Source organism: Lutjanus erythropterus, chromosome 5, assembly GCF_056507025.1.
Source record: "Lutjanus erythropterus isolate fLutEry1 chromosome 5, fLutEry1.hap2, whole genome shotgun sequence".
NCBI lineage: Eukaryota > Metazoa > Chordata > Actinopteri > Lutjaniformes > Lutjanidae > Lutjanus > Lutjanus erythropterus.
Window position 1 is genome coordinate 26592248 of NC_139321.1, and position 55546 is coordinate 26647793.

Here is a 55546-nt window from a genome sequence, read left to right on the forward strand (position 1 = left end):
AGATTGCTGTGGTGTACCACAAAATTCAATTTCAGGTCCAATTTTACTTTCTATTTCTCTGCTTGGCCAGATTTTCCAGCACCACAATGTGTCCTTCCATTACTATGCAGATGACACACACAGATATACCTGCCCCTGAGACTTGATGACCCATGAAGCCTAGCTGCTGTGTCAGACTGCCTCGATGATATAAACTGTTGGATGGCCCAGAACCTTCTCTAACTCAGCAACTCAAAATCAGAAGTCATTCTGTTCAGAAATCAAAAATTCATTAATCCCGTCAAAAATAGCCCTGGTCCCCTGTCCACAAATGTCACATCCACCGGCAGAAATCCAGGAGTAATATTTGAGTCAGATCTCAGCTTCCAAACACATCAAAAAAGTTGTCCAGTCCTGTTTTCTCCCTCTTCTTACCATTTCTAGAATCAATCTGACATGGAAAAAGTCTGCACGTTCTTACTCTCCAGACTTGACTTTGTAATTCACTCATCTCTGGAATAACTAAAAATCACTCTCCCACCTCCACCTGGTCTAAAATGCAGCAGCTAAGCTTCTTACTGGTTTTAAGAGACAACGTCCCATCACCCCAACCACCCCTCTGTTTGCTTCCTGTGTGCTTTAGAATTGATTTTAAGATTTTGCTGATGATGAATCCCACAGCTGCCTTTCTGTGTGGAGTTTGCATGTTCTCCCCGTGTCTGCGTGGGTTCTCTCCGGGTTCTCCGGCTTCCTCCCACAGTCCAAAGACATGCATGCTAGGTTTATTGGTGACTCTAAATTGCCCGTAGGTGTGAATGTGAGTGGTTGTCTGTTGTCAGCCCTGCAATGAACTGTTGACTTGTCCAGGGTGAACCCCGCCTCTCACGCAATGTCAGCTGGGATAGACTCCAGCCCCCCGCGACCCTTCATGAATAAGCAGTTACAGAAAAAGGGTGGATGGATTTTACTGATCACCCCATCTGGGTCTGGGCTCTACCTACGTAGCTGAAATGTTAACCACATATGTGGCAGCCTTAGATCCTTGGGCGGGGCCCTCCTGGCTGTTCCAAAGTCAAGGCTTAAACCTAAAGGTGGCCGTACTTTCTCCATCAGGGCCCCTCGACTTTCAAATGACATGCCCGAGGAAGAATCAGCAGTCAGTGACATCTTTTAAATTACTTCTTAAAATCCATTTTTATAGACTTGCTTTTATGTGATGTCGTCATCTTGTTTTAATTAATTTAATTTGTACTTATTTGATATTGCGTGACGCTGTCTTATTTCCTCCATGAATTTATTTATATTGACAGGAGAACATTACGTAATGTTTCTGAAAGTTCCTCTCTCTATTTTATTTACTCTTATTGTAATTTTTTCTGGTTTTCCTGTTCTTATCTTATTTTACTGCTTTGTATTGTCTTACTATATTTCAGTGTCTTTTGCTTGTGTCTTAACTTTATGTCTTAGTCTTATTTAACATTATTTAGCTCTCCTGTCTGAACTTATTGTGTTGGCCATCTGTTGTTATTTTGCCTCTGGGGTATCCTGCTCTTTTGCCTTGTTTGTCAAGGCACTTTGTGAACTTTGTTTTTAAAGGTGCTATATAAATAAAATTGTTATTATTATGTAAGTTAGCAAAAAGGAGGTAAAATTCATCTTTGTTTGATGGTAAAGTTTATAGATATAGTTATGAAAACCTCCCAGGAGCTGCAATATCAATTAGATGTTAATATTCCTGTACCTTGTTTATAAGTTTGTGGGTTAAATTAAGTAGACATAAAGAAAAGAAGAGAAGGAAATAACTTAAAATTATAACAAGATTTCACCCAAATGGCAGTTCTTTTGAAATTCACAATTAGATCATAGAAACTGTGTAAAGCATTGTTGTACCCATTCTAACTTTGAATTTTAAACAAGATCAGCAAAATTAATTTTAAGACCTTGGATAACGTTTTCCATGTAATACATTAATTTCAAAATATGTTGACCCAGATGCTAAATGCACCTTCTGTGATGTTGAGACAGAAACAGTCATGCATTTGTTTTGTCACTGCTCCCCCTCCTCATCCGTGTTTTCAAGTCAAGTCAAAACGTAGAGAAATTTGTTAATACGACTGAATCTTGTATAACAGTTATGTCTAAAGACATTATTTTTTACATTCAAATGCAATAATAAGCCTTTGAGTGAATGTTTCCGCCTTAATGTTTTTTACTTGAATTTAATTATGTGAATATCGTGTCCCTCATGACAGACAAAAAAACTGAACACACACTGTCCTATTTTGAAGAATTATTCACTGTAACCCTGGTTAAGACTTTACTGATATTATTGTTTGTTTTATGTTTATTTATTTTATTTTTAAATTGACTTTAACTTGCTTTTTTCATATTTGATTTGATTGATATGTGCACTTTACACATTGGAGTCTGTCTGAAATGTCCATTTCAGGCACTTGTACTGATTATTCAATAAAAAAAAACAAAAAAACAAAACACATTAGCATCCCGTTGAGATCATGTCACGTTGCAACATGTACTCACCTTTTCCAGTGCTTTCATTTTCAGATGAATAGGCTGGAAAGACCACAAGTAAAACCTTGAACCCGTCTCTCACCTTCTGTGCTGTTATGTCATAGAAAGAAAAGCACCAGTGTCTTAAAAACATTACAAAATAACTGTATTGTGAGTTTGTTCCAGGGTCCTCACATTGTGCACACTGGCTCACTGTCATGGCTTTGTGGAACTGAGCCATTATTAAAAAAGTGTGTTTCATCTCAAAGAGAAAAGTAAGACAAAAGTTTTACAGGCCTGATTAGTTATGCTACAAAAGTATAAATTAAATTAAGAAATGAATACATTTTACATAAAATGCACTTTTCACTTACTGTACTGTAGGGAAATATAAAACAAATGCAGAATAGCTGTTGAAACAGTATCACCTCAGGGTCAATTTAGTAACTGTTCTGGAACTCACATGATCTTCATCAGGACTTTTTAAAAAGTTAAAAACTGTCTCTTTTTTCTCCCCGAGACCTTTAAGGACCGCTCCTCCATGTTGGATGTCGGGTTTCAGCAGCAACACCAGTTGACCAAACCAACTCACCTCAGTTCAGTGGCTGTTCTGAAGCCTTCGATCATTTCACATGAAGGATTTTCATCAGAGGAGCAAAATTAGAAATAATTTTAATAACAGGAATTATTGTCACTAATAGATATTTGATTAAAATGTCTCAAAATTTATGAGAAAAGTATTTCAGTGGGATCTGTTATACATAATTTCACTAACCTTCGCTAAAATGTACAGATGTCCACAATCGAGATGCACTTTGTATGTATATATTCCTTTGTACGTATTTATTCCTAATCTAACTTTTTCCATATACTCTGTAGGGCCACTACAGTTCAGCAAATGTGAAATGTCCAGTAGTTCAATATCTCTGCTACCTTACTATTTTATAAGTTAGAGCAAGTACACACACTTTATTTAGAATATTGTCACTGTGAGCCACAAACCTTGTACCTCTTTTTTCTACATAACTGAATGCTACCGATCACCCTTTATGTCTGTCTGTGGGTTTTACAAATATTTAATCACTGAAACATATTAAAAAGAGCTACAGACTTTGACTAAGTAGCATTCAATTAGTTTAAAAATGCTTTTAAAAAAAAAAAAAAAAAATCCTGAAAAGTAACAGTTTTGGACATGCAAGAGTTCTGTGTGACAGCGACAATATGTTTTTATTCTTCTCTATTTTTAAAGGCTGTTTGACGTGTGGATGTTATGACCTTGTTGTACTCTGTGACATAACAATTAATGAACTGTACAGATAAAATTGATATCAGCTTAGTCACTCCTGATAAAAAGTACAAAATAACAAAAATGCATATTTTCTTAATTGAATATCCCTTCAGCTTACAGTACTGCAGTAAACCTGATTACACGTTATTAAATTAGGAGTGTGTCCCTCACTAGTGAAAAAGCACAGACTTCTGTGAAGGCTACATAAGAGTGATGTGATGAAGAAGAAAATGTCTTTCTTCAATTTTTATAATGTGAATATAATATATATTTCATAGTGTAAAGCTGAATCCATCTTGTTATTGAAACTACACACATTTCAGTCACGCTTAGTCCACTTTTATTTATTTCTCAATGTGCAAAACCTTGAACTTTCCAAACACACTTTTCTTACAGCACGCCACTGAACACACTTACCGTACACATTTACATCTTTCCACTTACATCACACCTTTGTATCTCTGTGTGCCTTTTACACCACAAGCCTTCAGTACTGTACATTGAAAATATGGCTAGGATTGTTAGCATAATTACTTGGACACACGATGTGACAAATCTAAGGCACTAGAAGTCGTAGACTACGGTCTGCTGAAGCACACATAAATCTAGGACAACGAGGGTAAAGACAGAATATTCACAGCAGGATCTTCTGCTCAGCAAATACATGTGACATAAGAGACATCACATGGAAAATATAAAAAGGGAACAGATGATTCGTCCTTCTTCCTTAGTGAAAATATAGGAGCTCATGTATGCAGTCTTTGTATTAAGATGAGCTTCATCACAGCTCTGCATATGAAGAGTCTCGTCTCTCTTCACAAATGATTTACCCATCGAAAATGAAAATATAGGCACAAATATGTCCGGGTGTGGCTAATCTCCAATTGGGGCCGAAATCTGCGTCCAGCCAAGCCTGAGAAGGGGACACAGGTGGCGTCCAGCAGAGGAAGTCACAGCACCTGTTTGAACATCTGGACCATCATCACGGCCGATATGTTTTGATAACATCTTTGATAGGCCTCCTGCATATTGGACAGCACGCGTTGATCTGTCTCTTCAGCTTCAGGCCGCAGTCGTTGCACAGACACATGTGTCCACAGGTGTAGATGACTGTGTCAACCTCCTGGTCGAAGCAGATGGTGCACTCTCCGTTCTTCCCAGCAGGGGGCAGCTCCGAGGCAGTGAGAGTGGGAGAGACGGGAGGACTGAGAGGGGAGCTGGGAGCAGTCACTGGTGGGAGAGAGGAGAAAACATGTGAGGGTCTGAAGGAGACATGGACACACAAACACAGATAAAACTCCTGTTGTTGTTGTCATTGTTGTGGGACTATGTCAAGGTCAGATCTTTAATACTGTTGTTTTTAGGGCTGCAACTAATAATTATTTTCATTGTCGATTCATCAGTGGATCATTTTCTCAATTAATCAATTTGTTGTTTGGTCCATAAAATGACGTCCTCCAATGTCTTCTTCTGTCCACAACACAATAAATATTCAGTTTGCTGTCATTGAGGATGAAAGCAATTATAAAATAATGACAGTTAAAAAGCTGAAATCAGGGAATTTTGACTTTTTTCTTTAGAAGGAACTCAAAACAAATAATCTACTTTCAGTATAGTCTTTGGTTAATTTAATAGTTGGCAACTAATCTATTAATCAACTTTGCATTGCAGCTCTGGTTGTTTTTCACACTCTGTTCTTTATCAAGTAACACTTACTTGAAGGGGTGCACATAAGAGGGGTCATGACACTGTTATAACCATGTCATGACCCCTGTCAGGACCATGATGGAGTCCTTATGAATGTTTATGACTGTTGTCATTAAGTGTCAGATGATCAATTATGTCATTTTTAATGCAAGGTTGACAGTGGTTGTCTTTATCATGACAACTTGACATTATCAACCTTAAAGAAACAGTTTAGCTTTACATAAAGATGTCATTAAGTATTAGTACTGTCAGGTACTTTTAGAACAGTGTCATGAATAATCCTCCTGACCTCAAGTAAAGTGATACTGATTGAACTTGTCTTAAAGATGTTATGAAATACTATAAGAGGGGTTTGGTCAGGTTACTTTGAAATGTTGTCAGTTTGTAATTAGTAACGTAATCCATTGGATAACAAAACAATTTAATCTAATCTGAATACTTTTGGATTACTTTTGGAAACATTAGATAGATTGCACTTTGTTTAAAAAATGCTACAACAATTTGAGTTCCACAAATACTTTTTTTTTCTCTTTAAACATCTCAAACCATTTTCAATGTTAAAAAAACCTACATTTATGCCATGAGCAATTTTTTCTCCCACCTGGTACATCATGCAGTGGAGCAGTTGTTTATGAAACCCTGTATGTCAGACATGCTCTTAGTTAATATGGCATTGGTTATTGTGAAAAACAATTTTTAAAATATTATATAATAATATATATAAAATAAAATATTTTAAAGACAATCAAAAATGTAATCATGTAATCCTTGACAGTGTAACTATAATCTAATTACACATTTTTTCAAAAGTAATGCGGGATAATTGTAGATACTTATTTTCGTGAATTTACTGTGTCATCTCGATTATATGTAATCTATTACTACCCAACCCTGCTAATACGGCCAGTTTGACGACACAGTTCAGTACTGGGGATACGTCTAACTCTCTCTGGCTGATGGCCGCCCACCATTAATAAAGAGCCTGGATCTGCTCAAGGTTTCTACCTGTTAAAATTAGTACTAACTATTAATAGTAATAGTTAAATGTCTTGTCTTATCAAACCCACAGTCCAAAATCCAAAAATAATCAGTTCACTAAAATTTTATTGTGCTTAACCAAGTTTGGTTAACCAATTTTCTGTTGGTTGACTAATGGATTATTGTAGCAGCTCTTGTATGGAGTTATCTCTTTAACAATGTGACAATGTCATATAAGAAAGTGAAGCAGCACATTTTTCCCCATGACTACATTACAGTCCAACAGAACTGCCACAGACCAGCGTACACCATATGAGCCTTCCTGCTGTGACCTCCTGAGGGTTTCTACACACAGCGTTAGGCATGCTGTCAACATTTGGTAACCTACCCAGAGAGGACTCAGAGGCAGAGGAGGATCTGTTGACACTGAACGCCAGGTCTGAGTCACTGTCATCTGGACTGCTGCTCTGAGAAGTGCTGGGGGACGTGGAAGGAGGACTGGACTGCAGTGTTCCTGTGTCACAAGGATGAATACATATGAACAAACACCAGATAATTAGAGAAGAGCGTTTAAAGGTAACATTTAGACACAGTGTGTATTTAATTGCAGTTGGTATCTTTTAAACACAGTGTCCTTAAACTGTTTTCAACACTGGCGTTTAAGACTTTACACTTACTGGCCCCAACCAGTCGGATTAGATATGCATATTTGAAGTGTCATAGACTGATCTTCTTTTAGTTGTTTCTGTTTGAGCATAATATTGTTGGATCAGAAACAGTGGAAGATGGGGTCTGGACTGGTGGGAGTGTATGTGGGAGTAGTGGGACTAGGACAGATAGGTCACAGCTCTAAACTGAACAGACTCATGCAGACATAAACTACTCGACTGCATTCCTTTAGTCTGGGAAAAAATAAACTGCAGGGGCTGCCTGGACTCAAGAACAGACAGATGATGATTGGAGAACAGGTCCTTTTTGGGCGTTGATCAGTTTGACATTTTGGGAAATATGCTTATTTGCTATCTTGCAGAGAGTTGAATGAGGTGATTGAGAGTAGTAGCAGTCTCCTCTCAGCAAGAATGTGAAAAAGCACTTTTCCCAAAATGTTGAATTTTTGCTTCAAGTATGCTATTTGGTATTTTATGTTGCACGAGATGCCAATAAACAGCCTCATCCCAATAAAATGACACTAATTCCACAAGCTCATTTATGCCCCTATTATCTACGAAAATAGATATGTCCATTTTAAATGATGTCACCATCACTGCCCACATACTATGCATCTTTATGTTAAGTGGTGTGGATTTTAACCAATTCATCCACTAGAGGGCATCGCTCAGGGTCAAAAGTTACCCAACAGAAGAAGAGTCAAACATTTCTGACAATAACAAACATGGCAACGCTGGATGAGGTTGTAATAATGTGCCTCTTGAGACTTATTATATAAGTGGAGGCGGGGTTACAGATGGTGGTGGTCTGTGTGGACATTAAATCCATTGTTTTTCACTAACTAACTGATGACATCATTTCCAGTACTTGAGGAATATTAAAACCTCTTCATTGTGTCTTTCGATCATGTCTTGCTTGAAGTATTGACCACACTTCAACGCTACCCCCGTCACTTCCAGAGGTACTGCTCTAGTTCCCTTTTCAGAAAACATTCAGAAAAACAGACGAAATGAATGCAGTGTACAGGAAGTAGAGTCCTGCACCAGATCGGGTAGAAGTTGTAATGGATAAAAAATATATTTATACAAATTCACAGGTACAGGCATGGGTAAAAATGAACTAATTGTGGGTGTGCAGCAGGTGAGAACAACAACAAAAACATACAACATTTTTTTCCTGGACAAATCAGAAATGAAAATGACTGTGCTGTATTTTTGACATTTAAAACCACTAATAATATAAAGCCTAATCAGCAAGCCAGGACACTATTGTGAAAGCCCATGATACAACCTTTGACCTGACATCCTGCCAAACAATGGCATGTCACCGTTTGATCCGACAGCGATGTAGGCTAGCTTAACATTGATTTCCTGAAGGCAGAATAGCCAGTGAAGAATACTAAACTGTGGCCAATACATCATCTTAGGTTTTGGAGAAAATTGGTGTGATCTGAAACCATGAGAATAATGTTGTCTGTGACTCTGCTGCTTGTAAAAAGTGCTTGTAAAAGTATTAGCTTCTGATAGCCACAAGCTAGGCACGTCGACAGCTGGCAGGTGCACCTGTGTTGACCAAATTTAGAACACGAGAGTGACCGTGTATACGTGTTTAATCTCTGAGTCATGTTGTGGGACTTATATTAACGGTTCTAGGCAGGTCTGGATTTGTCTTGGAGGTAAGGGCAAGGGGTCACTTCTGGTACTCAGCTTTGTGGGTGTGGGTTTGCAAAACTGGAGCCATGCAGGACTCTGATGGAGCGAAGGCTCTGTCCACATCTGTATCTAACACTTAGCACAAATAAGCCTTAAGACTTCAGCGTTGCTGTAAATACGCTCAGCTTACCTAGTATCCTGAGTCTGTTGATGGCACCATGCAAGGTGAAAAAGGCCCACAGGACCTGAGAGGAGTCCACACACAGCAGCCGGCCACGTCCCACTCCGTTCACCCCGTGGTGCACCTCTCCACTGGGCAGCAGGCTGAAGCTGAGCACATCTCCAGAGCAAGGCATGGGGAAGCCCCGGTGCACCACCCAATACTCTTTACGGTCCAGCAGAACCTCCGGGTCTGCTGGCAAGTCCCCAGCATGCAGAGTCGCCGGGTCACAGGACGTTAAACCAAACAACAGCGCCCCAAAGTAGGGCAGCCCCAGGTGGCCCACCTCCACATACAAAGTCTCGCCCACATGCAGTGGCCGGTCACTGAACACCAGAGTCCGACTGCTGTCCAGAAAGTGGATGCAGGCAGCAGACCGGTCTGCAGAGAGTATTACATCAGAGCCGCGGATCGGGTGAAAGTGCAAGTCATTGTCCAGCGGGGAAGGAAGGCCCCGGACCACCCTGGGGACACTGAATCCAGTGGAGGCAGACGAGGATGGTGTGGAAGAGGAAGAGGTGGAGGAGCAGCAGGGGATGAGCTGAGTGTAGTTATTGAGCTGGAGGTTGGCCATCTTGGCAGCGGCAGCCTGGTTGTTCTCCAGTTGATTGTTGCTGTAATTGGCTGAGTCGTGGCTACTCTGGGGCAGATAGGCACTCAGGCGGGCCGCACTCAGGCAGCTGGATCCGACACTCTCAGCAAACGTGCTCTCTGTGGTGGAGAAGATGGATAAACAATTACATGACGTAGACATAGTAGTATTATATGACGTGTCCCAAGTCAGCTCAGGTCACTGAGTGATGCATGTGTTGCTGCAGCCTCTCTTGCTTCGTGGAAATCTCTTTTGCAGATGAGTTGCTTCAGTGTAATTCAACTTACTTATTTTTCATTTCATCTTGTAGTCTGTGATTGTCTTTGCAGCAAACTATTTGTTTCATTATCATTAATTTGCTGACTGTTTACTCAGTTTATTGATTAATTATCTAAATGTCCATTACAATATCAGCTTAAGCTTTAAGCTTACGGTGATGTTTTATTTTGTCCGACAAAAGAGATATTCAGAGGGGGGCTATAAAAAACACCAAATATTCACATTTACGAAATTGGAACCAGAGAATATTTTCAGTTTTTGGTTGAAAAACTTAAAAGGTGCAATATGTGAGAATTGCGTCAGAACGGGCACCAGAACAGAGGCCGGGCTCTGTAGCTTTCCAGTGAACATGGCCAAACCAGGACCAAAACAGCCACAGAGACCAATGGAGACCAGTTTGACAACAGGGAATATGGTACCGTGGTGATTTAGAGCAGCTACAAGTACATAACTAACAAACACTCTCTGCTCTGTGCCAGACTTTGGTGCCAGTTCTACTGAAGCATATAGGAAAAGCACATTAAAACCCAACATATCCACTTTGTATGACCTTTGTTGAAGAAATGCATATAAAAATGAAAGCACAAAACACAAAGAACATACTGGCTGATTTTCCCAAATTTGTGCATTTGTTTATTTGTTGGTCTCCAGATAGCATGACTGACACTGCATCTCTCTTAAGCTTTAACAGAACTGACAACAAAGTCTAGAGAATATAATACTGTTTAGTGATGTCGGTACACTTCCATCTTTTTAAGTGTCCTTGGTTCAGGAGGGACTAGGAGATGTGTGAGGTGGGAATACAACTCGAGAGGTGTGGGCCTGAGCAGAGGTTACAGGGCGCCAGGTGCCAGACCCAGCAAGAGGACCACCAAGGTTTTGTCGGACTGAGAGCAGACTGGATGCTACAGTAACTCACTTTCACCCTTTGAGGCATAACGTGGTATAACGAGACAGGATGTGGTAGGGCTAGCATGCTAATGTCAGTAGATATCTCTATGACACGACATAACATCAATACTATTTTGCTTTTTGCATATTCTGTTCACAATTTCAGTTCATTTTTGACTGTTTTAATTAAAATTCTTACTCTCAGGTAGTTGTCAACTAATCTTCTGTCGGTCATCTAATCAAGTGACTAATTGTTGCAGCTCTAGCACATTAGAATTTTTAATAAATCACGTCACACGTTTCCATGAAGATGATATAACAGAAGTAAGAAAAATATCGATATACTACGGAAATTCACAACATGAGAGCGCTATTTAAAACTTTAATCCCACTGTGACTTGCAGCAAGCTGATGAGAAATACAAGATAGGTCTTCTACACAGTGAGCCTGTTTGTTGTCTAGGTATTAGATAATACATGTTGATGAACACTCCTAGTAACCAAAAGGAGAGCTAGATTTAGTATCTACGCTGAGGGCTCTTTGCATGATGCTCTCGTTGTGATGTTTGTTGTGGAGTTGTGTAAACCTTCAAGTACAAATAAGCTGTGTCAACCAACAGTTTATTTGACAGTGCAGCTCCCTAGTTGAACTCCTTTCTTCATTAACCTGAGCTCTCTAAACCTCTACGCTTCATGCACAGAGTTCATAGCACAGCTGAATTTCTCTGTGTATGTGGGGCTGATATAAACAGGTCTGGCATTCGTAGTCCCCCTTTGACTTATGATACATTCCTTTATTACTATTTCTAGTGATGCTGGAGCAGTTGAGTGCACTGGCCCCTCACCAAAGCTCCTGGGATCTGCCGCGTTGACCAAACATGGCCATAGCTCCTGTCAGACTGAAGATAAACACACCCAGTGAGTACGAGAGGGAACCACAGGGGAGAGCGTGATGGAAGAGGGAGAAAGTGACAAAGCGCGGGAAAGTGACAGTAACAGACTGTTAAAGGGGAGCGCTTAGGAGTGAATGGTCCAGATCCTGTTTATCTCGGTATGTTATGGTTCTGCTTTTCTAGATAAACTGGTTTTGTCACACAGATAGTGGATCATTCAGTCATTGAGTCACTGCAGACCCCTCCACCCACTCCTCCCACTATACTGGCCTCCACTTCATTGCACAGCTGCTCTCTGAACTGTCAGGAAGCTGCTTAAATTAGCTGTGAATGTGTTGACACTATAAAAATAAGTTCATGAGGTTTCAGGGTTATTACAGCCATGGTCAAAATACACGGCTTTCTGGCTGACTCTTAAAGGGATAGTTTGGACTAGTTGGAGCGGGGTGTAAGAGGTACCTTTCTATAAGCCTGTTCAAGCCAGGCATATTGCACCTTTATTCTGACATCTGTTAATGGGGGAGTCGGTTTCGGTCCGCCTCTGATCTGCTATGGGAGGCGGTAACAGAAGCTGTAACAGAGCCAGAATCAACATCTATGTAAAAGGGTAAGCTGGCATGACGGGTCAGGAGGCTGTTGAGTTACAAGTTCACTGCTGCTTGTGACTGTGTCCTTTAAATTATGTACTTATTAGCAGTGACACAGCGCTGCATGCAATACGCAGATGCACACAGACAGGCAGGAGGAGAGAAATCCTCCGTGCAGAGCATCACACAATCCAATCTTTTTAACTTGACAGTAACAGAAGAAGCGATGGTCCATTTATTCAGGAACACATGAAAAGCTGTTGTGTTATGTCATGTTTTTGATTCCATGATGCCGGCACACTGCGTAAAAGGACACTCTGGGACGGCTATATATCGGCGCTGTTTGGTTCAGTATAAATACACAAAGGCAGCTTAAAGGCAAGCCGTCGTTGCTGTGATATTGTGGGATCTCGGTGTAAAAAAGGGCCCTTGTCAGTGTATTACTCAGGGTTGATACGTGCTCCATTCAAAACAACAAGGAGGAGATCCAGCATGGAAGCAAAGCAATGTACCCATGTACACAGGGTCAGCAGCAAATGGTATTTTAGCCACTTAAAAAAGGCCCACGTAAAAAAAAAAAAAAAAAAAAAAAAAAAAAAAAGAATATCAGTTTAAGTGTATGCTGTATTTAGAACGTTCTTAGTCACTTCACCTTGCTGTCAGACAATATCACTCTCCAAATCAACCAGACTCATGGGCAAAATCAGTCATTTTTACCTCATAGAACATGGGACTTACTACTGCTGCCTCAATCTGTTAGTTGGTTTGTGTTATTGTGTGACTTTGATGAATCCGAAATAACAGTTTAAAACACCAAAGTCACTCAATAAAGAAAGTAACTGGCAGCAGTAAACCAGCAACTCTTGTGTTCTGCAAGGTAAAATTAGTGATTTTTCAAAAGGAGTCTGGTAACTTTAGAGAGAGCGATATTTGGATTCCCGTGAGAAAAGGCGGTCTGACAGCGAGGTAATGTAGCGAAAACATTCTAAATATAGTGTAAAATACATTTTGCTGCTGATCCTGTCCACAGTGCTCCTGCTGCCTCTCCAAACTCAGGGTGTGTCAGCTGCCATCTACTGTAGGTAATAGACTATGAATAAGTATCTCAAACAAACCCCACTTCAGATAATGCAAGCGTTCCCTTTAAAGCCATCTCCAGTCCAAAAATACCCATTACTCAATACTTCAGTGGATGTATATGAACTGCACTGGTGAATTGTGTACAGACAGACTCATGACCAGTCAGTTGTGAAATGTGCTCTTCTCACTTCCCTTTTGAATATGAGTCAGCTTCTTCTTGCCTCTACCAGCTGCAATCATAAAAAAACAATAAGTGCTTTACAGGAGCGTATTCACAGAGTAAGTAATCGACATAATAAAATGCTTACCAAGCAGTGTGACCTCCTGAGTGATGCCGTAGATATCTATGATGGCCCAGAGTGGACAGCCGATGCTGAGCCCACAGTGGAAGAGGATGGGCTCTCCGTCATTGATGCTGTAGAAAACTCTCCCATGGCGATCAGCCCAGAACGACAACACGTTGTCCTTTAAGGCCAGTCTCTCAGGCAGAGCTTTGGCCCAGTAGCCGGGCCGTGTCACCAGGTCTGGGCAAGCGTACTTGGGGATGTCTGTAGCAACCAGTTCGCTGGGATCCAAACTGGTGAAACCGAAGCGCAGAGCTCCACTCCAGCCAGTGTGCACACCAGTCAGTCGAAGACGCACCTGAATTAATGGCATGCATTAAAACTTGACTTTCATTCTTTAAGACTGGGTTGCACCCACAAAGATTAATTAAATCTAAGATTAATTTCAGTCAGTCAGTTTATTAAAACTATGTTTAAAATGAGAAAAACCAGATTTAAAATGGAGAAGACTTCTGTTGCACAAACACTAATCTCAGTTTACTAAATCCAAGTTTGGTGATTCAAACTGAAATTAAATAGATTGTAATCAATATGGAGAGTCTTGCTTGCCCAAATTAAAATAAATGATAAATAAATAAATAAAAATTTGGAGTGCTGTTGAGACAAAGTAAGTATAAGAGGGGCAAAAATCGTTAATGTTAACTGTAAAAGTGTTTGCTAACTAGCTAAGAAGTAAAAAAAAACGATATTGTTTGCTAGCTAGCTAACATTTTAAATTGGAGTATTGGTATTTATTATATTCAATTTAATCTAGGTTTAGAGTAAAATCTACACCGAGGTTTTATTTTAATTTAATCTTTCTCAATTTTATGTAGTTTAGAAGTTTGGTGGAACATAATTTGAAGTTAAACCATGAGTGAAAAAATGAGTCCTTGTTGGTACAATTCAGCCTGAAGTGCCGTCCACACTAAAAAGTATGATTATAGCTATAAAAAATATAGTAAAAAAATCATTCTAACTCAAATGGATGGCAACATCATAGTTTTGGTGTGAACTTCACCATCCACTCGACACAGAATGTTTTTTTCGATGATATTTTCATAGCCCTAGTTAAAGTTATTGGCGTGGACGGCCTTGTTTAAAAACAGAGTGAGTTGATAACAAACCTTCTCATAGAGGTGAACAGGTCTGTGGCTGAAAGTGATGCCGTTGCAGAAGCTGTTCTTGCGTGTGGCACGGCGTAGCTGCCCATCCAGCCTGATATTCTTGCCTTTGGCATGGGGGTGAAAGCGGGGTGACTCCACATTGACGCTGACTGGAGGGGCAGACGTTCTTCTCTCCACACCTGCCCCATTGTTAGGCAGGGTGTAGTACTGCCTGCTGGCCACCGGGCGTGGTTGCAGAGTCCCATCTGCGGGCACAAAAATATCAGAAAGCCGTCAATGATTCAACCTGATCGATCAAATTCGATGGCAGCAGTGTGGTGTGTGAACAGCGGGCGTGCTTTTGTCTGACCTGGGTCAGAACAGCAAAGTAAGTGACACCAGCTGTTGGAAAAAGAGGTGAACATATCAGCACACAATAACTTGTTTGCAAGTGGTCTGTAGCTGTTGGTTCGAGGGCAGAGGCCAGTTATGTAAAGGAGCCCAACACAGTCTCACACACTTCCTTTCCCACACTGACACTGTGAAGCCTCTCTGCTCCTCTCAACAAGTACATTAAACAGTCTCTTTTAGCATGTAACCCACATTTACAGTATAAAAAGGCAACCTGTCCCAAATCAGTCTCCTTACCACATCCATATGGGACATTTATATCACAGAAATAAAACAAGGTAAATTTAGACAAAACCCATGTGCATATAGGACATTTGGCTTATATAAAATCAACACGGATTTGAGCAGCGCTAATGTTAGTAGCATCCCAGGAGACAGAAAACATAACAAAAAAAAGAAAAAGAAAATCTACAGAGAGCCGACAACAGACGTGATAAGTCTTCCTCTTATTTATGGGCTACACACCCTTGGCCTACAGCATAAACAAACCCTGAATAGCCCCTTTCATTCCTCCACAGTTATCGTCAGAAGTGAAGAATGAATCACACAGTGCCTCGTCAGTAAAGAAACACACAAATAAAAGGCTTAATTTTTGGTCTCATCTTCACAGGAGTCAATGTCCTTCTTTGGAATTAATTCATTAACAGCAAAAGACAAATTAACAAGGATCAGAGATCAAACTGAACACTAGTTTAAATGAGATTGTCTGGGTTTGATATTAGATAAAATTAAAGCTGTGGATGAATGTTTATGGTATAGACTGGCTGAAATCCAACATTCAAAGGGAGGTGGTGTTTCTACTCTCCTCCAGGGCCACAGAGTGATTACATTTCTGTTTAAAATTCACTGTGATCTGGTGTAAAGACAATAACTCAGTGAAATGTTCCACAGAACATTTCCTAAATTAGACATTATCACTGATTATATTCTAAACTACGACGCAGCAGTAAGAACATCTGTAACATCTCAAATGATGTGCGGTGCCCCTCTCCTCTTGACTCCGGCTGTAAAGAGAGTAACATACTTTGGTCAAAGCGTATGGAGAAAAACATGTTGAGGGTTAGCCTATATATGTCTCAACTGCTACAAGAGGTACAATGGAGACTGATATAGACACTAGCCATTATTAGATGAAAGGCATAGCACAACAGGTCATACAGTGAGGGTCAACTCACTCAAGTCACAAAGCTAAGCATTCAATTGCATGAAAAGGTCATGAAGGTATTTTCAGAAAGCTTGAAATTCTTGCATGCATCTGGATAAATAGAAACATTTCCCCTGAAAATATTTTTAAACTGTTTCCCAAGTTGCAGGTCTATTTCCTAATCCAAATAAAGACAGTAACCTAAAATTACCTATCGTAAATATAAAGATAGAGTAAAGTTTTGGGTCTCTAGTAGCACCATGGAGTACTTTTTATATGAGTGGGTCTCCAGTGTCACACCAATCTCAACCTTTTCAAGTCGTGACCTCCAAGTTTAATCAGGTGGGTGTTCATGACCCCCACAAAAAATCCATATTGCAGAAAGTCAGGGTGATATTTCCAAAGCTTGGTGGGGGATTGGGGCTCTACTGGAAAAGTCTGGTTCTTGCATTTCTCAGTTGATGGTGCTGCCATCTCCATTTCCTGTCCAGTCTTCTGTTGGCCCAAGTCTTGAGCTGAGAAATGTTTTCTGAGAAGCCATCACTCCATAGCAGTCATTTTAAATAATATCACTGGTACAGTGATACACAGGTAATGTAATGTAAAAATCATTTTCCAGTCTAAAATACGGCCCTAATTTCCCATCATGCCAAGTATTGGACTGAGTAGTTTGTTAAATTTGCTACTTTAAGTTACAAAATACAAATATTACTTTCTGCTAATGTTTGAGTTCTGGTCAGAATATGGTGGTTTATGTTGGTGAATAATTAGTGAGGTAGCTGTTGCATTACTTTATGTCAAATGTATTTTTGAGAGCTTATCCCTTATCTTGGTGGCCCCAGTGCCCAGGTTGAGAATCTCTGCATTAGAGGGTACCATGTCAGTGTCACATTTTGCTTTGCCTGGGCCTAAAAAGCACACGCGTGTATGAAGGTGCAGTGCCAGCAGGGAAAAGAGGACAAACGTATAAAGAGCAACAAAGTCGGCATAGGGAGGACCTGGGGGTGGATGAATGGGTCAAGAAGGACTGTCACACATGAAGACCGAGGTCGGTTTTCTGCAGTGCCAAAACCTCACCAAATGGTTTTAGTGCCTAAACCTAACCAAACTGTGACTGTCGCCTGAAATGTTTCTGAGCAAGCTTTATTATTAGAGTGTAACTGGATGATGCATTTTTATAATTGCTAACTTACTACTAACTGTAGTATCAGTGTGTCAGTGTCATGTTTTGCCTCGCCTCAGCATAAAAAGTCGAAGTGATACTGGCTTGTAATGCGCCAAAAAAAGATGTGCAAGTAAACAAAGAATTTCTCAAAATGTTCAAAAAAAATAATCTCTGTTTTATAAGGAAAGAAATGCATTCGATACGTTTGTTTTACGCCAGGGATGCATACAATGAATTTAAGTGACAAACAAAATAACTGTTTGCAAGAAAACCCCACAGGGTACCTTTAAAGAAGTTTATGATCTCTTATGTTTGTCTATACTGATGTTGCTTTCTATCCAAATAACATTTTTTAATATTGTTCTACTGTTGCACAAAAGAGCAAAGAGTGTATCTCACAGGTTAAACATCTTTTTATGGTGCAGCCAAGGAAATACCAGATGGTTCAAAGAGTCTTGGAAGATTCTGGAAATAGAACAGTGGTAAACGTTGTTAAATGACCTTTTGGGTTTTTAAAAGATCACAGTGTTTATTTTTTGCTAAATTGGATGCTTAGCTTGACTCCAATGTAACATCAATGCGTAAGAGGCACAAACTGCAGCCAGGTCAGGATAACTGCTCAGACTGCTCGCTGTATTTTCCTGAATCATGTAACCACGCATTAGGAGTACTGAACAGTGATGTCCGTGATACTTGCTTGATGCATCCCCAAAATCATGAGCACAGCAAAAGATAAGAGAGAGCCAGGAATACATCTTTGGATCTAGGACTGAAAAGTAATGAGACAAACTGACATTACAGTGCGAGACAGTATGTGAAAGGGACATTGTGCAAAGCTCAGTCTCTGCTACCACTTGTAGTTTAATGACTTTAAGAGAGAAATATTTGGGTAAAGGTAATGGTGTCTCCCTGTATTTGTCCTAATGAAAGAAAAAGCACAAATAAATACAATCATAAGACTTCACAAGACACACTGCTGCGCCGAGAAAAGCTTTTTGAAATGTAAAACTGATTATGTGCATTCGTCAGAGTTATCTTTGGCTGCAAGATGATCAGGCTCTTTATTCTCTCATATCTCTAGGCTGTACGTGTTCATCATACTGTAAGTCATTCACTGTGAAAAGCATCAGCCTTAAGTAATTTCAGGGTCTGTTTTGTCACATGTGCACATCTCTAACAGAGCCCCTGTAAGCTCGGTTATTCTATTAATTCCATGTTAATCGAGACCATACAGTGCGAGCAATAGGACCCGAGCTGCTCCTGCTTCTCTGTGACTAACTGTTCTCAGTCCAAACCCTACGTCAGCTGGCTCTGGTGGCAGCAACCACATCATTTAGCCGCAATTTAAGTGGGTCTGTTGGGGGCGTGGGAGTGTGACAGACATTACATCAAAGTGATATGGGGGAACTGATTATCAAGTAATGTGCTTTAAGGTGTCATGACAAAGTGGCTGAGAAAAGTGATCAGTCTGAGAGCTCATAATGACAGCTTTATGCAGAAGCTGAGGCTGACAATCAAGTCTCATGCAGGAGTAATGCACTGGCAATCACTTGAGGTTGTACTTCATAGAGGACAGCTTTGATACTTGGGATAACTACTGAATATTACCAGGTGATACAGCTGTACATATTTAGTAATGGTCCAATTTGTGTTTGTTCAGTTTCTAGTTAAGACAGTCCTCTCTGCTAGGCTATAAGCTCTGTGATTCACAATTTATAAAACCTTTTGTTTTATACCTCCATGCTGGCTGTGGCTTGAGGCATCATAGTTCTGGGTCTTCCCATTCTTCAAGAACACCTTGAGGGAATTTCCTATAACTCGGCACAAACATTCACTTGAACTCAAGATTAATCTTTGGTGGTCAAACGTCACCGTAACCTCACCTCCACCTCACCCCTGTAAACACAAGAACTCTTGGAGGTAATGTCTTCAAACGTGGTACAAATGTCCACTTGGGCTCGAGTGAATTTTGGCAGTCAAAGGTTAAAGGTCACTGTGAACTCACAAAACATGTTTTTGCCAAGAACCCAAGAATTCATGCACTAATTATGACAAAATCCCTCACAAGAAGGGCCGGAAAGTAAATGTAAGAAATAAATGTAATTGTAATCTGCTACAGTTACTAAGAAACATGTAATTAAATAACAGTTACTAATCCAAATGTTGGTGATTACAAAGGGTTTACATTCAAATTATCATCATCTGAATTAATGAAATGCTCTAATCTATCTATCTATCTATCTATCTATCTATCTATAAAATAATGTTGCATGTAGAGCTACGATGATTATTTGTTTAGTTGTCAAATATTAAATTGCCACCTATTTTGTTTGTCAATTGGGTTAATCGCTTTGAGTAATTAAAAATGTGCCTGATTGCAGCTTCCTAAATGTGAATATTTTCTGGTTTCCGTAGTCTTCTATGACAGTAAACTGAATATCTTTGGGGTTGTGGAAAAGACCTCTGAGGACATCATCTTGGGTTTTGGGAAACACTGATTGACATATTTTTCAGTCTATCTATGTAGATAACAAAGCTGCATATGGCAAAAGAACTTGCACAAAATAATAATAATTACAAAAAAGTCATATTCACACTGGAGTTGCAATAATTAGTCAATTACTCAATTAGTCAATTTAAAGAAAATTAGTTGCCAACTGTTTTGATAATCAAAAAATTGTTTCAGTCATTTTCCAAGCAAAAATGTCAAACATTTACTGGTTCCAGTTCATTAAATGTGAAGATTTGCTGCTTGGCTTTGTCAGTTATGACTCTTTGGGTATTAGACTGTTGGTTCAGACACAGACATGTCACTTGGGCTCTGGGAAATTGTTATAAGCATTTTTCACAACTTTTTGAAGCATTTTTGACAATCAATAAATGGAAACAAACTGCAGATTAATCAATAATAAAAATTATCTTTAATTGCAGCTCTAATTTACACACTAAAATCTAGCAAGTGACACAAGTTAGGCAACAAGGAAGCAGTGACTAAAGAGAAAACAATGTGATTGTGCAGGACAGTATGGTGACACTCAAAAAGCTGAAAATGAGGAGCCATTTAGTGTCCAGCCTGCGATCAATTTAAGTAATTTGGAAATTGGTCATTTGTCTTTTACAATCAGGCTAAAGGAGGTCAGCTTGCATACCCTTTAACTGCATTTACTGCTAACACAATACTCAAATGTAAACTCTCAAAGATGAACATGATGTGTTTATTGGAGTGGGATCTTTGGCAATAGTGCTCTTCTGAATATATGAGTGATTTTTCTTGCGCTGTGATCATCATCAACCAGTCAAATTGTCGCCCTTGATTTCCCTACATCCCGTGCTGTTCATTTAAAGCCACATCACTGACCATAATTATATAAATGAAGGATAAAAAGTGCATTTTGAGAGAAACGCGGCTGCTGCTGGTGCCGGAGCGCTTGTTTGGACTCGCTCCCTGGGAATCACGCTCAGCTCCCCCGTGATGGGAAGCGCGTCTCTGCGCAGCGCAGGTCAGAAGAATCAGGACCAGCCATGTGTGTCTCTGACTACCGAGCTGTCCTCACACAGACACCGAGTGCATTACAATGACACATTAATAACAAGCCTCACCTATTAAAGGTTTAGGTGTCGTATTCCCCATTATATCCCGAAATTCCTCGCACCGGCTGACAAGTTAATTCCGATTGCAGTGTTTCTCTGTCCATCCGTGTGTCCTCGGTCTGATGAGTATGCGCCTGGAACCAGTTCAATCTGACTGTCAGTGCTTTCAAAATGCGCCGTGTCTCCCCGCTGAAGCATGGACACGCTCGTCTTCGTCTTAATGTCAACCCCAAGCCGCTGCGACAGGCAGACACCTCCAACTGGCGCACAGCAGCCCCCTCCTTTCTTTAGTACGGGCTCCCCTCTGCACGACTTTAAAGACACAGTAAGCAGAGAGATCCCCCTCAAGAGCATCACAGAGCCACTGAATAATTCATTTAATTATTCACTCAGAGCCTGTGATGAAGCCTAATGACTGTGCAGCCTATATAGGACAAACATGCTCGGAGCAGGATGTGTAATCTACAGGAAGGCAGTTTGTCAGGCAGCACATTTGCATATAGAGGAGTCATTAAGACAGCATGATGCCAACTTTGATAACAATAAAAATGATTATCTTTGATCATGGTGGTGTTGAAAATCTTCGAGTATCATCCTGAAGGGGTTAAACTGATCTGAATACAGACTAAGGATATTCACAGGATTATTGATCTTTGTGTCGGAGCCTGGTCACTTCAAGTTTCAAAGTTTGTCTCTTAAGACAAGTGGTTGATTCAGGAGCCTTGCATAAAGCTTATCTCCTTGCCTAAATGTTCAGACTAAGGCTTTCACGGCAGTTTCTGTCATAATATGGCACATGTGCTCTGCAGTTGCCATGGTTACGCTTCACTAACATCATTCTTTAATTTAACTAGACATCATTATAGAGTGCTGCAGAAATGAGTACTGAAACATGGAGGTGAATTAGCATGTAAGCGCTTCCCTTTTCATTGTCTCAAAGTCAGTGTGTTTGTTGAATGGGCTTTTTTGTGATTTGTTTGAAATACGGTCTGTGGTTAACGCAGACAGGTTAATACAGCGGTAAAAATAACTGGAGAGGCAACAGATAAAAAAAAGATTCAAGTTGAATTTAAGTGAAATACAGGTCAGCATGATAGCATTAGCATATTTTTATTTGTATATTTCCCCTATATAATCATCCATCAATGAGACTACAGTGGTTGTCATGGACATTAAATGTCACAATGTCACCTCCACTAAGTGATGTTGAGTCATGTGACCACAGTGTGTTGCTTTGCTTTTTACTTCTGCTGATTGCATTTACACTTCAGGTGGTGAGGTGTTTATTTGTGAAGGTCATCTTGGTGAACAAAATATTAAAGTATCATAAACTTTTAATCACCACATTTCTTATTTTCTCCATTTATCCAAAATCTTATAGAAAAATGCCATCGGCTTGTAGTCAAAGGACACAGACAATGTTCCTGGGTTGGCCTATGATAATACGTCATCCCAGCAGCTCTCTATTGACAGTTCTTAGCTAGCTCAGCAAACACAGTTAGCCTGTCTTAGCTAGTTCTCCAAAATGAACAAAGAGAAAAAAGATGAGAAAGTTGTGCTCCTCGACAAATATGTAGAGCATATGGACATAATCCAAATTAAATCCAGCCAAGACAAATACACTCAAACAGAAACTGTAAGAGGTAAACAACAAAATAAATGAGAATTCTGCTGTGAAACAAACCATAGATGAAGTAAGGAAGAAAATATTACTGTGGCAGTAATGAAGTCAACAAAAACTGGTGAGTTTTATTAAAATAATATAGTTAATATATACTGTATGTGTACATAAACTATAATGCTTTATGAACTTCTATTTAGGAACAAACATGTGAAATTATTGGTAGACAGAGATCTGTTGACGTTAGCTTAGGTTAGGTTTTCCTTTACAACATCTTAAGGAAATCCTTATGGTCATACTATGCAACTATTTTTTTCCTGAGATGAAAATTTAAGGGAAATCTCAGCCTAAGTGGTTTCATGCAAAAGTCCCAGACTCATCATGGGGAGGCTATCAACCCCTCATTTATCACGTATTTACATGTTGGGCAAACATATAAGTGCTGGACACTTTTGATGAAAGTCCAAGCCACCATATGAGGAAATCCCCTTTTTTCCCACCCTATCCTCTGCCCTCCCACAGCCTTGACTGCTGGGCTTCTCTCAAGCTGTTTCCTGTCTTCTGGACCACAGCGCTCTCTGAGGAGCCATGGCCTGCAGGGTTTGCCGGACTGCAACCAAGAGTGAAGGGAGTGCCGGGACAGCATATCTCCCATTGTGGAGAAGCGAAGCCTGAGGTGCTAAAGCAGCTGTGTGTCAAACAGTCTGAACAAAACCTGCTGGGGCCGTATTACAGAGACTGTGTAACTTGTAGATCCTATCTTAAATGTTTTGTAACCATGGTAATTGGAGCTCAAGACATGATTTAGAAAAAAAAAGCCATTGCAGATGAACAATTTTAAGGCAATGTTTCTATCCTAAAATAGGAAAAATGTTTTAAATAAGCATCCCAACTTCCCAAAATTTTAAATGAACTCTCCTTACTTCAGGATGACGACTGAGCTGTCCTTATTTTCACTTTTCCTCCTGTTGTAGTTGCTAACTTAACTAGGTGATGGTAGGGTTTTTTTTTTTTTTTAAAAAAACAGCTAACAGCAGTGTTAACTAACAGAGACTGATGGCAGTGTCAGCTAACTTTAATCCGTATTGGCTGCCTTGAAGTTGTCCACCTATATTTGCGCTCCATGTGAGTCAGATCAGAAAAGTAGTGTTTGTTGCTAGGTAACAGACATTAAAGTTATTAAAGTTATTTGGTGAGGTTGGATTGAGTATTTAGGATTTCCTGAGATAAAATAGGAATAAGTAAAATATGATAGGATTCCTAAAATTTTGTAGGATTTGCTTTTGGAACACCAAATTGTGAAAAATCCTATTTTAGAATGTTCCTACCTTAATGTAAGACTTAAGATAAGAAGTTTCTGTAATACAGTCTCTGGTTAAGTAATAGAAATGCAGATGTGGACAAATTACTATTCTTTCATGTCAATGTAATGTTTGAATTGTGACTGGAGTTGGAAAATATATGGTAGAATTGGGGTTTACTTCCTGCTTTGTGTATGCAGGATGACAATACTGACATGATCCATGCCATACACAGAGGAAAAGCGCTTCCGGCCTTCTGCAGCTGCCAACATGGTCATATATGATCTAATTCAGGACAAACAAGTCTCGTGAGACATGGCGTTTGGGTGAAGGCAGGCTGGAACTAAATATAACTCAAAGACAAAAGCATTTGTTTCTACCTCCTCGGTGCTGTTTGTTTTCACAGGATATGGTGGCTCCTTATATGAGCCTTGGGTGAATGGTGTTTGGGGTGAAGCGAAGCAGAAGTGAAATTCCCCCCCCCACCCCCTCCACGCCTTTAGAAAGAACGATCTGCTGTGGCAAAGGGGATTAACACAGGAAGTGAATATGAAGTTGCGAGGGAGTCTGCAATCAAGCTTTCCCTGTAAACACAACAGAGCTGCAGTAACAAGTGCTGCTTCCCCTGATGCTTTGCTTTACTGCCTGAGTGCAGACTATGGGGTGTTAATGAAAGCATAATGATTGCTGAATTTATTCCAAAGGCAAGGAACTGTACTTTCAGGATCATTTTCAGCGCAGTCATTTCAGACTCTGCTGGATGCCTGCGAAAATATTCAACAGTTCAGTGAAATATTAAAAGAATAGTTTGATATTCGGGGAAATTGGGGTGCCTGAGACTGCCCGCCCAAGAAGAACGACAGCGTGAATCATATCAGTAAAAGCCCTAAAACAACATCTGTTTATGTTCAAGTTACAAAGCCCAAGGCTGTAGTAATACTGAGGAAGGAGGAAGTCGGATTACAAAGTCCTCATCAAGAGGAGGACTTGGCCACTCGCTACCGTCATCATCAACATAAATTGTCTTTGTAGGGTCACTCTCAAATTATTCCATTGCACACTGCATTATAGACCAGTCAGGAACACAGCTTCTGACTGGTTGACAGACTCAAACAAGGCATTAATAGTGGATGGCTAAAGGCTCTGTTAAAGTTACCCCAAAGACGAAGAAGAAAAGTCAAAAGTTTCTGACAACAACGAACATCTTAATGATGGATGAGGTTATAATAATTTACCTCTTAAGAAAGATGGTGGTGATGATGGTCTGTGCGGCACTAAATACATCACAGCATGTGGGCAGAGGATTCTTTTCACTAACTAATTGATGACGAACGTCATTTCCAAGACTCAAGGATTTTTAAAACTTTGAACTAGGGGCTACACTGCCTCAGAAAATGTGCAGAAATACACACAAACTGATTGCAGAGTACAGACAGAAAGCTCACACTCACTCAGTAAACATTTGGACAACACCACAAAATGGCAAACTCACAGTATAGTGGACTATAAACTGAGCAGTGAGTGATTTCAGACACAGCCTTTGTAATTTTATGTTGCAGGTGTCCAGCGGGTCAGGTCGTCACGTATTGGGATCAACTGGGCCAAGTGTTTCCAGAGAATATCCTACTTGTGTCAGGTAGGAGAGAAAAGGAGGAAACGGCTCCTACGCTCCTCACTCCCCCATCACTGCCTTTGTTTTTCTTTTTATCAAACAACACTTCACTCACCATTCTATCATGCATGCAGACGCGCCAGCACTACTGACTTACCGACTGTCACACCTCATAACATTTTGACATTCTTAGCTGGTTGAATTAATTTCAAATAAATAGCTGGTTCTTTGCTTTAACTCCTTGTGTTACCTCCCGTTTTTTGTTAGGGTTTCTGAGCCGACAGCAGTTCAGCCTGAATTCACAGTGAGTTAAATGTGAGAATGTCCCTCTCACTCCTCCCCTGCTTGATGCCTCTTCTGAACCCGTCATGTCTTTTGGCATCTCCAGGGTCAGAGTCACCTCCGTACTGTCATCGTACTGTTGTCAAGCTGGCCCTCATCAGTTTTGGAGGTTGTCTTTGGTCCAAGTCTAGCTGTGTTCTCTGGGATGCTGCTGAGTCCAGTTCCATTGCCTTCTCGCCTGACTGTAGTTCTGGCGCTCATTTCAGTGCTACTCCCCACTGGCACGACCCACTGGATCCCCTTCGCCCTGGGCCTGAGAACTTCTCCCAGTGGTCCAAAGCTCCTGTGATTGCGATTTAAACACTAACACTCCCTTGCTGCGCCGAGCTCCCAGTCCCAGCAGAGTCAGCTACAATAGGGCTGGTACTAGCTGCACAGCTAAGTGAGCTTACAAGCTAACAGCAGCTACAGCTAATGGTTATACACTGCCCATGAACTTCTTGTAAGATTTGTGATTGGTCTCAAAATGGCATTAACATTTTATTGCTTGAGCACAGAATTCACCTGTTTGCAGATCACTTTATCTGTCCCCCGAGGTTCGATTAAGTACAATTTTTCCTGAAACCTCCTTTTCTCCTCAACCACACATCATTTTCATTTCACTTCCACATAAACTACCAAGTCATCCACCTAAATCACTAACTTGAGCTAACAGCACTAGCATCGATGAGAAAACATAATTCCTGCAACACTCGCAAGGTACAACTAGTTGCCATGAAACTTTAATTAATTAATTAAACTTAATTTTCTTTAAGCTGCCATTCACCACCTGACAGATGCATGTTAGTGGGGCTCAGTTTGACACAGTGGCCAATTAGTGTATTGAATATAGGCTCTTGAAAGTGAAAGTATTGAAACTGACAGTGGATAATAAAGATAAAATATACATATTCATTTAATATTACGTGCGCACGCTGCACAATATGTCCCTGAGGGCTTCCATTGGCCTGCGGGCTGCACTGAACCCCTGCTTTAGGATTACTGGACTTTTGCCGGGGGGTGGGTTGTTTTTAGTTTAAAGGATCGGTGTGTAAGATTTAATGGCATCTGCCGGCAGATTGCAACTAACTCGCCTCACCCTCCCCTACCAATTGTGTGTACACTTATGAAAACATACTTTGGAATATTATATTCCATTTCTGCCATATTCTGCCAATAGATCCCTGTAAATCTGACACACTGGATCTCTATATGCACCTCAAATAAATCTGAATAGATAACAGATTTAGTACATACTGCCTTGAATAATGGTCAAATCTAAACTAGGCTACTACAGCACTTAAAGATGGATTAAGAAGAAACACCCAATGAGAGCTCACTCAGTACATCCAGATAGTGTGCAGACAGCGGAATGAACAAAATGAATTAGTACAGAGGTTTAAAGACCATGTTAGCGGCCATCTTCATACTCATCCAAAGCCTAAATTACAACCCGGCATCACCCTCAGCTGTGACCTCTGGACACTGTTAACACAGATATGTCAGTCTGATCGCTCCGACAGCATGACGCCAAAGACGCCTCTGGAAGTTGGTGTGGAGACCGACTGGTTTGACCACCCATGTGCAAACAGAATGAAGATATAACTTTTATGTCAGATTTGGATTCTTCACTTTCCCACTGCAGTGGAGAGCCAAATATTTTGGCAAGTGTTTTGGTGTGATTAGTTAGCTCGATGTGTGAAAATGATCCAGAGTTGTGATTTACACCAACTAAACTAGGTGAAGGACATACAGTGCAGCATCACTGTAAGAAAGCGGCATCTATTTTTATGTAATTGTACGCAAACGGGAATGTTTTGCCCTAAAATGAACCATAATGCATACTGTCCCCCTTTTGGGTATCAAGCATCTGTGATACAGCGATCTCACGAGGGTTCCTACAGCGAATAAAGTTATTTCCAGAGAAGGAGGGCAGACATGCCTCGTTTACTCAAGGAAACTTGGCCCACAGCAGTGTGACTGCTGCCATGCAGAGCAGCGCAGTGACTGGTCCTTGGACAGCAAAGTGTTACATTTGCAGTATTTTAATTCTCTTTAAAGACTCAAAAGCAGTGAAGAAATGCTGAGCAGATGGCTGTTTGGGAAGGTTTGTACGTGGTGGTCTCAGTATCAGGGGAGGGCTGCTGTCCAAACCCCAGCCACTGATCTAATGGATGAAGTGAGTCATACCCACCTTCAATGTGAACACAACCATCTCCATCAAACACACATGGGCCAACACAATGAGCCACATTCATACAACAATGTTTTTCTGGTCACCTCTTTTTGTTCGAGTACTGTTTTCTACTACGGCGCATTTACATCTGTTTCCAATCTGCGCTCCTGTCTTTTCATTAGGTCGATTCTTAACAGGCCATCAGAGTCAAGCACCTGCTTTTCAAAAACACAGTGAGTTCAACTCTTACCAAAGCGGCTGTATCAGTAAAAAGTCCCTCACGTAGATGATGAAACATACCGAGTTGAAAACTTTTTTTTTAATCAAAGCAACATAGCAGCATTTGCCTTTAATTGGAGCCATTTTAGGGGGAGTTCTTGCCATGTGTTCGGTACCCTCACAGATTGTTCTAATTTCCAAAATCCTCAGATCATGAGACTGAATGCTGTGGCAGTCTTAAGCAGACAAAATGCATGCATGCTTGGTTTCACTTCTGCAATTTCAGATTTCAGTAAATTAAAAACACCACTATGAAGTGAATCACTGGTAAGTGGGAAAACAAAGCACTGCCGCGGGTGTGAGCGCTGCACAGTAATGCAGTAAATTGTCAATTGGTGTATAACTTTTTGCTCATTTTCACTACATAATTAATTTATGATATTTTAGTACTTTGGGTTGCTTTCAGGAAACAACACTTAAAATAATCATATTTTAAAAAGTCATTAAAACAGCGAGCAGAGAACTGCTAAAAATAGACCTTAGAAATATATTTGCAAACAGCCTGTCAGACCATCACACCACCCACAGAGAACATGATTTTACTTAATTCAGTTAATTTGCAGCACCAGAGGTGGGACAGAGTCATTGTATAGCAAGTCATAAGCAAGTCTCAAGTCTTTGCACTCAAGTCCAAGTCAAGACTGACTCAAGACTCAAGTCCTAAATAAGTCATAACGTGACAGTGAGTTTCCAGCCTCACTGATTTACAAAGTCAGCTACATGTTCAGCTAAAATTACCTCCCAAATTAGCCTCAACTTACAGTTGTGCAACTGCAAATGCTGAATAGAGTTTAAAGTTGTTGTGTCTCCATCTTGAGTTATTGTTTAAAATGATGTACAATATAGGGTCACTGAATTTGCTTGCTCTGAAGCCAGGCAAACAAAGTTCTACTATGGTTCTATTTTAAGGTCATGCAGTTGTCTAATCATTGCATTTATGTTTTATTTTATTTTTAAGTGTAAAACGATACAGCATGATACTGGCAGCATACTTTAACAATGCCATGTATTTCATCCTTCTGTATGTTTTTTTTCAGATAGTTGATAGCAAATATTGACAGGAAACATGGGGGAATAGAGAGGTGGATGACACGCGACAAAAACCCCCAGTTGATGAGAGGCGTGCCTCAAGTTCCATAGTGATGTTAATAATGATAATGATAATGGACAGAGATATTGACTGTGATATGAGGAGTTTCCTGGTTCAGTTTCCATTGGAGGGGTCTAAATTACGACATTACATAACACGTCAGCCCCTGACATTAAATGACCCCTGCAACAATGAAAACAGTCAGGCGGCGGCTTCGAAAAAATGTTTCATCTGAACATCTTCATTGCTGTTATTGAGCATTTTCAAGTGTACTAAGCTACCAATAAATCAATGTTGCACTTTGCCATAAAGAACTACATGTTCAGTTTGTGGTTGTGGAACATGAAACAGTGGCACGGCTCCACTAAAATGTTGTTTTAGGCCTCTCTGTCAGTGGGAGACATGCTAAAAATGGCCTTTCAATGCATTTTACCAGATGCACGGACAGTGTTCTTCCTCCATCTGTTCTATTGTCTCAGTGTTCTTTGGGATGAGGAGCGGATGCACCACCGAAGGAGATGCAGGAAATACTCTTGGCCCAGAACAACACAGCCAACAACTTCTAGCCTTTTGCATAGTGGCTTCCGATACAAGTGCAGCTTAAGACTATGGCAAAATGAAGGTATTTCCTGATGCATAAGCCATAATTCTTCTATTGTTTTATGAGATGGAGCAATCAGTCTTCATATTTGTGATCCAAAAGGACACCCATTGTTCAACACAAGATTTCAATCTTCATTTGTTCATCCTTCTTTCATCTTTTTCAACAGGGGCTGAACAGTAGCATGCTTGATGTAGGCCGAGTGGAACATTCATGGAGTTATATAGTTGTCAGAGGGCTTATCAGGAACAGGAAAGCGTTACGGGTTTTGATGTCAAGGTCTCTGTCATCTTTAACATGACTCCACACAAACAGCAGCAGGCTGGCACAGGACAGCCAGAAATAGACATTCTCGTCGAGCATTAAAATTTACAAGGTAAAGAGCTATATATTTAAAATCATGCTTCAGAAAAACAGATAAAAATAAAAGTGTGTTATATAATGCTAAATAAAGAGATACATATGGAAGGAGTTTTATGTTGGTGTGTGTATAGCAGAATAACCAACAAACTAAATCATGGTTTAACTCTAAATTATGTTGCACAAAACTTTCAAATTTGCACAATTAAGAAAGATTACATTTAAACCTCTCTGGATTAAATTTAATTCTCTTGTACCAACATTTCACTCCAGTTTAAAATATGATCCAGTAACAACTTTGAACTTATGAGGAGGTTGAACTTTCAATAAGCTGCTTTTTTTTTAAACAACCAACAAAAAATATTCTTTTATCAATACTTATGAGGTCCAGAAAGCACTCTTTTTTTTTTTTAATTTGTTAATTTTAATTAAACAAGCATCTCCATATCAATTATATGTAATTTTGGTTTAAATCACTAAACTTAGATTTATTAAAGATTATGTTTACTCATTTTTAAAAACCTAGTTTTGCTGTTTTGTTCTTTGTCGGTCCAACCCAGTCTGTGGGATGATATTATAAAAAGCAGTGGATGTTGTTGACCCACAGCATTTCACGGCTGCACCACAGTTGTAAAAACTCTTTTGCCACATTCACATTAGTCCTGTCAGGCATACAGGAGGGAAAGCAGTGAATTCTTGTGGTATATATTAAACAACAAACCTATAGTTACGAAGATTCCCATTAAACATGTTAACATCATTAGAATTTATGACACAGTTCAAAAGGAAATCGCTTCCCAAACGATTTAAGAATTTGCCTTCAGGCTCCCAAATTCTAACCTCTAAATTGCTTCACTCTCAAAAATTTGGGAGAAAAGAATCCAAGATCTCATTAAAGAAACACAAGTGGTTTTAGGGAACCGCTGAGCAGCCAAGTTTGGGGCTTTTCAGCTACAACCATTTTAGCATTTTAATCGATTGCTTCATGTTGCTCCCTTTCATGTGTTGATCATGTAATATAATTTCTCACTAGAGCTATGGCGGCGGTTTCTTAAACTTAATGTTCCTGAAAAGCATAAACAAGCTTTCAGTTCTTACTGTACTGTGAACTGTATTATAGTGAAAGGGTAAGAAGTGTTTTTATATGAACACGCGCTGCTAGACACACAGAAACAATTAAGAAGCACTAAACACTCAACCAACGCACACAATTATTTTTTCCTCTGTAACCCTCAAATTACATTATGGAATAACTATCACAAAAAATAAAAAGAGACAAAATATAAACATTACAAAAATGTAAAGCCTCATTCAGTATGGAAGCCAATTTCTGCCAGCAAAAGAAAGTAACCACCTGCATGGTAAGTCATAATTATAATGTAAAATAATAAGTTAAAATTAAGAGATAAAAGTCAAAAGTTTTGTTTTTTTTTTTACTTGTGAGATGTAAAAGTCATAATACACGAGATAAAAAGTCATAATTATGAGATAAACTTTCTTTCATACATTTGGTAGTTTTCCAAAATCAAATATTAACAGACTTGCATATTTCCTACATGTTGCTAGAGGTAACAATGTTTGCACACAGCCGGCGCCCATGGCGATGTAAACCTTGACCGCAAAGGGGCTCAGCGACCCAGTGAAGGCCCTGGGGTTATGACACAAAATACTTTTGCTATTATTACCATGCAGTGCAGTCACTCAGCAAGCTAAAAAAGACATCTAAGCCCACTTTCAACAACAAGCTTGAGCACACTCTCTGTTCGAGAACAGATTCCAATGTTTCCACGAAGTGAAAGAAGTTCAAGAACAACAGCCAGCAGCTGTCATATTATATACTGACCATTAGTGTGTGCTCGTTTTGTCCCACAGTCCCAAAGGAAAGGGCATATAGGGATAGCGGAGAGCTCCAGGTACTACATTACATAATAGCATATTTCCTTCCAAATCTCTTTCCATTCCTCCGCAGTTGGTAGCCAGAGAGCATGTAGGGTAGCCTTTCCTGTTAAATGTTTTTCTACCAGTTGTCCCTTTTTCTGCAGACACACAGTTCCAAAAGTCACACTGGACAAACAGTCTTCCACATGTCAAAGGTCGTAAAAGCTACTCTGTTTTTCTCGACAAAGCAGGATTTACTGGCGTCTAAATGTTCACTGTTATCAAAATAATGTAAGTCCCTTTGGTTTTCCCATATGGCTGATGACAGACGATTATTACTCTCATGATATCATCACAGTCTCTGTTCTCTAACCGTGGCGCTCCTCCAAAAACAGATCCCCAGATCAAAAACAAATGAACTTGTGAGCAAACTAAAACAGAGGCAGGAACACAAAGCAGTTTTTGTTCTCTGCTGGACTGTGCATCACTATGAAAGACACATAATTGACACTCTGGGGGACAAAAGTCAAGCCTCTCCCTCCAGAGCTCTGGGTGCATGAGTCACTCATGTCGACTGTCATAAAAGACATTCAGGCCACCAGCAGCAGTGTTTGCCAGTATGTCCTGTAATAATGTGCCGTTCGTTTTGGTGTCAAGGGCGATTTCAAGGCCTGCAGCTCTCTTTGCTTCGGCTTTAATGACGGCAACAATCATGTCCTCTGACTTGAACAGAGAAGCCATGCTGGGGTTTAATTAGCTGACATGATGTCACGCACATATTTTTGTCGCTAACCCAAGATCTGACTCGCAAGGAAGAGGACATAGTCATAGCCTCTACAACTTGTCTTCAGCAAAATAGCAATTTCAGTATTTATTTTTAAATGCACAATATCAAAATTCTGTCACTAGGGATCTCTCTCATACATAGTTTGATGATGCGAAGTGGCGTGGGATCATGGGAGTTGTTATTTTCACTGTTAACAGCAACTACCATAGCTGATAAAAGTCTATTTGACCTGCCTGGTCTCAACCCCAACTCGTGAAATACCAGTGTTTTGTCACCGGCCCTTTCAACCAGGAGGCTGAGGTTTATGTCCCATGTGAAAATTATTAATATTATTAAAAGTTGTAAAGAACGTTATGCGCATTGTGATGTACATACATGACGTAGTTATTGTTATCCCAACCACAGTCTTATCGTAAACCTACTCAGACTGCGACTGTTTTACACTGTTAACCGTTTTAAAAGACATTTTCTGGCAGCACGCCATACAGCCACTGAAGGGCACCTTGTTTGTCTGTGTGAGACCCTGAGGGGCAGTGACAAAACATCCATATGTGATGAGTTGTGATCAGAACAGGTTGATCTGGCATGACTTCACGTTTATCGATGAGGTAATGTATTAAAGTTTTATTTAAGTTGTTTAGTCACATCCACCAATTTCCTCCTTCACCCTCAAACGTATCCGAAATATCCATCATATCCAACATCCATGTTTTCCTGGAAGATATAGCAACTACTAACTAGCTAGCAACAGCTAACATAAAATGTACTGTTAAAGAAATTACAGATTTCTCTGGGATAGTTGGGATAGTGTAAGTACACAACTCAACAAAATATATAATACGTCCAGCTAATCACGATTCAATTTTTGGTGGATGCCACATCAAGCTGCACAGACCAGATTGATCAGGCAGAAAGTCAGACACAAACACAGCATAGAGCATCTGGTCAATTTTCAAAATCAAAGACAACATGCAGATTCGCAAAACATATCATAAAAAATAAATAATTTCACTACGTGGCCTATTTACATATGATAGAAGCACAAAAATCAAGGAAAAAATGACCAAATCAACTAAATCTGAGCAAGTCAACATAAACAGCTGCACAAAATGCTCATCTTCTGAAACATTGCTGGTGGGGCATGAAGCTGTGTGGAGAATGGATCAAAATGCCCAGTGGAATCATTTTAATGCAGAACTGTTACATACTCAAGGTTTCCCTCAGTGTATTGCAAGCCTGGTGGTCTACTAGGCACTACAAGACCCCCAACCAGGGGGCTGGGCCAAATTTTAGCATTCCAAGACTGTGTATTGTCAGATTCTTTGTAAAAGTCTACTATAGTCAGTCTGTTGCTGACCCCTGTCAAAAAAGACACTTGGCTGCCAGCCCCTGTTAAAACATACTTGCCATCAAGTCAAACAATTCTGATGGGCAGAACCCTGATATTATAGCGTCAAACATTTTTCAAATGTACCTGTTGGCTTAGCTCTACAGTCATGCCAGCATTGTATCCAAAGTTCCTGTGTTGTTTCCTCCCCAGACTTCATGTCCTTAGCTGTCCTTTTGCCTTTATGCATCTTTCTTCCACAACTATTTCTGAACAAAGTCGCAGCATGAAGTCAAAGAGATATTAGTTGTCTCTGAGCTAAGGGTCTTGAACTGAGGCATGCTCCCTGCCTGCTACTGACTCAGGTGGGCGTAGGTAATTAGAGAGTAGGTCCTGTTAGTCTAGGTCTCCAGGGAAACAGCTGCCATCCATCCCTGGTTCCCATGGAGCAGCTCGAAGCTGAGGTGTGTACTAACTCCTCTGCTGACGGCTTCCATTCTGTTCTGGACGGATGCCCTTCACTGAACACATCGAGGCCTCTTTCTCTCCTGCTACCTGAGGAATCACTTCAGGATCACTGATCACCGTCACAAATTCTGACAGTATGAGAGTGCGATGTGAAGGATGAGCCCGTCATCAGTCATTTGCAAATGAAGCAAGATCATGTGCATTTCTTTTCTCTAACTAGAAAATTCAGGTCAACTAAAAATGGTCTGTAAAAAAAGGTTCTCTTCCTTACTTCCTGATCTTATTACTGCCACTGAAGTAAACATTGATGTTCAGATAGAGGACATTTGCAGAAAATGAGAGAACAGAGGGAGAAAATTAGATGTGTTCCCGTCATATCATTAGATTTCAGACAAATAAATGATGCGCACGAAGAAACGGCTCTTCTTTGTGACGGACTCGCAGGCCCCACGGCTGCAACTAAATTGGGAAACAGAGACAGATCAGCAAAGGCCTAGTCTTCCTCTGTTTTCATAAGACTGAGATCAGCTTGTTTTGGCTGAACCGGTTCAGCGGCAGTCCAACACCAAAATAAACTTAACTGTATATTTTATTAAATAGAGGCAAAGGGAGAGATTTTTTTTTTTTGGAGAATTACTACATTTTTGTTTTTCTTTGAATATCAAGATGAGACAGATGACTGATGAGGTTGATGAACTGATGAACTCACCCAGTGCTGATCTGATTCGCTCAAATGAAGCCATGTGTTTGAATAAAAAATCTTCAGACAAATAGATTAAATCTTGATAAATCCACCACACTAACTAGAACTGTACAAAGGGCTGTATTTTTTCACATTTGAAGCTTTCGAGGTTTTAGAATAAAGCTCTGAATATCAGTCATTGTATTTTATGACATCATCACCCTAAAAAAGAAAAATCCTCAACCAAATATTCAATTTGAATAAAGTAATTTATCGGATTTAATGAGTAAGTGTTTGCATTCATATAGCGTTTTTCTCCGGCAGGGTGCTTCGGTGAAGTGCTTGTGTGGCGAGAGAAAAAAAGGCTTCAATGGGTTTTGTTTCTAGGACAATAATATCGTGACAATTTCGAACACTTTGCTTACACTAACTTAACAAGTGTGATGTGGTTGTGTGAAAAAAACAACCGCAGACAAAGCAAGTGCAAACATCGCTTTTCTGCTTTTTATTTTGAGTTGGCGTCCACTTAAGTAAGCAGGAATTTTCCTCAGGGACTCTGAACCTTTTGAGGTGTCTTTCTATTGCAGGGACCAGGTTCTAAATTAAGTTCTGGGGACATTATTTAACCCCTCCAAAAATGTGGTTCAACTTTCCAAAAGAACAGGAACTTTGGAGGTAGGGGCTGCGACGTTGAACATTTCTGATTGATCATACACTTTCAGCATTTTATTTCCCGCTGCGTCACTGCTGCTTCTCATACGACAGCGGACTAAAATGATAAAAAATGTTTTCAGAAACATAATTTAGTGTACTGTGACCAGGCAGGCAGCATTATTTCCTGCTAAAAGCACAAGCCTAAACCAAGCACTGCCCAAGTCGCACTGTATCGCCCACCAGCTCCACACTCTCGTTAGTGCTGCACATGTTCTGCTTGCAAAAAACAAGATGGCAACCCCTATAATGCCATGAGTGACATTATGGTGGCTCCATCTACTAATTATTCTACTGTCTATGCTTTCATCTGTTTGCTTCAATTGTTATGTAATGGCTGTTGGTGTGCAATGGCTTCATACTTTTACTTAGATAATCCCTGTGCACGTTGTAAGACATATAGATATTATTTGCCTGAAATAATGGTTGTGTGTTGCATATGGTTTCTCCAAAAAAAAAAAAAACATCTACAAAGAAATGCCATCTACTCTTCACCCACAAATATGCAAGTTTCATACTGGACAAAAATTGGCTTCCAGTCCAGTAGTGATATCACAAAATCCTGCTTATCTAAAGTAGATAGAAACTTCCCTCCTTCAGTAGATGGATGTGAAAACAGCCTTCTACTAGTGGATTCTGTATATTAATTCTTCACAATGAAGGTCAAACATCTGAGTGAAGTAACAATGAATTAAACATTTTTTTGAGTGGACTGGGATTTTAATCTAAGGCCTTTAGACGAGGGGTTTGCCAGTAAGTTACATCAAATGTAACTGATAATTCTTGTACTAGTGAGCTTGGAATGTGTTGGATTGGACACTATCCACTATCTGAAGGCTCACTCCATAGTCGGACTGCATACCAGACATCAAAGACAACTGTCATGGTGGGGCTTGTGCCAGTGGGAACACTGTAAATTGATCTCAGGTCTTCAGGACACTTTGATATGTCACAATGTACAGTATGCTGCTAATATGTTGAAACGGGTAAACAAGTAGACCCAGCAACAGGTAGGTACTACAGCTCAATCAGTGATCAATCATCAATGAGATGAAAGACAAAGCCGTGGGCGTCATAAACACCCTCTTACATAACCCTCGCGTTTGACTTGAGGGGGGGAAACATCGGGGTCAATTTCACAGACACTCGGTTCACCTTTAACACTTCTACACTGCTGAGTGCTTCCGCCCATCTGTGCCCCTTTTCCCGTCCTCCACGTCCCTCCGCTGCCATCAAGTCAACTGCCATCCAACCCCTGTCCCCTTCGAACATGAGCCTGTAAGCTTTTATTTATCTTACTCATTATTTTGTTCCCTCTCCTTAGAGCTAATCTGAACTCCTTCCCATTCCCGGGCCCTCTTCCTCCCTCTCCCTCGCTGTCATGACATTGGCCTGTGACACGTGTGGGAAACTTCTGCGGGGCCCCTGCTTCGGCCAGGACACTGATATACTGAGAGTGCTTGGTGACGGAGCTATTTCTGGAACTTGTAAATATGAGAACTTCCTTTCCTAAAGTGTATATATATCCCTGAGGATTATTAACAACAAGAAGTAATACAGAGGCCAAAATGCAGCACGTCCATTATGACAGCTTCTCAACAGTGTATGATGAGACTGAACTCCAGAACAGTTGCCGCCACACTGTTTTTCACTTTCAGGGATACACATCTTCGGGTTAAAGAAACAGTGAAAGTGGCGCTCGCTTACAAGCTGCCTTCGTCAGCAGTTGTTTTTCTGTCTCTATAATAGCATTTTCAGGTGCTTCCACACATTAGGCCGAGGTTTATGGGGAGCATCCGGGCTCACAGTTCTAGGAACGACAAAAACCCTATGCCCTGTTTGGAAGTGGGGAGACAAGACGAGGAGCAAAAAATCAAGGAGGAAATGTTACTGATCTGGAACTTCACAGGAGGAAGCTGAGATTGCGATAAGGGAGATTTAGAGTCCACTGCCAGCTTGCAAGCTGCAAACATGGATCAGATGAGGAACTGCTTTTTCTCCACAGTTAACGGAAGATGGAGGCAGATGTACTGCATATGGGCTGCATTTGGGTAGACTTAAGGGAGACCAATAATATTAATAATAAGGGCTGAAACTATAAGTCAGAAAATTAATTTTCAACAATTTTTAAAATCAACTACTTGTTTAAAGGTCCACTGTGCAAGATTTACAGGAATTTATTGGCAGAATATGGCAGAAATGGAACATCCATGTCCAATGTGGGTTCTCAAGTTGCAAGCTCTGGGCCAGAAAAAAGAAGCCAATGCAGAAATGCCTTTAACTGTGGTTCCCTGAATGGCCACTTGAGGTTGCCTCCAAAAGTGAGTCAGTCCCCGTAGACCCCCGTATTAAAATCCCCAACTTTACAATGGAAATAAACATGTTTACAGCCTGGTACAAAAATGGTTTGGGTCTCAATAGCTAATTTCCCAGTTCATGACTATATGGAGGGTGAATTTTTATATAACTCACCCGTTTAAACTATATCAAGGCTTAAAGTTATGCATAATTAAAGGAAAAATACGTAATATATTCACTGTACTTAACTTGACATGTTGTCAGAGATTAATGAAAAATGATAAATTGAAATACTCGCTTCTCTACAGGCAGCCTGTTCTCCTTTGAACTTTCCAGTCCAGTCCAGAACATCTGTTTTTATTTGCCTGCTTCATGTTTATTAGAGTTCAAATTAGTGCCAAATGTTTGCTGAATGAGCAAGTGTCTGTTTATGAGTCGTAAGAAATCACTGATAAACTTTTAGAAGGAGTATATTTTTATAATGGTTAAATCTCGCAATAGGTCAATGGTGTCTGGCAGGCAGTGAGACAGGTAGTCTGTGACAAACCACTGACAGCTGATCAAGAAAGCAGAATGTTCATAGAATAGTTGTGTATGTTCAGTGTCCCTGCAGCCTGCAGGCAACCTGCCTAAGCTTCGAGTCTGGGAAAGCAGGGACAGGGGGAAACAACACAAACATAGATTAAATGGAAATTCCACCTACTTCATGTACCGTCTATGGCTCCAGCTCACTATTTGGACAGCAGTTCTCATTTTTTTTTAATGCTAGTGTCTTAGAGCCAACACATTGTGAACTTCAAAATGTCTCTTCAGAAACTTCTGGGGATGTCACAGTTGCTCCACTTCACTATCTATTACACTGTCTATAGTATACTGTCCACATACTTTGAAGGGAAAGATGGGGTGAGGTGTTTGCAATCGGCAAGCTCACCACTAGATGCCACTAAATCCTACATACTGGTCCTTTAAGCAAAGAGTTAAATATTTGCTTATACCAGTATCTAAAAAAGTGAGAATTTGCTGCTTTTCTCAGCTTTATATCATTGTAACTTTAACATCATTTAGTTTGGAGTTATTTAAAGGGGTCACCATAATAATCTCCAGATCACTAAGAACGAAACTGCACAGAGAAAGGCTCAACGACTGTCATGACCTGTTCATAAAATTTAAATTAACATTAAAAATGAATGGAAACTGCTTCAACGCTTACAGACTCCCCATCTGTAGAGATAATTAATAGGTGATATATTAGTCCAGTGATTATTACTGATAAAATGATGATGATGTGTCTCATTGTCTTTCTCTTTTGTCTCTCTCTTTCACAGACACACAATGACACACACACACACACACACGCACGCACACACACAGAGAGAGAGAGAGAGAGACAGTCGAGCAGTCGTGAATAATTAAGATGGTGCTGAATGTTTAACTGCCTCCCTTTATTCCACCCAAGAGCGTCATCACATGTGCTGGTAATGGCCAAGGTCGAACTCACGCTCACATGAAGGAAACATCATTCTTTTACTTACAATGTACGTTAAAGATCATTTACAAGGACGCAACTTGAACTTAGATGTAATCTGAAAACAACAGATGAAGCCATCACATTGATGGATCCTTGTGCCAGAGTTGAAGATTGACCTGAAACCCTAAACTCTGTTTTCTCTGACACTAACAGTCTCATCCTCTTCCAAACTCTCATTCTGTCTGATGGTATCAGGTCCTCTGCTGACATCATGGTCGAGGGAGTGAGCACCAGACAGCACCGGTACAGAGCTCTCTACCCTTCAAAGGCAGACACCGCTGTAGCTTCAAATATAGGAACAGACCTTAGTGGACATTACACAACCACACCTGTTGCTTGAGGCAACAAGACATATGAGCAACCACTTCTCCTGAAACAGAGTAAACATGACGTCTTGATATGTTTGTTGCTTTTAAATTTGGACAATGGATGTTTAAATAGAAACAGTGTTTACTGTTTTAAGCAGTGATCTAACACAGGAGGAACAATGATGAGAGATGCAGCTCAGCTTGGCTACAATAATACAATGAACTCATCCTTTTATTTGCCAAAGTCAGATCATCAAGTCCTCTAATGGCCCTCCCCCACTGTGTGATATCAATGTGATATAGTGGCGCCACCTAGTGGTGCATATTGGTATGTAAGAAAAGACTGACTTCACTCACATTTAAAACATTTAGAGAAAGTGAAAAAATGTATCACTAGAGAAATAAGTACAGACAGAGATTATGTTAGACTCATTTTTAACATGCTGTTGCTTAAGTCCTTACCAGAGTCTGTAAAGAGATTTTGCCTTGAGGAGCTATACTGTATCCAGGGTTTCTGCAGATTTCAACAAGTCGAAACAAGCTAAATTAAGACCTATTTCATCTATTATTTTGATACTAACAAAGAAATACAAAAGTTCTAGCTTTGTCACAATCAGGGAACATGGTTTGAAACATCTCACCTGTGTCTCCATTGCATTTATATGACTTATGTTTAACCAACCTAATTTATTTTAACTTATGACTTTTACAAGTAGTTTTTTTTGTTTGTTTGTTTTATGAGAGGACATGTAAGCCCACCCATTGCATTGTGACATATTAGCTGGGTGTGCTCCTATAAATTCTGACCCAGCTGCACAGTTTGCCTTAGTGGTTGTTGGTTCCATGTTAGTTTCATTTTTTAGTTGTTACTGTAAGATCAATACAAGTTTTTTGTCCAAAAACAAATTTGAAAGTGAGGCACCCTGGTAGCTCAGTGGATTGACTTTGAATCACATGTACTGAGGCTGAGTGTTTTACAACCGCCATTGGTTTGATGCCAGCCTGCAGCCTGTTACTGCATGTCATCTCCACATTCTCTCTAGCTATCCTATCTAAAAATAAAGGCATAAAAGGCCAAAAAAAAGAAACAGTCTGAAGTAAATACAAAAGTAATGTTAATTTCATAATCCAACGGATTTTTAAGACCTGTCAAATAGTATTAAAGACATTTTAAGGCTTAAAATTCATTTGGATTTTAGATGTTTTAAGACTCATTAATGACCAGCAGAATCTCTGGGTGTCTCATTAAATGTGCTGGTTTTGTTTGTTGTTGAGCTCAATACACTCATCATACATGGCTTACAGTAAGAACATAGCAGCTAAAGAAGTGCTCATATAATTCCAATCTCTCACAAGAGAAAACATTTTTTTTTAAATCGCACTGATTGATTTCTTAATTGGATTAATGTCATAAAAGGAAAAAGCATAACCTGCTAATGAACAAAGACAACAATCAGGGTTCCTACACCTTCTCCAAAGTCAAATTCAAGCACTTTTCAAGAATTTTTAAGGTGCATTTGCAAACTTTTCCAGCATCTTACAGCTGTGGTCAATTACATATTTAAAGTCATATACATATAATGATTGTTATAGTTTTTATTCACATTAATTCAGATGTTATTGTCCAAAACAACAAAAAAAACTAGACTTGGCAGTCTAACCTAGCTGAGCCACTATCCAACTTATTTTACTTATCCACAGAACAAACTGATCACTCAGAGAGTAATTATGAAATCAATGCAATTACAATTTCAAGCGGTTTCAAACTAAACTATTCAAACCAGTGAAAACGCAACATTAAAGTTCAAGCACCCTGAACACACCCTGAACATAGTGGATGAGTAGAGGCATAAACAAATACAGCAAAAGGAAGAAACAGATAGTAAGTGGCCGTCCAAAGGTTTGAAAACACACTGACACTGTTTGTTTTCTTTTCTTTTAGATTGCACTGGTACAGTGACTTCCTTTTCTATTCTCACAACCATTTTTGTCTTTTTCCCATCACCCCGCGGGGGTCTGGGAAAGCTATGACATCACCAGAGGCCTCTGTGACCCCTCTCACACGGTTCACACAGGGCTGAATACAGCGATGAGTGAGCGACAGGCATTTCCTGTTTGACTAAAACCAACAAATGAGACAAAGTTTAATTAATATCAGCTGTGGTAAGACAGCGCAGACGCTGGCTCAGGGTCAGACAATTGGGCAATACAACTGGTCTCAACAACTGTACCTTATATAACTGTGTATCTCATATCAGAATGAAATCTGAAACAACTGTCTTGCCTTTTTCTTTTACAGACTGAGGAAGGTCCCAAGTAGACCCACAATAAAGACATAGTCTAACAAAAGCACAAGTTTTGAGCTCCTACATCTCTTTTCTCGAGAAAAGAAAAGGTCATTTTGATAGGTAGAGTTACAAGACCAGGTATAAATAAGATCCTGACAATAACGAAGACTTTGGGTATTGATTTGTGATTGTTCTATGACACGGGTCTACAACATTTTTCAGGCCATGGACCCCTTAGCTGGTAGAAAGACAGAACAGGGACTCCCTGCTACATATCAATGAATATTATTTTAATGAATAGGGTGATTTATCTTTGCTAATAATGTGTTGGATTCAGGGTAATAGGTATTTTCAGACACATTTTAATTAAAAAATATTACAAAAAATAATCAAACAATAATTTTGAGGCCCCCATGCAGTAATTTTGAGGAACCTATAGGGGACATGAAGATGTGTGTGTATGTCTGTGTTATGTCTGCTGTAAAATTTCTGGTTAAATTTGTGTTTGTGAGGCAAGACATAAGTGATACTTAGTTTGTATTTCAATGACAAAAAGATATAGCCTGCAGTTAGTCTACAGACAGTCAAGTCACAAAGAAAGAAGAGGTGAAATAAATAAATAGTCAGACTTACCCTGTGTGCTGCTGTTATGTTTCTTTTCTTTGCTGGAAAGAGGCAAACTGCTCAAACCAAAGGGAATGCATAAGTTTGAATGGTTGTTCCCCATGTTGATTTTCCCATGAAAACTTCTCTATGCAAAAAATAAACTTGATAGATTTACAGTAAAAACGTTTAATAAAGTAAAGCTTGCAGCTCTGTTAGTCTCTTCTACTTGGTGGTCTCTTGTTGGTGTGAGTGAGTTTTTTTTGAAACTGTGTTATTTTAGACCAGAAATCCCGCCTGAAATTTGAAGACGTGTAAACATGAGCACGTGGCTATTGTTATCTCTTTATTCCGTCCAATAAAATCCAACCTGAGAGGAGGAAGCCGTTGGCACGTGTGTGTGTGTGAGGACCGTTAAATATACACATGACAGCAGACTGCTGACTTCAGTTACAGCCCACACCGCAACAGTTTCTAAAAAACAAAAAAGGTGAAGTGGGCGGGTCACGGTAATATTCCTGTCCAGTCCTTAAGAGGTGAGCGCGAAGCAGATGTTTGGTTTAACTGCATTCTGCAAAGTAAAATAAAGGGGGGGTTTATGTTCACTATCTCCTTCAGTTGACAAACAGCTTCGTAATATGTTTCTTTTGTGTTCTAATCGTGAAATAGGCTGTTGTAATGATTAACAGCCCTTTTTACAGGAGATATTTTGTTGCAGTAGGAAAGTTACAGGTGTAAATAGTAAAATTCAGTTTCATAGTCCTGGTACAGTAAGTGGGCTATACTATCGCAAGTACAATATCTATTCTATAGAAAATTACACACATGCAAAATATGTTTCCTATTTAATACCGCTGAAGTGCAATAAGATGAACTGTGCACAGATACGCGCGCGCGCTACGCAAGTTGCGTCAGGTACGGAAGTGTCCCGCCTCTCCCTCGTGTCAAAGCGGGCGTCAGTGTTTACAACTTTGAGAGGATGAAGCAGAACTAAAGAGAAAATAACATATGTAGAGTGAACGGGGTGAACAGTTATCAGGTAAACTTGTGTTTCCTCGTCTCCAAGTTTGATATAATTCATTCACAGTAACGTTAAGTTGATGTTCCTCCGTCTGTCTGTCTGTCTGTCTGTGTCCTGCTTACAGACACATCCAGGGCTGCTCTGCGACTTTGTGTCTGACAGAAGTGAGAGTGAAATAAAACTATCACGTTTGATGAGCGCCAACGTGCAGAAGCGTTTTGCAATCTGTTGAAGATAACCGCGTAGCGCGTGAACATACGTTCATATGTGCGTGCGCACTTTCCCGCAACAGCCTCTGTGGAGACCAGTCTGTCTGTCTGTCTGTCTGTCCAGACTATATATGGGCATGATGACACTCCTCCAACGTGGAAGTATTCAGATCCTTTACTAATGCAAAAGTACTAATATCACACTGTAAAAATACTTCTCTACAAGTGAAAGTTCTTACTGAAGTAAAAGTAAGCAAATATTATCAGATAAATATACTGATGTTTTTGGAGTAATAATATTTCTTTAATGTTACTGCGGTTTATTGCTATAGGTGTATGTTTAAGGTTGAGCTAATTTAAACAACTTTATAGGCCACTGTCAGCTACTTTAATCTATAGAAATGCATCATGGTCTATAAGACCAACAAATGTCCATAGCATTACTGTCGTATGAGAAACATATGTCTCTAAAAAGTCAGAAAACATCCTTTTTTCAGCTTTGTGGATTAGAAAGTACAGTATTTGCCTCTGGGATGTAGTGTAGAAGAATAAAATTGGATGAAATGAAACTCAAGTAAAGTACAAAATAAGTACAGCACTTGATGTAAATGTGCTTAGTTTCAGTCCACCACTGATTACAACTCTGAACTAATGCAAGATGGAAATTAATGAACTGACATTTACTGATTATTGATAAAATATTGAATTTAAAATCAATTAACTGACTAATTACCAGGCATCAGACCCAAAGCTGTTATGCTTTATTATTTAGTATATTTTATATATTCTAAGATTTCTTATTCATGTTAATGTCGATATTCACTCATCTGAAGATTCTACACAAAATATTCTATTCAATAAATATTGTTTTTTGTACCTTATTCTTAAATCTTATTCTTTGACCGACAGATGGAGCAAACGGGAGGGAGGACTGTAGTGGAAGCACTGGGGTGTGATTGTGTGGCGAATTGATTACATGGCTCTCTGGTCAGTTTGGAGGCCCCTTAGGGCCCCTCGCCCCATGGAGGTGAGAACCGGCTCTGGATAAAAGTTAAATCGAATCGTGGGTGTGTGTGTGTGTGTGTGTGTGTGTGTGCTTGCCTGTATGTGTGTGTGTTGGTGCACTTGCTTGTTCCCTTTAATGCGTGACAATATATCTGTGTGTATGACTCGTTTTTTTCTCTTGCTAGCAGAGAGTTTAGCAAATTGGGGGTTCCCCTCTGGACATGAGCCGGAGGACAGGTTCGCTGCAGCAGAGGGAGGTCAGCTGTAGTGAGTTTCTATGGTTACAGTGACGCTCTCAATTTGAAACTTCTCAGCCATGAGAAGCTGGTAGTTATCAGTTACTGGTATTGGCTGAAAAATCCATAATGTGCATCCCTGATGTTATTTATCTGCTGAACTGGAAATTCTGCTACCTGAGGGCTCGGCTTGGCTCGCAGCAGCTGCAGCATTCATCAGTGTGAGACTGAGCTGCCTGTCACACATGTCTCATGCTTTGTACATGTTTACAGTAGCTGTCAACTTTCTTTCAAATGTGGCTGTAAAGTAGCCTCGTTATAAACATTTTTACTTTGTGTTAATTAGCTTATTGACACTAATGTTGCAACAGTGTTCCTGATATGAACAAATAAGGAGGATAAAAAGGATCGATAACCAGCAAAACTTGTGAAGTTAAGTAAAATTAACAGGATGACTCAGCAACACATGAAGGTTTTGTGATTCGGCTCCTTTTAGCTAAACATTTATTTGAATAACAAACTCGGGGGATGATTTTTTTTTCAGAGATCTGATGACTATAATGACTATTCTAACTATGGTCAGATAAAATATTATACAATATATTAATATAATATGAAAGAGAAACAAACAGATCCAAGTCAAGGATTTACAAAACCATGCTAAAGGTACATTGATTACATCTGTTAACTGTAATCTTTTTACCAGCAAAACTGTTTTGCCTCCTGAATGCGTGCGCACCCTGTAATGTTTGTAAGCAAGAAACCTGTCTATACACTGTATGTGTTACTATAAATGCCTGATAATTTAGTAACTAATTCCTCTTTATTCTTCCACTGCAGGGAAGAAGACTCCAGTCCAGGAAGAGGATTTTTCAGCTCAGGAAGAAAACTTGTTGTATAGTTTTGGTTAAAATTCAGGGTTTTTATTCATTTTATTTTTAAAGGAGCATTATGAAGGACTTGCACATGCAAAAATGAGAACTGTAGTCCAAATAGTGAGTTGGTGACATAGATGGTCTATTAAATAGGTTGAAATCCTATTTAATATACGACCTATGTTTGAAGGACTGGAGTGAATCTTGAAAACAACAGCAGAGTCAGAAAGAATTTGTTCAAACACCTTTATTGAGAATGAAAAACACTTCTAAAATAAATTGACTTAAACCATCCAGTTATTGAAAGTAAAAAACAGACTCATCTGGCCTCTGTAGTGCCTGTTGGTCTTTATTTAGATTTGGCCTGCCAGATGTTTCTAGCTTTAATTTTAAAAAAGAAAGGTATAATTTGTTATTCTTCTTCTTTTAGTCTAGAAGGGAACCTTTGATTTGTGGAACTCTCGTGAGATTTGTGCATTCGTTTCTTCACTGTGCACCTTATACAACCAAGTTTTGTTTTCAATGTGAGAATGCTGTGGTTAAATAAATCTGATAGGATTACGGACAGAAAACACTCAGTTAGGGTTGTGGAGAAATCATTGTTTGGGTTATAAATGATCACTCTTGCGAAGTCTTTCGTGGGTCTGGGCTTCCGTGTTTCCATGACTTTGGTTTGCATTAGTGGAAAACCCCAGAGTGGACTTTTTTGTGTTACTTTATGAACTGAACTGAATGGCAGGCAGGTGATTTACTCTTTGAGTAAAAACTAAACTGAATCACTAAAACTTTCCCACAGATCCTACTTTGATTCGATGAAGAGTGTTTACTCAGGCCTTTCTGAAAATGACTTCCTCTCTGGTTAAATGTGTTTTTTCGTTGTCTTGTCAATACACTGATTTTATACTGAACTGAATTCTGCTGCATTGTCACCCTGATTATTTGTGTGCTCTTGGTCTGGTGATTCATTTTTATGACAGTGTAGTCATGCGTACGTGTGGAGGAATGACCCTGGCACCATTTAAAAACAGTGATGAAATATTTTTGCTGACCATCTTTTGCAAAAAGGTGAGCAGAGATGGAAGTAATGAATGACAACTACTCAAACTCCCATGGTCTAAACATATTTTCATTGACTAGGCCTCATTCAGCAGAGTTTTTCTCACAACTCACGTCTTTTTGGATTCATGTTTTCTTAAGTTATTCCAGTCTGCTGACCGACATTTTCGATTCTCTCAGTTGATCTGTGCTGCAGACTGTCGTCACTAATGTGGAGGCCCAGCATGACCCGGCTCAGTTCATCGTGCCAGAATCTTTCAAGCCTCTTCACTTTTTCGGCAACAGTCACAGGTAGGCTGTTTTTAATTCAATGAAACCCTGGGTTATGAGAAATTTCTGAAAATAATTACAGTTATTGTGGCTGGCATTATTTTCAAACCTTTATGTGTACTCTGTGTTTCGTCAGGTTTGTTATATACATGTGTTTGTTCCATTTGTATTTTCTTTTAAATGCATGGTTATTTTTAATTATTAAAAATACTGTTTAAGTTTATGGTTTCTTTGCCCTGATATCATTTGGGACAATAAACTAAAATATAATTCCTCCATTACTTGTGATGAGTGGGGAGGGATCAAAAAATGTGTTGAAGTAAAAATACTGTTCAAAGAATATCAGCTGATATATTTAATTTAACTACAGAAGACACAGATGAAATGATAATGTAGAAGGCAGGATTAACGAGTTAAAACTATATTCATTTTAAAAACTCACTGGACACAAACTTATTTGTGCAGTTTTTGTGTTCACTATTTGCATTAATTGTACAGTTTCAGTTATTCTCTACTGTTATTAAATATAAAATATGTCACTTAGTCACAGGGTTATCAATGATTGAAAAGGTATCCTTTAAAGATAAAGGTTGCCAACCACTGGTTTAATCAATAACAATGTATCATATTTTATAGATTGATCACGTTTTATAAGTAATCCTATGTAAAAGTAACTGGTAACTACCTCTCAAATCCCTCTAGTGGAAATATAAATTAGCAGAAAACAGAGATTTATAAGTAATTCAAGTAATACTTGAGTAAATACATTTACATTCCACTACTATTGCATGAAGAGTCACTGACTCGGCTTACTGAGCCATTATTAATGTTATTACTAACTCTGGTGCTGTACCTACTATGACAAGTCAAAATGTCTCCACAAACTGAATTAACAGCATAATTAAACTTTTTTTTTTCCTGGGCAAAATAAAAATCATCAGACATCTTTTCTCTTTGGTAGCATTTGGCCACTGTCAACATACGTTAATAGTCACATACACATGTTTCATGTGTTTTTTCTTCACTAACATGTCAAAATGGTCTTTTGCTCCTTACACTACAACTTTATTTAAGAGTTTAGAGTTATAAACATTTGAAACTAAATTATTGTCAACTTATTTTCACTTATTTTGAAGTTAAAATATCAGTCTTTCCATTTAAAATAAGTTGATTGTTAACTTAATCTCCCACGTGTCAATAAGAATAGATTACTCATGTTGTCACAGGTCCCTCTATCATGCTGGTTGCAGCATTAATCATTAACAATCCTGGTCAAAAGTCAACCATTTGAATCACTGGAGTTTGACCAATAGCAGTCCAGCCTGTCTCTCTGTGTATCCAGCTCAGCTCAGCAGTTTTCATCCATTGGTTTTCGGCTGTTTGTGGGACTTGAGTTTTAAATTTGAACAGCTAATGTGAAAACACTCTATCAGCAGAGGGAGCACGGGGTCTAAAATTAGTAGTCTAACATCCTCTTGTCCCGCTCCTGTCTGTGTTTGACTATGTGCTGTTGATTTTTCTACACCCACGCTTGTCATTTCATAACCTCTTCCATGTCAACAGAGACTTTGAGAATTGGACGACCTCAGCTATCTGATCAAGTGGAGTGAAAAAAGTCAATATGAAGAGTTGATTGTGAAATTAAACTGCACTGCTGCCTAAATGCTAAAGGAAACAGTTGTGTCTGCAGGTTCCATGTTCTATTCATTTACAGTTTTTATTTTTTATAGGCAACACACAATATCATCCATAAGATGGCGCTAACACTCAATGAACTTGAAAGAAGATTATCAGTTCATGGATCCTCTCTGGCAGCCCGTTCATTCAGCTCACATTTGATCCATTTATTTATTAATTCAACTGTAGCTCCCTGCATATCGCTTCAGAATGACAGAATTACTCAGTCCAGTACATTTTGATAGTTACATTCTCATCATGCTTATATTTAAGAGATTTTCTTTACACAGGTCAATACAACAACCCTTAATCAGCTGTTTAAAAGACAATACAACAGGCAAGAAAAGATAAAAAAAAAAACAGATTAATGATTGATTTGCCTGACACACTTAAAAGGAGCAGTTCATTCAAAACTTCAACTAGTGTTAATCTTCCATCTAGAGCAGGAGTGGGCAATTATCTTTCATGGGGAGCCACATGAGAAATTGATCAGGTTGCTGTGGGTCAGACACAAATGATACAAGGTCTGAATAATGGCCAAATATCTAATAATGGTGTGATCACCCTTTCTAAATTGCAGTGTGATGAATTGTGGGCTAACAATTAGTTGGCACTGTCCAAAACCTGATGTTTTACAGTATACCATGCATGCTTCATACAGTTTGCAAGGATAATTTTTGATTTTGGAGTGAACTTAAGTTAAATCTTAACTAATTCCATGGTGAAAATCAGTCATGGCATTACAATATCATGTAAAGATTAAAGAAAAAAGGTGAATATCACTAGAAAAATAATGTTCTATATTTTCTTATATGAACATGTATGACATATGTGAAGTAAAAGTACAGAATAAAACTAGAATAGAGCTATCCCTTTAAAACTATCTGTGTGCAAGCAGGCCAGTGAAAACCATGACATATGGACTTAAAGAAAACCTCTGCAGAAGGCACAGGTCTGAATCGTGATGACTGAATAGAACAGTGCATGAGTTGGGAGCAATTTAGAAAGATTAGGAGAAACTGAAACCTCTTCTGTTTGAATGCCTGCTATTGATTATGCATTGAACATTAATGGTTAAAAAGTAACTAATACTCTGGGGAGTTTTCAAGAAGAATACTTTTACTTACATACTTTTTAACACCAGTAGTGTTACTTGTAGTTAAGCAATAGTTAAGTAATGTAACAGTATTTGTACCTGAGTACAGATTTTCCATACTCTTTCCACCACTGGCAACACACATGTCACATGCATGTCACATGTGTGTGATCCTAGAGTTTGGTCTTCCACTAAGAGGAAGATCACCTTATTTAGCTTATTAATATCCTCCCTGTAGTTACATGAAGCATGTCCCCTTCACTACTTTAGTCAATACTGCACTTATTCTTCACTTGACTCAAGGGTTTAAACGTTTTTCCAAAGCTCCACTAAAATCCCAAATCAGACATTAAAAAATAAATCTAATTATTCAGCTTTAGACAGCTTGTTTTCATCAGAGGAGCAGCTGCAGTAATTGTCACCAGTGACAACATATGAGTAGTGATCATTTCTCAGTCATGTGGGATCTGCTGCAGCTTATAAGAAGGTCTTTGTATCCATGTGGACTGAAATAGGGTCAGGATTTGGATTCAGGATGTCCCATGCTTGCTTTTGCCCACAGCACTTAAAGGGATACTTCAGATTTTATGAGGTGGGGTTGTAGGGGGTCCTTATCCATAGTCAGTGTGTTACCAATAGTAGATGGCGGTCAATTCGCCCCCACTCTGGAGAAGCAGAACAGAGTTAACTCAAATAAAATCACTGCGTGAAGCAGCGGCAGGCCAGCAATGGTGATTGTTTTAGGCAGCTCTTTTTTAGGTGGCTAAAATATGTTTTACTGCTGTCCCTGCCCACAACAGTACATTGCTTAACTTCCTACACTGGTTCTCCTGCTGCTTTTAACCACCATCTACTGTAGATAATACATTGACTGTGGATAACTAACTAACTCGTACAACCAAACTTAAAAAAACTGACTTATCCTTTTAAATCTCTGAATCAGAATTAGGGGTATGCAGGTAGTAAGAGTTTGCTATTGAAAAGGAGAAGATTACTGATCTTCTGTTCAGTTGGTTTGTTGTCAACAATCTCAACCTGCATCAGAAACATGTAGTTTCCGCCTTTGACCAGTAAAGGGTGGTATTTTGGTTTTGTGATAGCAGTCGAGGATGCTTTCAGGTGACAGTTCACGGATAAAACCCAGACAAAGTAGGCTTATTTAATGAGTGCCAATTCTGTGAAGGTAGAATGAGTAGGACTGGTCCAAGTTATTTGTAAATGCACCCGAAAGATAGAATATTTCCTGGATATCAAATGCCAAACTTTTGGTACAGGGATGGTAAAGCACCCAGAGCAGAGTGAGAAAATGAGGAAAGAGGGTCTCTGCAGATACAGACGCCACCACACACTTGATTGAAAGGGATTATTTTACTTGATTCTATACATTATATACTTTTTTTTAAGGAAAATGTTGCATATTATGCCTTTGATTTAAAAAATGCTAATGTAGCGCCAACTTATCTAGTATCAAGCAGTGATTGTTTTAGCTGCACATCTGGTCTGGCCTTATCTAATTTATGTCTGCGCATATGTATGTTCTTTGGATGTGACATCATCTTCCCAGAGTGCCGTCTGTGTAGAAGACAGGATGCCAGACATTCCTTGAATACTCCACACAGGATCTCACTGCTGCTTGTGAACACAACCCCGTACCTCTAGTGAGTGGAAAAATACAGCCTCTGTTCAGACTCAGTGTGCTGAATGAGGCTCCAGCTGGGGACTGATAGCTGTTCCTCTGGCTTAGAGCTGCAACAATTAATCGATTAGTTGTCAGCTATTACATTAATCACAAATTATTTTGATAATCGAATAATCAATTTGAGTCGTTTAAAAAAATAAAATAAAATTCTGATTCCAGCTTCACAGATGTGTATATTTTCTGGGTTTTTTTGATCCTCTATGACAGTAAACTTAATATGTTTGGGTTGCGGACAAAACAAAACATTTGCATACGTTATCTTGGGCTTTGGGAAACACTGATCAACATTTTTCACCATTTTCTGACATTTTATAGACCAAACAACAAATTCATTAATTTAGAAAATAATAGACAGATTAATCAACCGTGAGATTGTACAAGTTACAAAATCAATTTATTTTTCATTATAAAACAGGGCTGTATAGCTGGATGTAGAAAACACAACATTTAAAATCATTTGCAATAGATTGGTTGAAGAAAAATAAAATCAAACTATTTTATGTGAAGTCTCAGCCTGAGGGAAGAAACTTCTTTGTAGTCTGGTTGTTCAGCAGTGGATACTTCTGTATCTCTTGCCAGATGGCAGCATAGTGAATGGGCTGAGATAGTTTCTAGTTAATGGTTAGTTGCAGCCCTATTTTGGCTGTAATTCAAATATCTGATGGATTGTGGTAATTAGGAGCAATTAAAAGTCATCTCTTCTGCACATTTGGTTGTTTTTGTTACTTTACGGCATATTGGGTTTAGTGAGAATTAATGTCCCTGCTTTTATAGTAAGGCGTAGCTGAACTGTCTTATCTGGACAGGTGGAACAACCACAAACACAAAGGGGAGATGAATGTTATACAACTTGTGCAGAGATGCCCTGAATGATACAACAATGTAAACGCTTCAGAGACGACATAGTTTCTCTTCCACCATCGTCCGACATTCCAGACAGGGCTGTTAAAGGAAGGGGAGACCTGCTGGCAAAGGAAAAGCCACTTCTCTGCAGCCATACGTAATGTCCTGACATTCCTCCAGCTATACAAGTCTTTGGTTATCATGCCACAGATCTGGCCTTATCTCAGCTCCTGTCACGCAACTGCAGCTTGCCTGGCTAGTTTTGCAGGGTTTCTTTTGCAGAACTAGAACCATATGGGGGTCTTCGGCTTGTCGCCATAGGAGAACTCTTTTTGGTTTCTGGTAGAATCTTTTCAACTGGAACTCTTTTAGGAGGTTCTATCTAGAATATTTTCCACTAACATGGAACTGGCCCAATTTTGGTCTAAGTACCTAATTTCAAACCATTCAGAGCATTTCCATTAAAAATTATTTGGTTTGGAACCTGAAAACTTGGCTCTCCAGTGGAACCAAAAACTAGCAGGTTTCCCTTGGTAACGAAAGTGGGCGTGTCAAATTCGCATTCTTGAACCGTTTCTGTTCAAAATTCTTGGAACCTTGGTGCTATTTAGTGAAATCCTTGATTTGAATGGAACCATTGCAATCAAGGATATCATCAACAGGTAGCACTGCATAGTGCACAACAACCTGCAAAATATGACACGCCTACGTTTGTTCTCAAGGAAAACATGCTATATAGGGAACATCCATTTCTGAAACAATTTTATTTTTGGTGGAAATGCTACAAACATGTCAAAATTAGGTGCTTGAACTGGAAGGCGATCATTTCCATGTTGGTGGAAAAGGTCTGCATGAGAGGTTCTACAGACGACCCCTCTATGTTGTACTGGTTCCACCTTTAACCCTCTCCAGGGGCTCTGTTCAGAGCCTTCCACCTTCCAAGGATGTTCAAAAACTCTTTTTACATTTCAAGGATTTCATCTAGAACCAACCAAAGGAAATCTAAAAGGGTTTCACCTATAGCCCTCTTGGTTTTGGGGATTTCTACAGAGAACAATCTACATCTACATTTAAAATACCATTGAAACATGGGTAAACAATTAAATATTTGAGTTTGGGGATCTTTTAGCACTCATGCTTTCAACAATCCTTGCAGAACTCTTTCTACCAAACAGGGTTCTTTGGATGAAAAGGGTTCCAAATTTAACCCTTTGTCTTACAAAGAATCCTTTCTTAAAGAAAGGGTTGTTCACAAGCAAATGGTGCTGGGCAGAACCCCAGTCCATCAGAAAGAACCATTTTGTTCTGAGTGTAGTGCTTTAAATACAGAAGGTTTGACACCTGTAATAATGCTGAGTTAATTCATCCATTAAAAGTTTCTGAAGTCGGTTTTGGCTTTAACACACTGGCCTCTTTTACAGGAAGGTTCCATGTTGACTCTGTTTACGACAACGTCCACATGAGATTTGGCATCTGGCACAACAGACTGTGTGTCTGTATCTGCGCTCTGTGTGGATGTAAAGGTTAGAACAAACCAGTACAATGCTTCGACTATGGGACGTTACAGAGGCCTCCCTGACCGTCACAGTCATAATCCTCTTACAGATTTACTGCAGGTGAGTATTCTGCCGTGACATCAATGTGTCGACTAAGTCCTCTCACTCAGGATATTGTGTGTGTTTGTGAGACTGGAGCATGTGTGTGAGAGAGACTTAATCCATTTTCAAGGTATGATGAAGTGTGAGAGGTGTAATTACCCAACACCGCTCTCACACAGAATGTCAGGTTAAATTTAGTGGGTAATGTTGTGGTCTTTGTTATTTAGTCTTCTACAGTGAAACATTTCATGTCTGTGTGTCATGTTCACATGTGATTCACATGTTAAGTGGAGACAAATCTGATTTGATGCTCGGTCAGCTGGTGCATTCCTGAACTATGTAATCAATTAGATTGCATAGTTTCACATATCAGGGAAAACAACTTTCTCTATTTTACAACTGTGAGACAGCAAGTCTAATTTTTGACTGCTCTGTTTTACATGACCGTTGATAGGGGAGACTGCTACATCTCTTGCCAAAATGCACGTGCAGCTTTTGGATGACGTTGGCTTTAAAAGGGCCTATTTGTGTATTAATAGTCACATAAGTGACATAATGATTTCCTCCCTCCAAAAGCTAACATTAACCACTGAAGCTACAATAACTGTGTGCTTTTGTACCGGAATGTAGTCTCACAAGCAAGAGGCCTTACTCATT

At 39.5% G+C, this 55546-nt stretch overlaps 1 protein-coding gene across 2 annotated transcripts; it reads right to left on the reverse strand.

The window, feature by feature from the left end:
* Positions 1-4101: 4101 nt before the first annotated feature.
* On the reverse strand, positions 4102-43549 carry neurl1b (neuralized E3 ubiquitin protein ligase 1B). Of its 2 annotated transcripts, none has more exons than XM_084719436.1 (6): positions 43335-43549; positions 14776-15020; positions 13634-13967; positions 8975-9715; positions 6852-6977; positions 4102-5008 (listed from the first exon to the last, which is right to left on the reverse strand). In XM_084719436.1, the coding sequence occupies exons 1-6, from the start codon at positions 43426-43428 to the stop codon at positions 4761-4763; spliced, it is 1788 nt and encodes a 595-aa protein (XP_084575562.1). In that variant the 5' UTR covers positions 43429-43549; the 3' UTR covers positions 4102-4760. The 2 variants fall into 2 exon arrangements, with proteins under 2 accessions (XP_084575562.1, XP_084575563.1); XM_084719437.1 differs by lacking the exon at positions 43335-43549 and adding an exon at positions 21075-21446.
* Between the last annotated feature and the right edge of the window lie 11997 nt (positions 43550-55546).

Excerpts from the sequence above, each read along its gene's own strand:
- neurl1b (XM_084719436.1), bottom strand. The coding sequence starts at position 43,428 with ATGGGGAACAACCATTCAAACTTATGCATTCCCTTTGGTTTGAGCAGT. Across the intron at positions 6,978-8,974 it reads CAACAGACTCAGGATACTAG|GAACACTGCAGTCCAGTCCT; the intron begins GTAAGCTGAGCG and ends CTTGTGACACAG. Across the intron at positions 5,009-6,851 it reads TGCCTCTGAGTCCTCTCTGG|TGACTGCTCCCAGCTCCCCT; the intron begins GTAGGTTACCAA and ends CTCTCCCACCAG.